Genomic DNA, 72,089 nt, shown 5'->3' with positions numbered 1-72,089 from the left:
GCGATGAAGGCCAGTACTAATTATTTTATTAAATCAGTTTTGGGGTTAATTCCAGTCAGTATATTAGAACTACAAATGTTGAGTAGAACAGCTTTGTTTGGTTCAAACTGCACGCGATTTGCAAGGTATTGATGTTGTACAGTACCCGTTCACACCGACTCGAAGGTGCATTTTCTCCGACACCACGGTGATCACATCTTCTAACAGCTCCATTTTATATGCTGGGATCTTGACGTGCACTGGAGGAACCAGGTCTTCCCCATTAGCATACACACTGCAGAATGAAGAAATAAAGAGATACATCATCGTTGACTGAAAAATCATATTCAGGACACATAATTACAAACTTGAAAGTCTGTACATACTTTATTGAGAAAAACATTTTTCTTTTCTTGGGGACAGTCATCATAAATTTGCTGAGAACAGGTTTGATCTGTAAATTAACAAATAATTCTAATCATTATGATAAATGTTCAAAAAATGTAATATCGAGTTACACTAAATCAATAATTTCACAGTGTTGTACAAAACTGAATTTGAACAAGCCCCATAGAAGAAAATGAACTCACCACTTCCTGTCTTTGAGTTGTTGTTGGAACAGCAGGTGAACTGTCTTTACTGGAGGGAGGAGAAGCAAAATCAGTTTTAAAACAAGTTTTAGCTGAGAATTGTGAGAATACAAATCAAATGTGTCTTATTTATCTCTTTTTTTCCCTCATACCGTTCTTTCTTGCTGTTCTTGCAGGGTGGTTGGTCTTTCTGGCCATATGGTGCAGGTTTAAATTTTCCCCTGCCCACAGCAACATAATGTTTTTTGCTCTTAAGTTCTTTTGGATCTTCAATGAGATGGCCATCAAGCGTGTAAAGTCTGCAAATTCAAAGAAGAGATAAGAGAAACTGAAATCCACCTTCAAGAGAAACAATCCCACCTTCAGTTCCACCCCCTATAGCATGGTCAGTTCTAATTATTACTGCAATTTGCAAGTATTTTTAAATTATTCATCCATATTCAGTTCCAGTAATGATCAATGTACTGACACATGTTTGTTTTGCCTGTGTTTACCACTGTTTGCGTAGTACCTGCTTATTCCTCCATGAAGCTGCATTGTTTTCATCACCAGGCTGATGACACTTTCCATTGACCTCAGTGCATATTTTAGGATCTTCACAGGCACTGCAGAAACCAGGGCCTTTCCATTAGCAAACACAGTAGAGAATGAAGAAACAGATATCATCATTCAGAGAATATTTATGGTCAGGATGATGATTTACCCACCTGAAAATCAACACTTACTGGATTGTGCAGAACTGAGACTTGATCTTTCTCTTCACAGCCAAAGACTGAAGAAAGAATAGAAGTAAAAATATGAATATGCAACAGTAGCAAATAAAGAACAGCGCACACAAAGTTGTGATTTCATATCATAGACTAATAAGACCAATTTTCTGCCTGCTATTGACAACATGTGTTGATATGGTCGAACATATTCAGTTTTGTTGGATTAAAAATAAAGTTTTCTCACCTTTTTCTTCTTCTGTGGTTCTTCTGTTGTCATCTTAGGGTAGCTGAGAATATTAAAAAAAGAAGCAAATCATCTGAATTAGAAAACAGGTTAAAAGTGCAAAAAAAAGAAAGAAAATAAACTTATTTTATTTAATTTGTTGTAAATCATTTGAAGTGGGCCACAGTGTAACATTTTGAATGGGGCTCCAGAAATGACAAACCTGCTGCCTGAATGTAAACATGTCTTTATTTAGCTTCAGTTCCTAATAACAAGCCAGTACTCAGCTGAGGTCCCCCGTCTATTATGCTGATACGGCCATAGTGACAAATTAAACAAATAAGCACCAATGGATGCATGGAGCCCCTTTCAATGGTCCCCCATGTCATGATGGGGGACAGTGGAGCATGACTGGAAAAAGGTTAAATAATAAAGAGTAGTTTTCCATTCATTTTCATGCACGACCTTGACCTGAAGGTCCAAGGTCAAATACAGTTGGCTCAAGGGAGCTGGGATGTATGATTTGCTATAGGTGTTCAATGCAAATTTAGGCTTTAGAAGAAAAATTTGGTGCTGTGAAGGCAAAATAAACCCGAAAACTTCTATTTTTTATGTATTAGCATGTTTCCCTTGACCCTATTTAAATAAATGAGGTATTATTGACTATTCTATTGGATTGATCTCTCTGTGCCCTACTCTCTGTTCAGAGTCCCTGTTCTTAAAGGTGCTATCAAAGCAGTATTCCAGAGATTCTCTAACAGCTGCCATTCACATTTTAACCTTCTCCAAAATGTTTATTCATACATATGTTTATTCACACATTCTAAATCACAGTGCATGAGTTAATTTTGTTGTGCACAGATTTTAGGTCCTATTTTGCATGTGTGCAACAGTTAAAATAAATGATGCCCAAAACCTGTGACCAACCACACTCCAGGTTGACCACAACATACTGGCAGTCCCGTACAATCAAAAGTGATACCGTAATTTGAAAGGGTGTAAAAATAAACTAATAATGGCCCTCATGGCGTGTTGCTTGGAGCTCGGTGCAAGATAGGGCCCACGGTATTTTGATAATTGGTTGCAATAAATTTAACTTCACAAAGTATGGGACCTCACAAAATTTCTGAACTTGTGTTTTTACACTTTTCTGGGTTTTTCTTTTTTTTTGGGGGGGGGGGGGGGGGGGGTAAATCAAAATTGCTCCATTTCTATGAAATTTAAAAGTTAGCCTTTGATTTATCTGAAAATGTGAAGAAAACTTCTTCTTCTTCTTTGTCTTTCGGCTGTTCCCATTAGGGGTCGCCACAGCAGATCAATTGTTTCTATCTCACCCTGTCCTCTGTATCTTCCTCTGTCACACCAACCACCTGCATGTCCTCTCTGCACATCCATGAACCTCCTCTTTGGTCTCCCTCTTCTCCTCCTGCCTGGTGGATCCATCCTCAGCATCCTTCTCCCTATATACCCTGGGTCCCTCCTCTGCACATGTCCAAACCATCTCAATCTCGCCTCTCTGACTTTGTCTCCAAACTGTCCCACCTGAGCTGTCCCTCTGATATGTTCATTCCTAATCTTGTCCATTCTTGTTACTCCCAAAGAGAATCTCAACATCTTCAGCTGTTTTTTGAAGAATGAATAATGGTTGCAATGTAGTTTTATAATTGTTGCCCCAAACTTCAGCACAGTAAGTCAGGTAGGGTGCAACCAATGAACAATACAGAGTATGTAGTGCTTTGCAATCAAGAACACACTTGGCCTTATTTAATACCTAATACTTTTTTATACTTTCTTTTGAATATGTTGAATATGAGCTTTCCAGTTCATTCTTTCATCAATAATGACACCTTAAAACTTATTCTCTTTGACCCGTTCTATGTTTAACCCTTGTATGTTTAACTGAATTTGTATGTCTTTTTTTTTTTATAATTTCCAAATAACATTACTTTATTTTTAGACAAACCATCTCTTCAACATTATCATTTCAATTTTTAAATCAGATAATAATTGTTGCAAATTTTCTCCTGAACAAAACAGGTTTGTATCATCTGCAAAGAGAACTGAAATAAATTTGCATAAATCATTGATGTACACAATAAATGATTTTGGTCCCAACATAGAACCCCGGGGAAGCCAACAAATGATGTCTACATATGAAGAACAGTAGTCCCTGAGTTTAACAAACTGTTTCCGGTTTTGTAAGTAACTTTTAATCCCATTTAGAGCCACCCCTCTAATCCCATACAGTTCCATCTTCTGAAATAATATGTTGTGATCTATTGTGTCAAAAGCCTTCCGTAGGTCAATAAACTACTATTTCCCTTTCATCCATATGTTTATTGATCTCTTCTACTGAATCGAGCAGTGCCAGTGCAGTGGATCTTTTCACTCTAAAACCATATTGACTTTCATCAAGCAAGTTGTGTTGTTCTATAAATTTATCCAATCTGTTATTATAAAGTTTTTCCAGTATATTTGAAAATTGTGACAATAAAGACACAGGCCTGTAATTAGTAAAAAGATGCTTGCTACCAGATATATAGCATATTTTTCTTCTTACAAGCCTTTTGAAGACCTTTTGTTGTCAATGGGTTAGCTTTATTTTTATTATTTTTGCTATACTGTATAATTGGACAGTTTTTATTGTATATATTGATAAATATGTTTACAAATTCAGAATATGATAGATTAGCATCATTCTTTTCAAATATACAATTCCAATCATGTAAAAATAAATCATTTTTAAAGGCAGTGATAGCTTCTTCTGATTGCATTCGCTTACAGTATATAATTTTCTCAGTACAGTTTTTATTTAAAATTAAGATCAGTTACTATAAAGATTTGTAAATGGTCACTAATATCATTGTTTAATAGGCCACTTAATGTTTTTGTATCAATATCATTTGTGAGAGTAGTTGAATGTGAAGTTTTTTTTGTTTGTTTGGATATAGGTTTAAGCTGTACATGGTATTACTAAAATCCTCTGTTACTTTACGTTGATACAGATTTAAAAGATCTATGTTTATATCTCCACAAACAATTACTCGTTTATTGCATTACTGAGGAAAAAAACCTCTCTATCCAATTTTGAAACTCTTCAATTTTAGAGCCAGGAGCTCTATATATGCAGCTAATAATTATATTTTTACATCTTTCCATACATACACTCAACAAAAATATAAACGCAACACTTTTGGTTTTGCTCCCATTTTGTATGAGATGAACTCAAAGATCTAAAACTTTTTCCACATACACAATATCACCATTTCCCTCAAATATTGTTCACAAACCAGTCTAAATCTGTGATAGTGAGCACTTCTCCTTTGGTGAGATAATGCATCCCACCTCACAGGTGTGCCATACCAAGATGCTGATTAGACACCATGATTAGTGCACAGGTGTGCCTTAGACTGCCCACAATAAAAGGCCACTCTGAAAGGTGCAGTTTTATCACACAGCACAATGCCACAGATGTCGCAAGATTTGAGGGAGCGTGCAATTGGCATGCTGACAGCAGGAATGTCAACCAGAGCTGTTGCTCGTGTATTGAATGTTCATTTCTCTACCATAAGCCGTCTCCAAAGGCGTTTCAGAGAATTTGGCAGTACATCCAACCAGCCTCACAACCGCAGACCACGTGTAACCACACCAGCCCAGGACCTCCATATCCAGCATGTTCACCTCCAAGATCGTCTGAGACCAGCCACTCGGACAGCTGCTGAAACAATCGGTTTGCATAACCAAAGAATTTCTGCACAAACTGTCAGAAACCGTCTCAGGGAAGCTCATCTGCATGCTCGTCGTCCTCATCGGGGTCTCGACCTGACTCCAGTTCGTCGTTGTAACCGACTTGAGTGGGCAAATGCTCACATTCGCTGGCGTTTGGCACGTTGGAGAGGTGTTCTCTTCACAGATGAAACCCGGTTCACACTGTCCAGGGCAGATGGCAGACAGCGTGTGTGGCGTCGTGTGGGTGAGCGGTTTTCTGATGTCAATGTTGTGGATCGAGTGGCCCATGGTGGCGGTGGGGTTATGGTATGGGCAGGCGTCTGTTATGGACGAAGACCACAGGTGCATTTTATTGATGGCATTTTGAATGCACAGAGATACCGTGACGAGATCCTGAAGCCCATTGTTGTGCCATCCAAGAACATCACCTCATGTTGCAGCAGGATAATGCACGGCCCTATGTTGCAAGGATCTGTACACAATTCTTGGAAGCTGAAAATGTCCCAGTTCTTGCATGGCCGGCATACTCAACGGACATGTCACCCATTAAGCATGTTTGGGATGCTCTGGACCGGCGTATACGACAGCGTGCACCAGTTCCTGCCAATATCCAGCAACTTCGCACAGCCACTGAAGAGGAGTGGACCAACATTCCACAGGCCACAATTGACAACCTGATCAACTCTATGCAAAGGAGATGTGTTGCACTGCATGAGGCAAATGGTGGTCACACCAGATACTGACTGGTATCCCCCCCAATAAAACAAAACTGCACCTTTCAGAGTGGCCTTTTACTGTGGGCAGTCTAAGGCACACCTGTGCACTAATCATGGTGTCTAATCAGCATCTTGATATGGCACACCTGTGAGGTGGGATGGATTATCTCAGCAAAGGAGAAGTGCTCACTATCACAGATTTAGACTGGTTTGTGAACAATATTTGAGGGAAATGGTGATATTGTGTATGTGGAAAAAGTTTTAGATCTTTGAGTTCATCTCATACAAAATGGGAGCAAAACCAAAAGTGTTGCGTTTATATTTTTGTTGAGTGTATTTCAGTTGTGATGTATTACAGAAGATTTTCCACAGCCATTATCATTTGCTCTTTACTTTTATAATTAAGGTTTTTGTCAACATACAGTGCCACCCCCCCCCCCCCCCCCCCCCCCCATTTTGTCTATTCAAGCAATTGAATTAAAATCCCTCCAATTCATAGTTTGGATCATCAACATCTGTAAGCCAAGTTTCAGTTATAGCAATTGCACTAAAAGGCTGACAAAATTGTTTTAAATAATCTTTAATATTCACAAAGTTTTTATATAGACCCCTACTGTTAAAAAGGATTAATGAGAGTTTCCCGTCACTTTTAATGCAGTTGTTGTATTGGTCCTCTGTGTAAAACTGACAGTTACTATTTATGGGGGAATAGAAATGATTGTCCGGATCTGTCTCATATTCCAGATCCTGCATATGATGTTTAGTATACTAAGGTTGTAATTCCAAACTCTCATAACCCTGTATCACCCCAGTTTTAAAGCTATTACTGTTCAGAAGCACTGACATTGGTCATTGTAAAAGTTTGATAAAATTTTGGACCTGCAGCCATAATATTCAACATCATTAACCATCAAGTCATGTCTCAATTTAACAGGAAAATGGTCACGTATGAGAATGGCCACATCACCTCCAAACCTATTTGGATCATTCCTATAAATTGAAAAGCCTCTTTTTATAAACCTCTGAATTGTCTATAAAACTGTCTGGATGGGTTTCAGAAATTGCAGGACTATCTATATTATTTGATTACAAAAACAGAGAGAGGTCATGAATTTTATTCCTCTGACTACATATATTGATATGTGCAAGGACTAAACCTTTAGGTGGGTTGTTTATGTCAGTCATCTTATCACATACCTCATCAAGTGTATCAGATTTATCTAGCTCTGAAAGTTCATGAATAACACTATAACAAATTTTTATTTTTGTTTTGTTCCTGTGTACACAGTGTGTTTTCCTAACCTGTTATGCCTTAAATAAATAGAAAATAGCTGTTATTCCACAGAAACTTTGCTTCTGTGATCAGGACAATGATATTTTGAAATTTGTCTGTTTTCAAGAATATTCTCGATTCGCCTTCACTACTACTAAGTAGTCTTCTAGAATATTCTTTAACTGCTAGAACTGTCCAGAAGTTTCTAGAAGTTTCCAGAATTATCTAGAAATTTCACAAAACATTTAGAACTTTCTCGAACGTTAAAAAAAATAAAATCAATGTTCAAGAATCAGTCACAAAGTTGAAGTTGCGCCAGGGTGGGATCTTTCAGCAAGACAACGACCCTAAACACTGCTCAAAATCTACTAAGGCATTCATGCAGAGGAACAAGTACAACGTTCTGGAATGGCCATCTCAGTCCCCAGACCTGAATATTATTGAAAATCTGTGGTGTGATTTTAAGCGGGCTGTCCATGCTCAGAAAACAACAAACCTGACTGAACTGGAGATGTTTTGTAAAGAGTGGTCGAAAATACCTTCATCCAGAATCCAGACTCTCATTGGAAGCTATAGGAAGCATTTAGAGGCTGTTATTTCTGCAAAAGGAGGATCTACTAAATATTGATGTATTCTTTTATGTTGGGGTGCCCAAATTTATGCACATGCCTAATTTTGTTTATTGCACACTTTCTGTAAATCCTACTAACTTCATTTCACTTCTCAAATATCACTGTTTGTTTGCTATATGATATATTTAACTGAAATTGCTCATCCAAACAACCAATGATTTACAAAAGAAAATCATGGAACTCATCAGGGGTGCCCAAACTTTTACATACCACTGTATATATAGTATGAACTGTTAGTAATCTGTTGCTTAAAATACTGCAAACTGTTACTTATTTGTTATTTATAATTCGAGGTCCTGTAATGAATATTTCTACATTGTACCTAGCATAAGTATCTACTTTCCTTAAATTGTTTGATGGTAGTCCTTAAATATTTCTCAGTATATTTATAATTGCAATTTAATACATATGAAAAACGCAGAGCGCTCACGTGCAAACTTGTCCAAAGTTTTGGTCCAGAGAATATTTGTGTCCACCATAAATGTGATATCTGGAATCATTGATGAGTTACTGCAGCAAGGAGGAGTGTGACAGACAGACACACACTACACACTGTAATGTCTGCCTTGCAACAAAAATAAGTTTTGATTTTTCAGCCATGTCCTGAGAGACATGCTGCCTCTGATGATACAACATGAGGGAGAGAGACAGAGGTGGGCAGATCGATCCTAATATCGATAATATATATACCAACGCTGGTATTGATATTGAACGATCCTCATGCAAAAAGATCGATAAACCTTTTTTTCTCTCCCGCACGCACTGACTGATTCATCAAAGTCTGCTCTCTCTGTAAGAGCAGTGCTGCACTGTTACACAACATGGAGCAGCGCACCCTCCTCCTCTGGTCTTTTGTTGTTGTGCCGTCACGTGGCTCAGCGGTGCTAGCCAATTTTGTTGTGGTGTGTTAATTTTGTTGTATTGTGGTTTGTCAGCCCTCTACCTCAGGAGATTTTAAGTTGTGTTGAGTGATTTTTTTTTTTTTTAAACAAAAATGTTGATTGTGAGAATAAAGTATTTTGTTGTCACGTACAATGTTTGGCTAAATTCTATCCTAGGTCTTTTGGATCCTTTGGATCTATGAAGCTTAAATATGAAAAAGTATCAGGATCGGTATTGATATTGGCGATACTGGGCCTGTATTTACTTGGTATCGGATCAATACCAAAATTCCCAGTATCGCCCACCTCTAGTCTGAGATGCTGCAAAACACCCTCCTGTAGGGGGCGACGGAGAGTCATATATTTTTCATAGCCCAAAACAAGATGCTTTGTAGTTCAATGATAAATGGTGTTAACATGCTGTAATGACATTCAGCCTCATTTACTGGCTCAAGATTACTGCATTCTATTAACTTAAATTCATGCGTTTTGCTATTTAAACTCTTGATATGTATTCCCTATCTTCACTGCTCCTCTTAATTCCGCACACCTTCTTGCACCATCATCACTCATCACATAACCTCAATTTGAAAGTCACCATTTTGAATAAGTGTAGCAACAGTGTCAAAAAATAAAAAAATAAATAAAAATAAAGAATTATGCTTGTTTCTGTTAATCAGAGTCATAGGCCCATTTTGTGGCCAATAGTGCATGCTTATAGTCCACAATGTCATCATACCATGCAAGGTGGAAGACTTCTAGTTTTGACCTACGCTATTTTCTCTAGACGTCTAGTATTATGCATGAGGCCACATGAATGATCACTGAACCACAGCGTGTGTGTAAATATAAAAATGCTGTTTTTGGAAACAGATAACACCTCCAAAGTAATTTACAAGACATTTTACGGTGACGTTAGTGTGCACGCCCTCTTCAAACAATAACACAAACTGCTCATCGCCATTGTTCGTAGCTAATTTGACCCGAGCATTAGCTGGTGATCTGCTCCAATTAATTCAGGGAGAAACGGAAAATGTGCAGTACTTTGGTTTCCGAGGAACAGGATTGGGAAACTAGGCCCATGGGATTAAAAGAAATATAACTGGGACATGCTAGGTAACACACATACTACACAGAATCCATAGATAAATATTTTAGTAACATATCAAACACACTAGTAATTCACACAATCACATGCAAAGAAACAGGAAATAAATTCTCACATTTGTGTTCTACAAATAGATCTTCCGTTTCTGTCCGTCAAGTTAAGTTTAATCTCAAGTCAAAGCAGGAAATATTAAATATCACGTCAAGAGGCAGCAAATTTGAAATTTGTTAAGTGCTAACATGTAAATGATGGTAAATTCTTAATTAAAAGAGTATAATTTACAACGAGAGGAGTAGAACCAGGACATGGAGAAAAGTGGTCAAAGAAAACTAAACTGCAACCGGACACAGACGTGTTTCGTAATCACCAGTCAGTGAGGACACACTGTAAAGACCCACTGGATCACATGATATGACAGCCGGGCATTAAATATGTCAATTATAACCGTTAAAAAACAAATACAGGATTCAAACAAGTAACAGTGAATACTTTGTAATGAATTGACAGGAAAAGGAAAAGCACCATTAAAATCAAATAAATAAATAGTTTCTTCAAATGCAGTAATAGTTTTTTTTTTTTCTTCAAATTCTTGATAAAATTTTCTGGACAACTTTAAATTACCAACACTGTGTTAACTTTCTCTGAAGATCTAATGTCATAGTGGAATTTATCTAATCGCATGCCAAATGAGTTATTTTAATGTCAATTATTCCCTTAAGAATATGTTAGCAAAAATAATAATGATGTGAAAATAAGTGTACAAATACATTATATTTATTAAAAGGAGAATAATTCAATTACTTTGGGCTTTTCCCTACTTATGTATTTGTGGTCCTCTGCAGAGGAATGTGCTCATTTTATGTAGAAAATGATCTTTTAAGTTATTTAACATTACATTTTAGGTGTTATGCACATAAAATAGCACAAATGTTGCCTTGAATTTCTGTAAAAATGACAAATTTAAGGCATCACAGGGTCAACGCTCTTGACACCATTTTTTTTCAATAAGGAATCAGACCTGGGGGACCCTGCATGCCCTGATGGAATCTACCCAGTGGGCTATGCTCTTAACATCTGACAGAGATGGGGTGTGACATGCTTGGCTCCACTCTCTGTGGAAGACGCTGAGGATTCATTCCTATTCGCTTTTATGGTGGGAGGTTTGATGCTGATTGGTTTGTGCGCTGCCCTGACCCACAGGAATATTAGCAAGACGGCTGCTTCCAGAATTTCGTCCCCTCATCAGTCCGTCATGATTAATGAGTTGGGCAATGCTATGTAATCTCAGACTGCGTGAACTCTTGAACTCAAATGCAAAATGGATACAATCTCGGAGCAAACTGCTGCATTGCAAAGGAATGTGTTGCTGAGGACTAGAGAATATTCTTCATAAAGTTGGACTCTAGATGGTCAGAGGTGCAGTAAATGGAATTCTGTATCTCCCTGCCTAACATCAACATGGCAGCCTTATCGGCTCCTGAAGGCCAAATTCCCTGCTCTTCCCCCAGAAGGATCTACGGCCTTGGTGAAGGAATTCGGCTCCCACTTCTCATCTAACCCCCCCCAGCCTGTTACTGAAATTGACAGAAACTCCTGTTACCTCATGCCCGTATCTATCCACTCCCCTCGCTCTTGAAGGCAGCGCAGTTTTTACTGCTGCAGCCTTCAAACCCCAAGCTGTGTGGCGTGGGACCCTCCTGCTGCAGCCTTCACCCACTTTGCCTCAATTCGGATGATGGACTGCTTCAAGTTTAGAGCACATAAACAATGTCAAATATATGTGTTGTCTTTAATTTTGATGTGTGCCATTATTACAGTAAACAAGTAATTGTGGATTAATTGCTGTATTTTGTCTGAGGTAATTGGAGTGCAAACATAATTGCCCTTTTAGGGCTCAATAAAGTTGTCTGAAAATCTCTCTAACGTGATTGGGTGCTGGGATATAGCAGAAAATTATTTGAGTTCTTTTGTTATCTACCAGAGTAATATTCCAACCATTATTGGTGAAAATCCATCCAGCTTTTTTTTTTTTTTTTTTTAATCTTGTTCAGCCAGACACACACACCGGACCGATTACAAAACCCTGCTTTGCCGGCACAGGGTAATTCCTGCAGAATTTAATGACTAAGCGTGGAGGTTGGCATCTTTCCACTCCATAGATAACAGTGTGGTGTGACTTACGTATGGAGGAAATTAAGTTCAGCCTATGTTTTTGGATGAGTGTCCCACTGAGTTACATCTTGTCCTGCACAAAATCAACGTAAACAGAACGCTCTCCTTTCATACAGTAAAGTGCATTTAAACCACCAGCATTACCTTCATTTGACAGTTTTTCACTTCGTCCAAAAATAAGGACAATTAAGAAACAAGTGAAAGTGCTGACGACAGAAAGAAGCTTCATGGCTACAAATGTCACAAGCTTCATGCTGGATCACGTCTGGGGTCAGTGATAAGATCACATATTGCTGCTGAATTCCCCTTTAAGCCAGTCTGTCATGCTTTTTTCTCCCCATGTTCCCCCATTCTTTAGATCACATTTTGCTACAAAGTACTGCATATGTCAGTGAAAATGTATAGGTTGTAAGTCTCAACAAGATTACATTATTCTGACAGTCAGTCTGACTGAGTACAGTAACACAGTCATTCACACGCACTCCCCGACTTTTTTGCTCGCCGTCACCGTCCCGTCTGGGCGTTCAGTCACTGAGCAGCTGCTTTACCAGCGACTCCACAACCGCTCTGTTCTCGTAAAGGTACATCTGGGTCTCCCACAGCATGTCCACCAAAACCGCATCACTGACTTCATCCAGCATCACCTCCTGAGACAGCTGTGGGCTCAGTCTGTACAAAAGACAATGCAAGACTTAAAACACGACATTTACTGTCATGAACAACAACAACAAAACACACATTAACACTTGTAATTAAAAATATATTTGCACACTGACAGCACAAGTGATAAAAACCAGATTCCCTTCCTTCCCTTATTATATATATTCCCTTATTATATACACTCAACAAAAATATAAATGCAACACTTTTGGTTTTGCTCCCATTTTGCATGAGATGAACTCAAAGATCTAAAATTTTTTCCACATACACAAATCACCATTTCCCTCAAATATTGTTCACAAACCAGTCTAAATCTGTGATAGTGAGCACTTATCCTTTGCTGAGATAATCCCTCCCACCTCAGGTGTGCCATATCAAGATGCTGATTAGACACCATGATTAGTGCACAGGTGTGCCTTAGACTACCCATTGAAGAGGAGTGGACCAACATTCCACAGGCCACAATTGACAACCTGATCAACTCTAGGTGAAGGAGACGTGTTGCACTGCATGAGGCAAATGGTGGTCACACCAGATACTGACTGGTATCCCCCCCCAATAAAACAAAACTGCACCTTTCAGAGTGGCCTTTTATTGTGGGCAGTCTAAGGCACACCTGTGCACTAATCATGGTGTCTAATCAGCATCTTGGTATGGCACACCTGTGAGGTGGGATGCATTATCTCACCAAAGGAGAAGTGCTCACTATCACAGATTTAGACTGGTTTGTGAACAATATTTGAGGGAAATGGTGATATTGTGTATGTGGAAAAAGTTTTAGATCTTTGAGTTCATCTCATACAAAATGGGAGCAAAACCAGAAGTGTTGCGTTTATATTTTTGTTGAGTATATATTATGATCATGATTATACTTGCTTGTGCTAAGGCTAGCGGCTTATTTTCATGATATGCTGTTTGAACAAGTTTTGTTATGTTTTTCTCATTTTTCTATGTGACCACTGTTGACGTGCGGTGACCCGATGTGACCTTTATTGCTGTTGCTATGCTGTTTTTAAGTAGATATGCTGAAAGAACAGTTCATTGTGTAAAAATATGTTTGTGTTACAGGAATGTGAAACTCAGGTGCGGGAGAGTAGATTAGAGAATTGTTGGTTTCAGTCAGCAAGGTCAGATAAAACCGCAAGTCATGTGAATATCTGTTGAGTGCACAGATAAGTTTTATCTTAGTTAATGCCGGAGAATGGTAGAAAAACAGCGCTTGTCAAGAAGGCGGCCCTGAAGACCAATCCGGCAGGACAACCATCTACGACAGTCACGCGATGTCAGTTTAGGGAGGGATCAAGAATTGTACAAAAGAAAGGTAGAAGCGACAAGCGAGGTTCTTTACTGGGCTATAGATTTACACCGGTCAGGCCTGTATTGAACCAACCAAAACTTCTGTTGTTACAAATTAGACTCAGTCTGCTAATTAAAACTGTGACAAGGTAAAGCTGAGCAATGGTCTGAGTCCTAGTCTTCTCTTCTCATTAAACAAACGCGCAGGGGCGACCGAGGTAAATTGATATTTACATGTCGATGTTTTGGGTTCACAGTTGTGTGATACTGTGGCAAAAAGGTCCACTCCAACAATTTTCAGTTTCATTTTAATCTGTGTGAACAGGAGTGTGAGCTAATGTGCGTCCCCCATGTGTACAAGCGGAGTACACCTGTGAACCCGCGTCATATAAAAACCAGAAAAACTGCACTCAACTTTAGACCAGATTTTTGGTGATTTATGTCGCAAGTGCTCATTGATGCCTCACGATGGCACCAACACTGCACCTCAATTTACAACCAATATTCCCATGGCCCCCACACACGACAGGAAGTTGGTACTTTAAAAATGAAGCGTCACAATGTGTGCGGCAAACTGTTTTAAAACATGCAAAGAGAGAGTCGGGATGAAGTGATGAGGGTTCCATGGGTCAGTCTGCTCTGATGGAACACGTAGCAGAAGCCCAGGAGGTCAGCTGACCTGTGGTAGATGGTGTCAGTCATCTCACACCAGGCGCTTGCTCTGTCCACCGCACAGCCATCAGAGTCTGTACACTGTCAGGTCAACAACACGGAAACAGAGTTACAATTAGATGGAGGGGAAGAAAAAACAAGAATTTTCTTAAATTCTATCGATAGGTTAGCATTCGCATCGGGAACATAATTTAGGGGTGTAACAGTGATTTCATCCAAAATTAGTTCTTTAATCATTCTAAATTCTCACATTTTGCTCATAAAGGTTCATGAGATTCACGCAATGAGGTCTGACCCAAAATGCCAGAAGAGAACAGGACAGGTTAAGACCATTTTTCCTGTATTCTGATAACTTTCATGCCATGCTGGCACCTTGCCACTGTGCAGCTTTAATTTCTGGGCCCAATAACTGAACAAAAACTGATTGGAATAACCAAGATTTATAAAGAGGTCAATAATTACAGCAACAATTTGAACGGGATGTATTAATACACCTTCTGATGAGTTGTTTTAATAATTCTCATCACGTCACATGTCCGCTGTCCTCAGTGCAGCGTGTCGTTCACTTTTGCCCCAAACAGCCAAATGAATCGTCTAAACAGATTTGCAAAGTCACATGACTTATTGAGAAGTTCACTGGAAAAACACAAAATCTTAAAGTACAATTTCAGTAAGATGTGAGGGTGTTTTAAGTAATCCATCTTAAAAATATTAAATGAAACAGTCTTGAAACCATCTCGTTATGAGTCCTTCCAAGAAGAAACAAGCTTTTTGCACAATTGTAAGTTGTGCTTGTCTAGAGAAATCGCTGTCCTTCCGTCTGTCCGTCATTCCATGTGGCAAATCTTTCTGTCCTAAAACTCAAGAACCATAAAACTCTCAAAATCAAACATTTTCATACTGAGATCAAACATCAGGCATTTCTGACATTTATAGATGCCTTTATTTTTGTTCTTAAACTGAATTTTGTGTTTCAAATAGGAAATGTACAGAAGTCCTGAAATGCTCACATCACCCAACAGATGGCGACAAAAGCTGCTCAAATGGGTGGCAAGATCTCAAATGATTATTCATTTTAGAATTTATCTTTTGGTGAAAATAAGATGGGCTGACAGCAAAAAAAAAAAAAAAAAAAAAAAAAAATCACTTACAGTTGTGTCTCTTGTCCTTATAGGCAATTAACTTGTTTTTTTACGCACCATCAAATTTTTTAAGCTGCTAAGTTGTTGGTAAAAGATGGAATATGAGTAAAGTAAAGCCAAAATTGAGTGTTCTCAGCTAATTTCCCTTATTTCAAGAAAACCTGGTTCATTGGTGAATCAAAATCATCTTTTTCATGTTTTTGGTGTTAGTTCAGAGTCTCCCCACTGTGGGGAATACACACGAAGTGCCAGCAAGTTTCAGAAGCTCTGTTTCAAGTATTTTTCCTTTTTTGAATTGCCCCTAGAAAACAGGCCAATCCGTTTGAGAGAAAACTTACATCACTTTTTCACCAATAACCCCCCCACACACACACCCACACCCACCCCCTTTCACACACGCCCCTTCGAAATTAATTATTCACAAGGTTGTGCCCACCCAAAGAGAAGCAATGGCGAGCTACAGGTGTGCTTTCCCAGGCTGTTTTAGCAGACTACGATCTTCCCACGGAAAGCAATGTACGCGATCACTGGCTTTTATTCATTTTTAACCGCATCCCCTGTTGTGTGGGCCGCTGAGGAGGAGGTACTGCTGGCCCACCACCACCAGATGGCGCCCTGCTTGGAGTGCGGGCTTCAAGCGCGAGAGGACGTCGGAGCCGCTGGGAGTGACAGCTGTCACTTATCAGCACCAGCTGTCACTCATCCAACTCATCACCATAAAGGCCGGACTGCAACTCCACCTCCTCGCCGAGAAATCAGCTACCACTCAAGGTAACCTTCTCTGCTGTGATTTATTGAATATTGTTCTGTGTGCAGCCATAGCCCTGTGGATACAGTCTTATACTGGATTGGCGTACAGTGTGGGTTGCGACGTCTTCGCCTCTCACTCCTTCCAGAGAAGCGACTGACAGGAGCTGCACGGGTGTTTCTGTTTTTGGAGGTGGAGGTTCTCCCTCCCAGAGGAACTGATCAAGGAAAGATTACTGGGTGTGTCTTCACAAACCCACCATTAACTGTTTCTGTTCCTGCCAGTAGTACCTGGTATGACAGCTGGAGACGGTGGCCACCTGGGACTCGGGACTTGGCGGCTCCGGTGTTCTTCAGATCCGCTGGCGGTGGAAGCCGTGTGGGATCCGGCTCTTCCTTGGACAGACGTCTTCTATCCTCGAGCCTGCCCACACGTCACCTTGTATATGATTGACTGTACTCCTCTATCGTTATTGTCTGTATTCCGTTGTGCAATTCACAACATTAAATTGTTACTTTTTGGCTTATCCACTGTCCGCTCATTAATGCCCCCTGTTGTGGGTCTGTGTCACTACACTCTCCCAACAAGATTTCTCGGCCAGTGTCATGGATCCCGAGGGGTGTCAACCATCGCTTGAACAGCCAATGGAAGAGCGAGGTGAACAGGCAGGAGGTATGTTAGGTGAGGTGCAGCAAATCCTAACCGCTTTCACTGCTCGGTTAGACTTAGTCACCGAGCAAAATGTTATTCTCAATCGGAGGATGGAGGCTCTCACCGCCCAGGTGGAAGCGCATGCTCAGGGCGCTGCTGCAGCACCTCCTCCTGCTGACCGGAGGTCTGAAACAGACATTCCGCTGGTCGTTCAACGACCCTCCCCCACCATCCCCTGAAGCTTACATAAGCCCTCCGGAGGCTGTGTCGAGACATGCGCGGACTTCTTAATGCAGTGCTCGCTCGTCTTTTCACAGCGTCCCATCATGTACAAGTCAGACGCCAGCCGGATGGCTTACGTAACAAATTTGCTTCGAGGAGAGGCACGCACCTGGGCTACGGTGCTCTGGGAGCAGAATTCACGGCTCCTAACAACGTACACTGGGTTTGTGAGGGAGTTCAAACAGGTTTTTGATCACCCCCATAGAGGCGAATCTGAATCTAACTTGCTGCTGTCAATCAGACAGGGGCGTCGGAGTGCAGCGGAGTACGCAGTCGACTTCCGCATTGCGGCAGCGAGGACAAGCTGGAACAACGTTGCGCTCCGCGCCGCCTTCGTAAATGGACTGTCTCCGGTCCTGAAGGAGCATCTACTGGCTAAGGACGAACCGTGGGATTTCGATGGGCTTGTTGATGTGGTTAGATGAATAGATAACCGATTAGAGGAACACCATCGGGACCAGGGCGGGGGGCATGGCTGGGCACGAGCCGTCCCTCTTCCTTCCGGGTCTGAAAGGGTGCCGCCTTCCCCACGCTCCACAGCCCGTGACTCCCGTGTGGCAACAGCTCCCCCTGCTGACGAAGCTATGGACACGAGCAGGGCCAAAGTTAAAGCAAATAACAGACAACGGAGGCTGGCCCGCAGGGAGTGTTTTTTCTGTGGCTCGAGTGAGCATCTACAGAGGAACTGCCCCAAGTGGTTAAACGACAACGCCCGCCCTTAAAAACTGGGCTAAGGGTGGGTCATAACACGCACGCGGGGAAACCCCGTAAATCAGCACACATCCCAGTTACGATCCTGAGTGGGGATCTGACCCTTCACGCCCCAGCACTGGTAGACACCGGGTCGGAAGGGAATCTGCTGGACAGCAGATGGGCAAGGGAGGTTGGGCTCCCTCTAGTGGCTCTACCTTCACCTTTGAAGGTATGGGCACTAGATGGCACCCTTCTTCCGCTAATCACACACTAGACACAGCCAGTGACATTGGTGGTGTCTGGTAATCACAGGGAGGAGATTGTGTTTTACATAACACCTTCTACCTCCCGTGTGATTTTGGGTTATCCTTGGATGATAACGCACAATCCCCGGATTGATTGGCCGTCTGGGGTTGTGGCTCAGTGGAGCGAAACCTGCCACCGGGAATGTCTCGGATCCTCGGTTCCGCCTGGTGTGACAGCTAGTGAGGTGGTCAAGATTCCCCCCAAGCTGACGTCTTCAGCAAAGATCTGGCACTCACCTCTTCCCCCGCACCGACCATACGATTGCGCCATTGATTTGATCCCGGGCGTTGAGTACCCGTCCAGCAGGCTGTACAACCTCTCACGTCCTGAGCGAGAATCAATGGAGACCTACATCCGGGACTCATTAGCTGCCGGGCTGATCCAGAACTCCACCTCCCCCATGGGTGCAGGTTTCTTTTTTGTGGGCAAGAAAGACGGTGGACTCCATCCATGCATTGATTACAGAGGATTGAACAAGATCACGGTTTGCTATTTACCACAACACCCTTTGCTGTTGGATTCAGCGTTCACGCCTCTGCATGGAGCCCAAATTTTCACAAAACTGGATCTTCGGAATGCGTACCACCTGGTTCGGATCTGGAAGGGAGATGAGTGGAAGACGGCATTTAACACCGTTAGGTCACTTTGAGTACCTGGTCATGACGTTCGGCCTCACCAATGCGCCCGCGACATTCCAGGCTTTGGTTAATGATGTCTTGCGGGACTTCCTGCATCGGTTTGTCTTCGTATATCTACACGATATACTCATCTTTTCCCCGGATCCTGAGACTCATGTTACGCATGTACGTCAGGTCCTGCAGCGGTTGTTGGAGAACCGGCTGTTTGTGAAGGGCGAGAAGTGCGAGTTCCACCGTACTTCTTTGTCCTTCCTGGGGTTTATTATCTCCTCCAACTCCGTCACCCCTGATCTGGACAAGGTTGTGGCGGTGACAGATTGGCCCCAACCAACAAACCGTAGGAAACTACAGCAGTTCCTCGGTTTTGCAAATTTTTACCGGAGGTTCATCAAAGGCTACAGTCAGGTGGTTAACCCCTGACAGCCCTGACCTCCACAAAAGTCCCCTTCACCTGGTCGGATCGGTGCGAAGCAGCGTTTTGGGAGTTGAAACACCGGTTTTCGACTGCGCCAGTCCTGGTGCAGTCCGATCCAAAACGCCAGTTTATAGTCGAAGTGGATGCCTCTGACTCAGGGATAGGAGCCGTGCTATCCCAGATTGGGGAGTCCGACAAGGTTCTCCACCCATGTGTCTACTTTTCCCGCAGGTTGACCCCGGCTGAAAGGAGCTATGACGTCGGCAATCGGGAACTTCTTGCGGTGAAGGAGGCTCTGGAGGAGTGGAGACACCTGTTGGAGGGAGCTTCGGTACCATTCACGGTTTTCACAGACCATCGGAACCTGGAGTACATCCGGACCGCCAAGCGTCTGAACCCCAGGCAAGCCCGCTGGTCACTGTTCTTCGGGCGTTTTGACTTTCAGATCACATATGGCCCCGGGACGAAGAACCAACGGTCTGACGCCCTGTCCCGGGTGCACGAGGAGGAAGTCAGGACCGAGCTGTCAGACCCAACAGAAACCATCATCCCCGAGTCCACTGTCATGGCCACCTTCACCTGGGACATGGAGAAGACCGTCCGGGAGGCCCTGACACAGAACCCGGACCCGGGGACTGGACCGAAGAACAAGATGTACGTCCCACCAGAGGCCAGGGCTGCAGTCCTTGACTTCTGTCACGGTTCCAAGCTCTCCTGCCACCCGGGGGTGCGAAGAACCGTGGCAGTGGTCTGGCAGCGCTTCTGGTGGGCGTCTCTGGAAGCCGACATCCGGGAGTACGTCCAGGCCTGCACCACTGCGCCAGGGGCAAAGCTGACCACCACAAAACCCAAGGCCTCCTCCAGCCTCTGTCCGTGCCTCATCGCCCCTGGTCTCACGTCGGCCTGGACTTCGTCACGGGTCTCCCGCCGTCCCAGGGCATGACTGCCATCCTCACGATAGTGGACCGGTTCTCCAAGGCGGCCCACTTCGTGGCCCTCCCGAAGCTCCCGACGACCCAGGAGACTGCAGACCTCCTGGTCCACCACATCATGCATCTGCATGGGATTCCATCGGACATTGTCTCAGATCGTGGTCCTCAGTTCTCCTCCCAGGTCTGGAGGAGTTTCTGCAGGGAACTGGGGGCCACCGTCAGTCTCTCGTCTGGGTACCACCCCCAGACGAACGGGCAGGCAGAACGGACGAACCAGGAACTGGAGCAGGCCCTCCGCTGCGTGACCTCCGCGCACCCGACAGCCTGGAGCAACCATCTGGCCTGGATCGAGTATGCTCATAATAGCCAAGTTTCATCTGCCACCAGCCTCTCCCCGTTTGAGGTATGTTTGGGGTACCAGCCCCCATTGTTTCCGCTAGTGGTGGGAGAGGTCGGGGTGCCCTTGGTCCAGGCCCATCTGAGGAAGTGCCGTTGGGTGTGGCGTACCGCCCGCTCTGCCCTGCTCAAAGCCCGGACGGGGGCTAAGGCCCATGCAGACTGCCGGCGTGCCCCGGCCCCTACATATCAGCCCGGGCAGGCGGTTTGGCTATCAATCAAGGACATCCCTCTTCCAGTGGAATCCCAAAAACTAAAAGACAGATTCATAGGACCCTTCACCATCACTAAAGTCCTCAGTCCAGCTGCAGCGAAGCTGGCAGCTGCAGCTTCACTGCGGATTCATCCGGTCTTTCATGTGTCACGCCTCAAACCCTGCCATACCTCTCCGCTCTGTACCCCTGGACCGGCGCCGCCACCTTCCCGGATCATTGATGGGGAGCCGGCTTGGACTGTGCGCCGGCTCCTGGACGTCCGTCGGAAGGGCCGGGGTTTCCAGTACTTAGTGGACTGGGAGGGATACGGACCCGAAGAACGCCGCTCCTGGGTGAAGAGGAGCTTCATCCTGGACCCGGCCCTCCTGGCTGACTTCTACACCCGGCACCCGGTCAAGCCTGGTCGGGCGCCCGGAGGTGCCCGTTGAGGGGGGGGTCCTGTTGTGTGGGCCGCTGAAGAGGAGGTACTGCTGGCCCACCACCACCACCAGATGGTGCCCTGTGGATACAGTCTTCTACTGGATTGGCGTACAGTGTGGGTTGCAACCTCTTCGCCTCTCACTCCTTCCAGACAAGCGACTGACAGGAGCTGCACAGGTGTTTCTGTTTCTGGAGGTGGAGGTTCTCCCTCCCGGAGGAACTGATCAAGGAAAGATTACTGGGTGTGTCTTCACACACCCACCATTAACTGTTTCTGTTCCTGCCAGCAGTACCTGGTCTGACAGCTGGAGACGGTGGCCACCTGGGACTCGGGACTTGGCGGCTCCGGTGTTCTTCAGATCCGCTGGGGGTGGAAACCGTGTGGGATCCGGCTCTTCTCTGGACAGACGTCTTCTATCCTTGAGCCTGCCCACGCGTCACCTTGTATATGATTGACTGTACTCCTCTATCGTTATTGTCTGTATTCCGTTGTGCAATTCACAACATTAAATTGTTACTTTTTGGCTTATCCATTGTCCGTTCATTAACGCCCCCTGTTGTGGGTCCGTGTCACTACACTCTCCCAACATCCCCAGTACATACAACCGCCGACTATTTCTTTGCTCTGCGCATTTCACGGAGGACTGTTTCACAAACCTTGCACGATTTCGAGCTGGCTTCAGTCGGCATTTAATACTCAGTAGAGGGTCAGTTCTGACTCTGCGACAAAATCAACCCCAGCAATCAGTACAGCCTGTGAGTATCACATTTTCTTTTGTTTTAAATTTGTGTTGCACCATATTCCTGTTGTAAGAATTGCACGTTAGAATGGCACATTAGCTCTGGTTTGTTCCTCTAAAGGGAATGAGCTAACCCCTTAGCAGCTAGGGATGTGTATTGAGAACCAGTTCCTTTTGGGTATCGTTAAGAAATGACTCGATCCACAGACATCAATAAGCTTTGTGCTTAACGATTGTTATCGGTCCTTCAGAGTGGCCGTTGTTTTGGGGGGTGTTTGTCAGGAAAATGATCATTTCTGTATTGTTTACAGACCCTGCAGTGGGTCCATAAACAACTTTTCTGCAGCGCGGCTTTGCTTTGAACCTTGAACCAATCGAAGCAGTGCTTCGCAGATTGATGCAATGCTTCGATTATTCTTTCTTTTGCTTAATTTTCTCCTGCTAAAACCCTAAAGAGCATACGGCTGTGAGTATTATTTACCTTTTCTATGTTAAACCGACCTGTTATGTTCTTCTGAAACAGTTGATCGATGTATTTTATAACTTAAAAACGGGAGCGATGCTAACACGTTAGCATGTCTATGGCATTTTCAATGTTAAAAGTTAGCACTGCAGCTGTCATCACGTTCGGGTGCATCCAATTGTAATATTTCTTAAATTTATTTTTGTTTATATATTAATAATCTAATGATTATTATATACTCCTGAATAGAAACAACAGAAAATACACTCAACAAAAATATAAACGCAACACTTTTGGTTTTGCTCCCATTTTGTATGAGATGAACTCAAAGATCTAATACTTTTTCCACATACACAATATCACCCTTTCCCTCAAATATTGTTCACAAACCACTCTAAATCTGTGATAGTGAGCACTTCTCCTTTGCTGAGATAATCCATCCCACCTCACAGGTGTGCCATATCAAGATGGTGATTAGACACCATGATTAGTGCACAGGTGTGCCTTAGACTGCCCACTGAAGAGGAGTGGACCAACATTCCACAGGCCACAATTGACAACCTGATCAACTCTATGCGAAGGAGATCTGTTGCACTGCATGAGGCAAACGGTGGTCACACCAGATACTGACTGGTATCTCCCCCCCCCCCCAATAAAACAAAACTGCACCTTTCAGAGTAGCCTTTTATTGTGGGCAGTCTAAGGCACACCTGTGCACTAATCATGGTGTCTAATCAGCATCTTGGTATGGCACACTTGTGAGGTGGGATGGATTATCTCAACAAAGGAGAAGTGCTCACTATCACAGATTTAGACTGGTTTGTGAACAATATTTGAGGGAAAGGGTGGTATGTGGAAAAAGTTTTAGATCTTTGAGTTCATTTCATACAAAATGGGAGCAAAACCAAAAGTGTTGCGTTTATATTTTTGTTGAGTATATAAAAGCAATGAAAATAAATAAATAATGCTTTCTTTTCAGTGAGAGTAAGGGCAGCCAATCAAACAACGGCAACCGATCAGCACCACCTACTTGCATTTCATAATGAGGTTGCCAAATAAGCTCCGAAACGACGCCATTAAAAGGCAAACGAGGCATTCTAAACCCAGCATAGTAACATAGCCTTTTAGGAAGGTTCTGAGCCATTACAGACCCAACCAATTTTTTGGGGGGCTACATATCACATCACAGAACAAGGATTAATGCCCCATTCAACCTCTCTCTATCACCTTTAAGTAATGGTGTCTTTAGGTGTCAAATAAATATGACTAGAAATTACACACACACTTGGTAAAATTCTACTTTTTTTGCAGTGTTGTTGAAACAAAGAATGATGCACAAGTCAGATTAATACAGTTTTGACCCAAAAAGGAGGATTTTTGGGAGACAACTAAATACCCCCTGTAAAAATCCATATGCAAACTTAGTTTTGATAAACAAACAAAACTGATGTGTTGTGGTAAATAGCAAAATTACATCTAACTGAAAATATAGCAGGACTGCAATTTACTGCATAAAGTGTCAACATTAATGCTGTGTTTACACATAACGACGGCAAGTCATGAATGCCACAAAGTACACATTCTTGACCGCTGAGCACAAATGTGATGATTTGAGGCAGAGGCATCAGGTGTCCTCAGGAACTGCTGCAACCTGTTACCACGCGTTATGATTAATGGCATGTGTTGCTGGAGAATTATCAGGAACCATTACGCACAGTCAAGAATAATCTTTCGCACATAACAGCGCATTGTTCCGTTCTGTCACACTGTGAATGAGGAGAATTGTCTCCACACACACACACACCCCCATATTCATCCTACCTTCAGCTGCTGAACAATTCAGATCACTCCAGTTTGTTTCTCAAAATCTAGATTAATCCACAGCAGAAGAACTTTGTGACTGCATGTTTTGTTGGGCTCTGCGCCATGGAGTGACGCAAACAGGAGGAGAAGACGGAGAGAGCCAGATGTGTGGCTCCACGTGACTCTCGTCTCGCTCGTTTTCCAAAACATCAGGCGCAGCAGCAGGTGGAACACCTGCGGGAGCGCGCTGATGAGCACTGGAATACGACTTTTAGCCGACTTGGTGTCACTGTCCTTCAGCATACTGCAGCAATGAAACTGAATGTCATGCAGCAGGGTTTAATTGTGTGCACGTCAAAGAAGAACGCTGTCACGCTTTATTAAGGATCACCACTAATCAAGACAGATCAACACACTCAGTTACTACCTCCACGACATGAGACAAAATTAGGGTGGTGCGTGAGATTCGTGGAAGATTTTTGACAGCCAAAAACATGCTCCAAGTCATGTTAAGAATGTTAGGAATGTGCCAAAAATGACACAAACATGACATTCGTAACGTGTCCAGCCTATGTGTAAATGCAGCATTAGAGGATGATTTACTGATATCAAAGACAACTGGTGACCGTTCGACGATTAAAACAATGACTGATGGATAAAACACCTAGTTCACAATTGCAGGCTGAACTAGGTGCTGTAGCTGAACTCACACAGTCCACCAGCATCTTGCCCAGTTCCTTGGCCCCTACAAATGTCTTGGCCAGTTCCAGGGGGTTCGAGGGTCGGAAAACATCCACAGAGCTCACCACCATCTGAGGAGGCTTACCTGGAGACACACGAGAACATAAATGAAGACTCCTGAGAGACCGAAATTCCAAAAATGATAAAATACACAAACTGAGTAGTAGTAGTATCTTTTTTTTTTTTTTTTTTTTTTTTTTTTTAACTACTTCAGAGTTATTATTGGTGTCTTCCCTCACTGCTCTCCTTTGGTCATGATCACTTGGACTGATTTACGTCACCGTGACATACACGGCACATTCTTTAATGATAATAGGGAACTGTAGTCTCATTTGAGGGTGAGCGCTAAAAGGGTTAAATGAAAGAGTATAATTATATTTCTGGGGACAGCCCTCATCTATCCCAACAGTCACAGGGCGTGAAACAGGATACACCCTGGAAGGAAAACCGGTCTATCGCAGGGTCTTCTATGCCTAGTTTGCTTGTTTACATTCAATAACTTTTCTGATTTTGTGTTTTTCTCCTCCTGCAACATTTTTGATTTGGACAATAAAGATATGAACAGTACTTGTAATGGCCCAGTCACACGGCACACAACGATTCCTGAACGAAGGGAAAAAGTTAAAAAAAAGTCACAATTCGTTGAGAAAAGGTGGACGAAAGAGCTTTTATCACCGAACAGCCTGCAAAGCAAGAGCGCAAAAGGGATGAAAGAGGAACTTAAGATAACCGAAGCTCACAACCTCGACGCTTTAAATGAAACGCACCTGGAGCCACAGCTGGAGCAGTGTGTGTCTGCATCTCTGAGTTCCAGGACTCGGCGCTGGGACGGAGCTCATAGCGCCTGAGTCCTGGAGAAACTGCAAACAGAAGCTGTGGAGATCTGTGTGCACGTCAGTGGACCACCTGCTCTGGTTCCTTGTCCAGAAGGAAAGAGGGATCATCTCCATCATCATCAGAATCCACACTGTGTCGACACACTGCGCGCTCCGTCTGGCTCCAATTTAAAAAAAAAAAAAGTGTGCTGTGGTCACTGCTGTATCACTGTATCACGTTACTAAGCCATATATATTGATTTATAACAGAAAACTGTCAAAAGGGAGAATAAATATATAAGTGTAAAGATGACTGAATATATCAGCAGTAAATTAATTAGTGCGTGTGAATGCGCGCATTGACTTACATGTGTGGTTATTTCCACCAGCTGATCACTGATCCACAATGTAAATTTTTCCTTCCAGAACAGCTCTTTACATAATCATTTTGATTCATCTACCTGTTGCCACATGTACAGAAGGACTGGATTGTCATTCCTACACTCATATTGTTATATTTATTACAAAATAAGCGCACGCAGCAGCTGCTCTTGCTGCATTCAAGTACCGCAAGAAATTACACAACTTTTTTGTTGTTTCGAATTCAACAGTTGCTTGTGGCAAAATAATTAATTATATCCACACAAAAGATGAATTCTGGCCTATGTAAGGTGCCTGAGCCCATTGAAGCTGCCACCCCCACACAGATAAAAAAAAATCCAAGCAAGCAGGCTGAGTTTTCTCTGTAATTTCCAACGGTACATGAAGCAGCAGCAGCAGCCGCTGCGCTCAGAAACCGGCTTCTGCATGGTGTGAAAACATTCAGCTGCTCCAACGAAGTCAAATTAAACAATAATGTTACAAAAACTAAAACGATTAAAAAAACATCAAGAACGACAGCAAAACGAAACAGACGAATTGAGGTTTTTGTTGCCCTTCGTTCAACTTTTTCAACAGTTTAAAAATGCTGACGAAGTGCCAGCTGCAGGAACAAAGCTGTGCGAAGGTTAAACAATGCCGACAAAAGTCCAGATTTCTTGCTTTGTCAGGGCTTCATTGACCTTTAAGTGCCGTGTGACTGGGCCATAACATGCAGGTGTACTAGATCTCTTATGAAATCTCTCTGGTGGGTTCATATAATCGGTGGGTCTATATCGGCCCTGTGGCTAGTGATTACTCCCGGATACCATAAAGTGATGGGCCTTTCACACTGAATCCGTCAGGCCAATCCGTCAACGCATGGGAATCCGTCGGAAAATGCATCCGACGGATTCGACGCATGACGTCAGACGCGTGGCTTTGGAAGCAGCAAAAAAAAAAAAAAAAACACAGTGGGGGGCGGAGATTGCCACGTCACACTCTGGCTGTTTCCACAATCTGAAAAAGTTCAGCGATCGCCATCTTGAATTTGCGTCGCCTGAACCACAAAAAAAGCAGCAGAACGATTCTCCCATCACCCTGCTGGGAGGAGCTTTTTTTTTTTTCACTCCCTCGGAGTGACCGCCGACCAAGGGAGGACCGACGACTTGATGGGATATCGATCGAACCACGACAGCAGGCCGACCAGCACGGAGAAGCCGGCCTTCAGGCATCATCACTGAGCAGACTGAGGCAGGCAGCCGGGGTGATGGAGCAAACCCACTCAGTCCGAAATCTCCCACTTTTTGGATATATGCGAAGTCCCAGTTTGCCCAACGGAGTTTAGTTCTGCAGCTTTATCGAGGTGAGAATAATAATAATAAAACGTGACGTTTACTGAACTGCTTTGAAGGTTTAATGATCGGCTAACGTTAGCGTAGCCTTTTAGCACAGTTGATCTGAGTGAACACTAATTTGTAAATGGTTCAGTCTTTTTATTTTTTACCAAATAAAGCTACAGCTTTTTTCAGACACCACAAATGCTCAAATTTAAATAACTTATTTTTCCGGGAGTTTTTTTTCCATCGTTTCCCCCCCCCCCTTTATATATATATATATACATACATACAAGGTCTGTGATAAAAGTAACGGACCTTATTATTTTTTTCAAAAACCATATGGATTTGAATCACGTGTGATTACATCAGACATGCTTGAACCCTCGTGGGCATGCGAGAGTTTTTTCACGCCTGTCGGTTACGTCATTCGCCTGTGGGCAGTCTGAGTGAGGAGTGGCCCACCCTCTCATCGTTTTTTCATTGTTTAGGAATGGCTCAGAGACTGCTGCTTTGTTTGATCAAAATTTTTTCAAAACTGTAAGGCACAACTGAGTGGACACCATTCGATAAATTCAGCTGGTTTTCGGTAAAAATTTTAACGGCTGATGAGAGATTTTGGTCTGGTAGTGTCGCTTTAAGGACGGCCCACGGCGCCTGACGGCGATCTGCGCTTCGAGGCGGCAGCGTCTCGCCGTTTCAAGTTGAAAACTTCCACATTTCAGGCTCTGTTGACCCAGTAAGTCATCAGAGAACAGAGAACTTTCAGAAGAAGTCGGCATGAGGAGTTTATTCGGACATTCCATTGTTAACGGACATTTTGTAATGAAAGAACGTGCGGGCAGAGTCGCATGTCGGGCCGGACCCAACCGCGGGGGGTTGCGACAGGAAAAACACCTCCGTTGGAAACCTTAACGGGCAAGTTGGAACATGCCCAAGCTGTTAAACAATTTCTCAGTTACTCACTTGTTGAAAGCCATCAAAAGCCGCCAGAATTTTACAAATGGTTTTCAACACGGAGGTTTTTCCTGTCGCGGTGCACACAGATTCGCCGAGTCGTCACAGAAACGACTCGGCGAATTTGCGCTCACGTCTTTCATTACAAAATGTCCTTAAACAGTGGAATGTCCGCATAAAGTCCTCATGCCAGCCTCTTCTGAATCTTCTCTGTTCTCTCACGACGTCCTGGGTGAATTAAGCCTTAAATTAGAATGTTTTCAGGTCGAAACAGGCCGACGACGGCGCCTGGAAACACTGCGCGATGTCCTGCTCTGTGGGAAGTCCTTACAGCGACAGAAACACCCCATAATCTCTCATCAGCCGTTAAACTTTTCACCGAAAACCAGCTTAATTTCTCCAATAGTGTCCACTCGGATATCCCTCACAGGTCCAGAAAAAATCTTGATAAAGCAACGCGCGCCGTCTGCAGCGGCTATTCAGACAAAGATTCCGATGGGCGGGGTGGAGCACTCCTCACTCAAGGCCTGCCCACAGGCGAATGACGTCACCGACGCGTGAAAAAACTCACGCATGCGCACGAGGGTTCAAGCATGTCTGACGTAAAAACATATGAATCAAATCCATGTATTTTTTTGAAAAAATAAAAAAGACCGCTTTTTTCATCACAGACCTCGTATATAAACTGTTTAGTGTTTCTTTATACACTCAACAAAAATATAAACGCAACACTTTTGGTTTTGCTCCCATTTTGTATGAGATGAACTCAAAGATCTAAAACTTTTTCCACATACACAATATCACCATTTCCCTCAAATATTGTTCACAAATCAGTCTAAATCTGTGATAGTGAGCACTTCTCCTTTGCTGAGATAATCCATCCCACCTCACAGGTGTGCCATATCAAGATGCTGATTAGACACCATGATTAGTGCACAGGTGTGCCTTAGACTGCCCACAATAAAAGGCCACTCTGAAAGGTGCAGTTTTATCACACAGCACAATGCCACAGATGTCGCAAGATTTGAGGGAGCGTGCAATTGGCATGCTGACAGCAGGAATGTCAACCAGAGCTGTTGCTCGTGTATTGAATGTTCATTTGTCTACCATAAGCCGTCTCCAAAGGCGTTTCAGAGAATTTGGCAGTACATCCAACCAGCCTCACAACCGCAGACCACGTGTAACCACACCAGCCCAGAAACTCCACATCCAGCATGTTCACCTCCAAGATCGTCTGAGACCAGCCACTCGGACAGCTGCTGAAACAATCAGTTTGCATAACCAAAGAATTTCTGCACAAACTGACAGAAACCGTCTCAGGGAAGCTCATCTGCATGCTCGTCGTCCTCATCGGGGTCTCGACCTGACTCCAGTTCGTCGTCGTAACCGACTTGAGTGGGCAAATGCTCACATTCGCTGGCGTTTGGCATGTTGGAGAGGTGTTCTCTTCACGGATGAATCCCGGTTCACACTGTCCAGGGCAGATGGCAGACAGCGTGTGTGGCGTCGTGTGGGTGAGCGGTTTTCAGATGTCAATGTTGTGGATCAAGTGGCCCATGGTGGCGGTGGGGTTATGGTATGGGCAGGCATCTGTTATGGACGAAGAACACAGGTGAATTTTATTGATGGCATTTTGAATGCACAGAGATACCGTGACGAGATCCTGAGGCCCATTGTTGTGCCATACATCCAAGAACATCACCTCATGTTGCAGCAGGATAATGCACGGCCCCATGTTGCAAGGATCTGTACACAATTCTTGGAAGCTGAAAATGTCCCAGTTCTTGCATGGCCGGCATACTCACCGGACATGTCACCCATTGAGCATGTTTGGGATGCTCTGGACCGGCGTATACGACAGCGTGTACCAGTTCCTGCCAATATCCAGCAACTTCGCACAGCCATTGAAGAGGAGTGGACCAACATTCCACAGGCCACAATTGACAACCTGATCAACTCTATGCGAAGGAGATGTGTTGCACTGCATGAGGCAAATGGTGGTCACACCAGATACTGACTGGTATCCCCCACAAATAAAACAAAACTGCACCTTTCAGAGAAGCCTTTTATTGTGGACAGTCTAAGGCACACCTGTGCACTAATCATGGTGTCTAATCAGCATCTTGATATGGCACACCTGTGAGGTGGGATGGATTATTTCAGCAAAGGAGAAGTGCTCACTATCACAGATTTAGACTGGTTTGTGAACAATATTTGAGGGAAATGGTGATATTGTGTATGTGGAAAAAGTTTTAGATCTTTGAGTTCATCTCGTACAAAATGGGAGCAAAACCAAAAGTGCTGCGTTTATATTTTTGTTGAGTGTATTTAAAGAAATATTTTTATTTGTCCCAATCAGGAGCATTTGCTGTGCAGACAACCAAACTCCCATTGATGAGCTGAACACCACGAAGTCCAGTCGAAAGAAAACATATCTGCTTTTCAGCAAAACCACCAGAGTTCAAAGCTGCAGAAGAGACCTTCATCTGGTCCCAAGAATTCAGCAGAACATCACCTGCTTTTAAATAAAAGGCTCTTTAAACAGCAACTATTTTATTGTTTTTTAAAAAGCTGTTCTATTTTATATTTTAACAATAAATGAATGGATCATTAAAAATGTCCACGAAATCAAAGTCATTCAAAGTCAATCACACTGCAGTCATTGTTAAATTATTTCCTGTTGCATTTATAATAAACATTTGTATTTATTTAGTGTCTGTTTTCTGGTTGAAATGAGATATAAATAATCTACCACACTTAAAAAAATGTACAAATTTCCATGTTATTTTGTCTAAAAATAAATGTCTGAGGTTCCTTATGTTAAACAAGAAATTAATCTGAAATAACAGGTGGTTTTAATTTACAGATGAAAGGTTTCTAAAGAACTATTTGATTTAGCTATTTTAATTACAAGTGTTCTAAACTTTTTTTTAACAGTAATCAGAAATTCTGAGGTAACAACAACAAAAAAAACATTTAGAAGGATTTTTCTTCAGAAAACTGCTCCACAAATGAGCAGTCCTGTGACACGTATGTTTTGCACAGATCAGTGGTTTCCACTGATCCATTTTGTAGAGATCAGTGGTTTCTGCCACCCATCTTCCATGTTTTGGCCCGACGCGTTGTTCCTATTGGACAACGCAAAGGTACGTCACAGCTCAGCAGGTTGGAAGTTGGATTGGATTGAACTCTAACTCCGTCAGCCTGCTGACAAGCGGCAACGCGCTCCCGTCAGATGCGTCGGTTTAGCTCGGCTTTTGACGCGACGCATCTGATGCATCTAAAACGCAACGTGTCTCATTGAAAATAATGCTTTTTAGACCGATTTTTGACGCAGTTGATGCATTCAGTGTGAAAGGCCCATAAAGCAGATGAGAGTCCACGACTTCCCCTTGATGGAATGCTAATCCATTGCAGGCTAATTCCCCAGCCAAGACCAGTACCCATTTAGCTAGATGGACTGGGACTTTCCAGATGAAGTGGCTTCAAACATCTACTGGTAGTCCAACTCCTACCCCACAAGGCCACCTGCTCCGATCCACAGGAGGTACAAACATGACTGACATTAACACGTCGTCCAGTTAAGTCATCCCATCTTCTGCATTTCTCAACACCATTGTTACAGCTTGATGAATAGTCAGGATAGCTGAGTCAAGTAGCACTAGTGGAATAGTCCCCAAAAAAAGCATTTGTGATGTGTGACAGATGGTTGTTTTCAACAAGAGATTGACAGAAACCTTCCACCATGACTGACTGTGGAAGCAGCAGCCTCACACTGATCATTATGTGCCCTTGAAATGTAAGAGTTTAAATTCTTTCTGCTTGTCACAGCAGCAAGGACAACCCAGATTTTGGACTGTTTGTATGTTACTGCTGCCTGCCAAACTCAAGAATGTCAGTTGGACAACACCCTTTCAGGTAGAGGGTTCGATTCATTCCTTTCCACATGTAAGTAGGATAAAATGTATTTTAAATAGTTACATGGTTCAATAAAGTATTCATAATGGTAAAAGAAAGTGAAGCGTACCAATACCGGTGAGTCATTGCGATTGTTTTGATATTACTGTCTCTAATTTGATAGAAATGTTTTGTTTTAATACTGACATGGTATAAGAGGGTTAGGGCATTTGAAGGCTAGACAGCTTCAGCCTCGACCTTTTTCACTCAGCTACATGTGCTTTTTCAGTATTTTATGTATTTTTTCCTTTTTGTTTATTTTTATTTGTTTTATTTTATTATTCATTTATTTTTCTGTTTTTGCATCAGCATGCTGACTGAAATAAAGGAAGAGCACATAAGTGTTTGTACAAATGTCCAGGACAAAGTCATTCATTTTCTACTTCCTTCCTTCGAGAAATGGGAATCTCAAAAAAAGGTCCATTAAAGCGACTGGTTTACCTGTACCAAGAGATACCACAATACCCAACTTCTTAACTTCTTCCTCCCGAACCTGAAACAAGACATTGGAAGAGGAACTGAAAACAGAGGAGACTGACAATATTCCAGATTGGTTATAGAATAAAATGAGGAAGAGGCTGTTAGGGTTCCTACCTCTGCTTTTAAGGCTTTGTTATACTGATGAATCTCTGTCATGGCATCTAGTGTCGGGTTATTTGCCAGCAACCCTCCATCCAGAAAGCGCCCCATTGGTCGGAAGTACGTGGGAGCTGCACCGCTGGAGCGTGCGGCTTTCCATACAAGCTGTTCTGATGTACAGACCAGAATAAACATGAACCAGGCATAAAAAGCACCAAAGATGGAAAACATTCAGTCTCTTTGCTGCTTTGATGTTAAAAGTACCAAACAGCTGGAGGCAATGCCTGACAGACTGAAATCATGAACCACTGCGAGTTTGAAATGTAGTCCCAACTAACACACGCACGCACACACACTGCCAGTGGCGGCTGGTTAAAAAAAAAAGTCTTGGTGGGGCTGGTGTGCCAATAGATTTCCCTGCCTCGTCCAGTACAGACATTCAAATGAACCGTCGGAAGATTACTACAAATCCACAATAATCATTTCATGTCCTTCTCAAAATCAGCAGTTTCACAGATAAAGTTAACCATTTACAGCTATATGAGGCCTCATTTATACTTTAGAAAGGAACAGTATCAAATACAATACAACACTCAAGTTCTTGAGCAAGAAAAATTTCACCATTTGACACCAATTAAACATACAGTACACCACTGACATTATCTTCAGACAAACAAATCCTGGGGTTCACAATGACACCCCTTTAACAGAATAGAAAATGTCACCAAATTTAGACTCTTTCAAAATATGGAAAAATTCCTCAACTGGCAAAAGAACATTATGTACATAGCACAATGTTAACACCACTTTCCAAAAAAAGAGAGGGACTGAAAGAGGTGGTGTGTGTGTGTGAGTGAGACAGGGAGAGAGAAAATTAAGGTAATAATTTGCATGAACATTACTGAGTGGAATGGAGGCAAAATAAAGAAGCTAGAATAACTTAAATAATTTGACTAACACCAAAACCTTTAAATTAAATTGGTTAAAATTAATTAACCGTGTAGAGGACAAAGCAAATTAAGTGTACAAAACCACTTAATTAAATGATTTGCTAAACTTGAGTTAGTCTGACTATGTGTCTTGTGTGAACTCAGTACTGGCTGAGCTAGAATTTCTTTAAAAAAAAAATGCATATTGCTATTTTTTTTTTTTTTTTTTTAACTGAGCAAATCATTCATTTTAGACTGTGGAATACTCCAAAGAATATTTCACTTCTGTGGGCTGATCCTCATTACATGTCATCTGAAATCAAGTTGAAACTACTCCAATATTTTTTTTACCAAAATGCCCCCATGGCTGCAGCTTTGAACACAGTTATAAACAGCCCCGCTCTCCCCTATATGTTATAACTGGTCCGCTGTACCAATAAAGAGCTCTTATATTTTCATCCTCATTTCCACACCAGGAGCAATATTCGGAAATAAATCCTAGCAGCTCGTCAGCTTACCTCGGCTGAAGTGGATCCAAAGGCAAATCCGCAGCTGAAAACCACCGAAACATAACGGCCAGGAGGAGCACGCAGCAATCGTAAAGTCCCAAAGTTCAACTTACTCCAGTAAAACACACGGAGACAAAAAATGTATATATATATATAATCCAAACGTCGGTGAGGTTTCTGTTTCCACCAAAAGAAACAGCAGCAATTTGATAAATCCACAGGCGACCCAAGCCAGTAAATTTGGCGATGCTGATTGGCCAAATATTTATTATATCTCCTTAGTAACTACACACAATTGGTTACATGGATGCCAATTGGACATTTCGCTGACGTTAAGGGGTAGATGAGTGAGCGCCCAAGACGAGAAATGACACGTTCTGTGCTTATGTCAGTGGAAATGTTGTTTTAATAATTCAGATTACATGTGGGCACATACTATGAAGTAAAACTGACATTGGTAATCTTTTTAAAAAATATATTTTATAATTTTTCCCCCTCCACATCTGGGAGGGCGCCCCCTATAGGCCAGCCGCCACTGCACACTGCCATTCTTCATGAACCTGTTAGTTTTAGAAGCTTAAAGTCTCTTGGTCACACACAAACCTTCATCTGTCACCTTCCTACGCTTTCTCGGCGGCTCCTTTGTGTAACCTACTAACAACACATCCTCGTCTTCCCAACCTGTAAACAACAACAAAACACAACCGCACTCACTCGTGCACGTGTATTTTAAGGGGATCTGCATAATAGTCAGAATCCTCAAAAGTACAGGAAATATCATGTGCAGGTTCAGAGAGCAATCTGGATCTGATGGATCAAAATAGAAATTTATGTTGGGCTGATGGTTATTCAGTCTGTGTACGGTAACAAATTAGGCCAAAAAGCGATGAGGATGCAGCCACTGGTAAACAGTTAATATTTGGATAACATGGAAGATGTGACTCTGCGGCCTGTAAGTGTCAAAGCTCACAAATTAAATATTATTTCTACTAACACTGAGACATCAGAACATTGACTTGCATTCTAACCCTCACCAAGATTAAAGTTAATACATGGCTCACGTATCATTTCTTCAGTGGGTGCTTGGACTCGCCCTTACGCCTTCTTTCCACATACTGTATCAAATTTCAATTTATTTTCATTTATGTAGCGTCAAATCACAAAGTTGCCTCAAGGCACGTCACACAAGTAAGGTTTAACATTACCAACCCCTAGATCAAGCACACAGGCGACAGTGGTAAGAAAAAAACTCCCTCTGATGATTTGAGGAAGAAACCTCAAGCAGACCAGACTCAAAGCCGTGACCCTCAAATCATGATCCACCTGGTTTATATTCCATATCCCACCAGCATCCTCCAGGGGGAGCTGGAGGACAACACAACTGTAACCTGAGTAACTGAAGTATTATTACACATTGAAACTGAGGGATCAAAGTTCAGTCAGTCCATGAATGTGTCCATAAACCATGATGATGGACTATACAAGTGACTGCTAAAAGTTCACAAAGAATACTTTAAAACAACGTGTACAGTTCTAAACCCTTTTTATTTTTCTGACAGAATGCAGCACAGAAGTCTTTCCTGCCTTTGTGTTAACTTGCTGTAGTACCTTTCGGGATGGTGAGGGGTTTGAATGTGGCTGTGGTGGCATAAGGAGGTTTTCTGTGGGCAGAGGGAAGGTCGTAGTTCCTGAAGATGTGCAGCTCTCCTGGATGTCTGTCTGCCAGGACACTGGTTACCATCACCCTGGAACAAATCAAATAAATCAATGAGAAGATCAAAATCTGGTGCAGAAACTCTGCTAGTGCAGCAGGTTGCTCAAAAACTAAACCATTGGTGGACCAAATCTGAAATATTCCTTTATGTCAAAGTGCCCTCGGACTTAATGCAGAGCCCCAGTTCGATTAAATCAAACATCATTAACATGAAGATCAAAATCTCTCAAAGTGGGAGGTTTTTTTGGCTGTATTACCTTTAATGATACACTAACTTACTGTGAAATTTTAAATATTTATTTATGGTAAGCACCTTCAACTTCTACCTTGTGTGACCATATAATATTTACATATTAAATAACGTTATAGTTCTATGGTTTTGTGTGGATTCTGGCAGTTTTTTTACGTTGCCATGTACCATGCAATACAAGTAATAAAATGTGTTAAAATGGGGACATTTGTTTTTGTTAATAGGAATGTTTGGACATTTTAAATGTGTTTTTCTGTTGACAAACAAAAAAAAAAAAAAGGGTGGGGGGGGAGTCAAGCTAGAGCCAGAATTCCTACATGCCTAAAACTTTTGCACAGCCCCGCAACCTGAGTAATTCATGTGATAATGTACATGGTTACCTGGGATATGTGACATCTGTCATCTGGGTGTTTTCTCCAAACTCCTTCTTCAGGAAGTCTTCCAGCGGTGCTGACTCATAGGGTCGTGAGCCCTTGAACACCTGCTCCTTCATCCTGAAGTACAAGCAGCGCAGGTACTCCATGGACTTACCTACACTTAAAAAAGAGAGAGGAAAAAAGTGTTTTGAAGTCATAAAACCCTGTGAGATGCAAAGGGCCACACATGCTCACTCACCGTGGATTATCGCGAGGGCCAGGATGCCCCCAGTGCTTGTGCCAGCCACCCAGTCAAACAGTTCCCTGATGGGCCGCCTGGCCTCCTTCTCCAGAGCGATCAACATCTGAATCAGCACCAAGCCCTTTATCCCGCCGCCGTCCAAACACAGCAGTCTGTCCATCCTGCCGAGCAAACCGCTTAGATCAGCTAAATATGGTCCATTTCTAAAAAGGTGAAGCACCTGACTGACTATCTCCCACATTCAACACTGACAACCAGCAACACTGGAACCCAGAACATCTGAATGGTATATTAACTTGAATGGCCCACAAGATGTTTACAGTTTTAACTTTAAAAAAAAAAAAAAAAAAAAAAAAAAATTGTGCCATATCAAACCCACCATCATTAATATTCATGATCCTTTCATTTCATGCCAAACATTATCCACATCACCTGGAGTACTTTTGTGTTTGAACAGAATAAACTCAATACAAAAATATATTAAAAGTTCAATAATCAAATATTATTAAAAACGTGTGGATATTAAGTCTACTATGAAGCTACTTCTACTGCCAAAGTAGTAGAAAATGAGTGTTATTTTGTTTGGTAACCTTTTGAAGCTTACAGCTACAGGCACTCACCAATAGGGGGTGCTGCAGCCTGCTCAGAACCTTTACCCCAGTATCCCTGCGAGTAATGCTGAAATAATGTGATATACGTACTGAAGGAGCCACATTATATCACTGTGGAATATCACCTTTATTTAGCACATTGTAGTTTGATTCCACCTGAACATGCAAAAAATAAATAAATAAATAATCCAAGTGTACTTGGTAGCACAGCGACTGTCACAGAGCACTGATTTCATTCTCAGGCAGCAGCGAGTACGACTGAGCAGCTGTAAACAGAAGCTCTGTCAAGTGGCTGGACTTCCTTAATCTGCTCAAATATAAGAGCTTTCTAAAGCGCAGACAGCGTCATCTCTTACTGTGCTTCTTTAAAAAAAAAAAAAAAAAAAAAAAAATCATGTAAGATTGGTCAAGAAGCTGTTTTGAAACACTGCATGTCTGAAGGAAAACAGCGTTTGGCAAAGCAGGAGAAATGAAAACAGATAACTGATGATGTCACCTGTTAGCTTAGATGCTAACACCCCCTGAGAGGGACAATCGCTGTGTGCGTGCGACTGGACAGCTGATGGACGAATGAAATAAATACTCACTTCTGTTTCTCCACTGCGATGCTGTCCGTTTCTGATGCACCTCTGCTCATTGCCGCGACTGCCACGCCCAAGTGCAGGAGGTCCTCAAACCCTGTCAACAAATCAGAACAGCTATTGGTATGATGGAACCATGGTGTTGGTCAAAGTTGTAAAACTAAAGGCACAAGTGATGCGGGGGGGCTGAGAGGAAAGAGGCTTTCCCTACCAGTTGCGATGCAAAAATCACCAGCAAAGTTTTAGTTTATATTTCCAAAAGATTAATAAAATTAAACAGATCTACGTTTTACAAAGATGGAATTACCATATTTTCCGGAGTATAAGTCACACCAGAGTACGCACTCACCGGCCACTTTATTCAGTGCACCTTGCTAGTCTAGTACTGGGTTGGGCCCCCTTTTGCCTTCAGAACTGCCTTAATTCTTCATGGCACAGATTCAAAAAGGTGAGTGATATGTTGGTCCATATTGACATGACAGTGTCACGCAGTCGCCCATTCGACCAGTCTGCCCATTCTCCTCTGACATCAACAAGGCATATTCATCCACACAACTGCCGCTCACTGGATATCTTCTCTTTTTTGGACCATCCTCTGTAAACTCTAGAGATGGTTGTGTGTGAAAATCCCAGTAGATCAGCAGTTTCTGAAATCCTCAGACCAGCCTGTCCGGCACCAACAACCATGCAACGTTCAAGGTCACTTAAATCTACTTTTCCCCCCATTCTGGTGCTCGGTTTGTACTTCACCACCTCTAGATGCCTAAATGCACTGAGTTCCTGCCATAGCTGATTAGCTATTTGTGTTAAACAACTGAACAGGTGTACCTAATAAAGTGGCCGATGAGTGTAAGTTGCCCCTGTTAAAAGGCCTCTTGAAGAGGAAAAACCCATATATAAGTAACACTGTTATCTCATCAATTTGGGATTTTCGTGCATGTACTTATTATTATTGGTGTATTTTTTTTAATACTGGCGTTCATATAACACCTGAAGAGATCCTTGGCATTTGATTGGTGGTTTTATATCACGCTACATGGATTATTTGTACCATTTGCCATTGTGCTCCACTGACCATGCAATTTTGGTTCTACAACCCCTGGCAAAAATTATGGAATCACCGGCCTCGGAGGATGTTCATTCAGTTGTTTAATTTTGTAGAAAAAAAGCAGATCACAGACATGACACAAAACTAAAGTCATTTCAAATGGCAACTTTCTGGCTTTAAGAAACACTATAAGAAATCAAGAAAAAAAGATTGTGGCAGTCAGTAATGGTTACTTTTTTAGACCAAGCAGAGGAAAAAAATATGGAATCACTCAATTCTGAGGAAAAAATTATAGAATCACCCTGTAAATTTTCATCCCCAAAACTAACACCTGCATCATATCAGATCTGCTCGTTAGTCTGCATCTAAAAAGCAGTGAACACACCTTGGAGAGCTGTTGCACCAAGTGGACTGACATGAATCATGGCTCCAACACGAGAGATGTCAATTGAAACAAAGGAGAGGATTATCAAACTCTTAAAAGCGAGTAAATCATCACGCAATGTTGCAAAGGATGTTGGTTGTTCACAGTCAGCTGTGTCTAAACTCTGGACCAAATACAAACAACATGGGAAGGTTGTTAAAGGCAAACATACTGGTAGACCAAGGAAGACATCAAAGCGTCAAGACAGAAAACTTAAAGCAATATGTCTCAAAAATCGAAAATGCACAACAAAACGAATGAGGAACGAATGGGAGGAAACTGGAGTCAACGTCTGTGACTGAACTGTAAGAAACCGCCTAAAGGAAATGGGATTTACATACAGAAAAGCTAAACGAAAGGCATCATTAACACCTAAACAGAAAAAAACAAGGTTACAGTGGGCTAAGGAAAAGCAATTGTGGACTGTGGATGACTGGATGAAAGTCATATTCAGTGATGAATCTCGAATCTGCATTGGGCAAGGTGATGATGCTGGAACTTTTGTTTGGTGCCTTTCCAATAAGATTTATAAAGATGACTGCCTGAAGAGAACATGTAAATTTCCACAGTCATTGATGATATGGGGCTGCATGTCAGGTAAAGGCACTGGGGAGATGGCTGTCATTACATCATCAATAAATGCACAAGTTTATGTTGATATTTTGGACAATTGAAAGGATGTTTGGGGATGATGAAATCATTTTTCAAGATGATAATGCATCTTGCCATAGAGCAAAAACTGCAAAAACATTCCTTGCAAAAAGACACATAGGGTCAATGTCATGGCATAGGGTCAATGTCAATGAGCAGATCTGATTTGATGCAGGTGTTAATTTGGGGGATGAAAATTTACAGGGTGATTCCATAATTTTTTCCTCCACACAAACGCTGCTGACCACAGAATCTAACGAACCACCAAATGCAGCACATCACCTGTTAGTGCATTGTGTAATTTCACCATGTTGCCAGTTGTGACATTTTCATTGACGTGAGGCTTAAAGACAGCTGAGTGAGGGCAGGATCAGGAGGTTACCTATGAGTGGAGGTGTGGTCTTTGTGCTGCTGGAGGAGGGAGAGAGGCACCGCTGGACCCCTACACTACAGAGCATGTCCAGCAGGATCTTTCTATTGGAACCTTTGAGTTTTAAACACACACGTGCAAGATAAAAGTGTTTAGGCATGCATACACACAACATACACAAAGCAACATGATTGAGCTGTTACAAACCAACAGTCAGTAGAAGCGCATACAAAAGCTACGGGTGATCATTTTCCCAACTCTTCATGGATTCTTGTATTATTTTATGTTGTTGGAACATTTAAAAAAAAAAAAAAAAAAAAAAAAAAAAATCAAATCTGATGCACTTGTTATGTTTCCCTCCTGTACTATACAGAGAGGCCGAAAAAAAAAAAAAAAAAGAAAAAAAAAAAGAAAAAGCATCAGCGCCTGCACATTTTATTGCACAAACTTTACTTGGCATCAACACCGTTATGCTTAAGGGGTGCTGACTGAATACTTTTACGAAATAATCACACTGCTGCAAGCTTTTGTATCTGAAATGTGGTCTACCGCCCCCTGCTGTTGAGGATGTGAATACATGAGGTGTAGAAAGGTGGATTTGTTGGAATTACCACAAAGCACATTGTAGCAAAATTTACACATCACAAAGCTTTCACAGTCGAGCAACACTGGAGCTCCGCAGACGTTTATGGTACAGTTCAGTCAAAAACTGTTTCAGGAATCTTTAGAATGACATGCTGAAAACGTTGCTGTTATAGAACAGTATGTGATTATGCTTGATATTTGTAGTTTTAATAGTACTTGTTAATTCCACATCATTTTCATGCAAGCTTGCTCCTCCACACACGCCTAATGAAGAGCAACTCAGATTTTTTTTTTTTTTTTTTTTTTTAAAGAAGTCATCCTTCTGGTCCACAACAATATTATACTTTTCTTAACTCAAAAGCAAATGTTTAGTATTTCTAATGGAAATGGTGCAATGACATGCTGTAATGGCACTCAGCCTCATTTAATGCATTCATGCATTTTGCTATTTAATCTCATGATATGCATCTCCTTCTGTAGTTTTTGTTGCTCCTCTTAACTCCGAACACCTTCTTGCACCATCATCTCTCACCACATAACCTCAGTTTGAAACGTTCACACCATTTTGTCCTTCTTCATCCTCGCGTCACTCTTACCTTTGCTGGTACGTGCGGCGATGAGTCCGGGCGTTTCCCCCAAATCGTTGTGGATCTCCACGTCCGCCCCGAACACAATCAGAGCTTTGATCAGTTCTATGTGGTCCAGCTAATGAGCAGAGTGTCACATATGTTGTGGATTAGTGAGGAAAACTGAACCTTAAAAAAAAGTATCAAAGCTGTTAAGGATTATTCAAAATATAAACCAATGCTAAAAATACCCTCAGCCACATGAGCATAAAAATGGGGGGGGGGGGGATGTGACCTTTTGACCTCCTTAAAATAGGTCAAGGTTAACCATCTTTGAACTTGTCCAAGGTCTGTGTCCCAAGAATGCTCTGTGTGAATTTGAAGACCCTGGCAGTAATAGGGCTGGAGTTATGCTGAACACAGACGGACGGACAGATGCAAGGCCTTCACAATGCATGCTATAAGAGACTGAGCATAAATGAGCATACATTCGTCATGCACAGGCCCATGTGTACCTTCATGGCTGCGTGCAGGGCTGTGTTCCCATCCTGGCCCTTCAGGTTGGCGTTTGCTCCGTGGGTGAGGAGCACCATCGCTGCCTCAAAGCGGCCCTTCTTGGTCAGAATGTGGAGGGCGCTCTCGCCTGTTTTACTGAGGTAGTTTACCGTACAATCACAATTCAGCAGCATGCGGCACATCTGCCAGACAGACAGCAGGAAGTCGTTAAATGGCGAGGAACACAAAATTTTGCAGCTTGTATGAACGGCTCCCTTCCTCTATGTGATTCACAACAAAGAACCTAACAAACTCACAACTAAAACCTAACAAACCCTGAACTTGGAAAAATCCAACTTCAGCAGGGTATAATGTTTTACATTCTTTAAACTCAGACCAACACTCCTTTGTTGGTTTCTCAGCAAGATTTCTTGGAAAAATGATTGACCTGAGTTTCAGGAGACTTACTGAACAGGTTGTTGAACCAAGCTCAGATTAAACTCAGTTCAATCCCGGGGCAAGTCTTGACTAAAATGGAGGATCCTGCTGAGCTTACGAGTGTGAACAAACAATAATATCCATCCATTTTATATACCTACTTTACTCCAATTAAGGGTCACAAAGGGGCTGGAGCCTATCCCAGCAGTCATAGGGCGTGAGGCGGGGTACACCCTGGACAGGACGCCAGTCTGTCGCAAGGCCACATACAAACACATACACACCTACGGACAATTTTTAAAGTTTCCAATCCACTTAACCTGCATGTCTTTGGATGTGGGAGGAAGCCAGAGCACCCGGAGGAAACCCACACAAATTCCACACAGAAAGGCCACAGGTGGGAATCGAGCCCATGACCTTCTTGTTGTGAGGCAACAGTGTGAACCACTAAACCACTGTGCTGCCACAAACAATAATACAATCATTATTAATCTCTTAACACACCCTTTGATTTAACTGGAGCAAAATCTACACATGTAATACAATGGAGTTCAGTGCAGATGTTGCTGCAAGGTTCCAAACCTCAGCGGTTTTTGCCCAGTGGAGAGGCGTCCCTCCATATACAGGGTCCTCAGCATGGATCTGGTCTGGGTCTGCTTTGAGGAGCTCTTCCACACAGCTGACAGAAAACACAGGAGCATTAATGGTTATGTTTGAATTACTCACATTAGCTGAAGCACAGCATCTCACCATTTAGTACTTCTAAAGCACAAAGAAACAATCTACTACCCCACTTAAAAGGATCCATTTGCTTCATTATATGACTTGAGCACAAAGCCTTAAATTTCTTAAAAGCACCATCTTTGCTTTCTGCAAATACACTCAAATGGCACAGCTTCTCTACAAAACCCAGACCCTCTGATTGTTCAGAGGCTTCATATGACTCACAATTTTACTTGATGCATTTCCCCAAGTAACAAACCCTGAAATTGCAAATATTTCACACAATCTGATCCCAAAGTCAAGAACAGGAGGTCCTATGCCTATACTGTAAAATCCCCTGATCAACAGTGAAGCCGGCTGCCACTGCCATTTTTGGTCCCACTTTGCATTGTGATAACAAAAAGGAGGAATTCTGGCCTGATTTATAACAATAGCAGGTAAAATGCTTGTTTCCTTCTATTATTGCTGACTACACCAGAGTATGAACAAGTCCCATGACATAAGTGCTTGTACCGTCTATGCACTATATCCATGCTTATTGTCACACAAAGTGTGACAATAAGCCCTACCATTATTTAATGCTACGATCTTAAATATGATCAATCTATCTTTGTTAGTTGGCTATGTACCACAGGCTTTTAAGGTGGCAGTAATTAAACCATTACTTAAAAAGCCATCACTTGACCCAGCTATCTTAGCTAATTATAGGCCAATCTCCAACCTTCCTTTTCTCTCAAAAATTCTTGAAAGGGTAGTTGTAAAACAGCTAACTGATCATCTGCAGAGGAATGGTCTATTTGAAGAGTTTCAGTCAGGTTTTAGAATTCATCATAGTACAGAAACAGCATTAGTGAAGGTTACAAATGATCTTCTTATGGCCTCGGACAGTGGACTCATCACTGTGCTTGTTCTGTTAGACCTCAGTGCTGCTTTTGATACTGTTGACCATAAAATTTTATTACAGAGATTAGAGCATGCCATACGTATTAAAGGCACTGCGCTGCGGTGGTTTGAATCATATTTGTCTAATAGATTACAATTTGTTCATGTAAATGGGGAATCTTCTTCACAGACTAAAGTTAATTATGGAGTTCCACAAGGTTCTGTGCTAGGACCAATTTTATTCACTTTATACATGCTTCCCTTAGGCAGTATTATTAGACGGTATTGCTTAAATTTTCATTGTTACGCAGATGACACCCAGCTTTATCTATCCATGAAGCCAGAGGACACACACCAATTAGCTAAACTGCAGGATTGTCTTACAGACATAAAGACATGGATGACCTCTAATTTCCTGCTTTTAAACTCAGATAAAACTGAAGTTATTGTACTTGGCCCCACAAATCTTAGAAACATGGTGTCTAACCAGATCCTTACTCTGGATGGCATTACCCTGACCTCTAGTAATACTGTGAGAAATCTTGGAGTCATTTTTGATCAGGATATGTCATTCAAAGCGCATATTAAACAAATATGTAGGACTGCTTTTTTGCATTTACGCAATATCTCTAAAATCAGAAAGGTCTTGTCTCAGAGTGATGCTGAAAAACTAATTCATGCATTTATTTTCTCTAGGCTGGACTATTGTAATTCATTATTATCAGGTTGTCCTAAAAGTTCCCTAAAAAGCCTTCAGTTAATTAAAAATGCTGCAGCTAGAGTACTGACGGGGACTAGAAGGAGAGAGCATATCTCACCCATATTGGCCTCTCTTCATTGGCTTCCTGTTAATTCTAGAATAGAATTTAAAATTCTTCTTCTTACTTATAAGGTTTTGAATAATCAGGTCCCATCTTATCTTAGGGACCTCATAGTACCATATCACCCCAATAGAGCGCTTCGCTCTCAGACTGCAGGCTTACTTGTAGTTCCTAGGGTTTGTAAGAGTAGAATGGGAGGCAGAGCCTTCAGCTTTCAGGCTCCTCTCCTGTGGAACCAGCTCCCAATTCAGATCAGGGAGACAGACACCCTCTCTACTTTTAAGATTAGGCTTAAAACTTTCCTTTTTGCTAAAGCTTATAGTTAGGGCTGGATCAGGTGACCCTGAACCATCCCTTAGTTATGCTGCTATAGATTTAGACTGCTGGGGGGTTCCCATGATGCACTGAGTGTTTCTCTTTTTGCTCTGTATGCACCACTCTGCATTTAATCATTAGTGATCGATCTCTGCTCCCCTCCACAGCATGTCTTTTTCCTGGTTCTCTCCCTCAGCCCCAACCAGTCCCAGCAGAAGACTGCCCCTTCTTGAGCCTGGTTCTGCTGGAGGTTTCTTCCTGTTAAAAGGGAGTTTTTCCTTCCCACTGTAGCCAAGTGCTTGCTCACAGGGGGTCGTTTTGACCGTTGGGGTTTTACATAATTATTGTATGGTCTTGCCTTACAATATAAAGCGCCTTGGGGCAACTGTTTGTTGTGATTTGGCGCTATATAAAAAAAACTGATTGATTGACTTTGTCACAAAGCTAAAATATACGTATTAACATCTCACACCTGAGTCCTGTTGAAGAGCGTGAAATCTGTTGCATGCTATGACTTTATACTGCAGAAGATAATGAGGAGGCTTCTACTCCCAGAACAGTAAGTTTCTACCACTGCAAGTTTTAACAACATGTCCACAGTCACCTGCCATCACACTGCTCCTCTCTTTGCTCAGGGGGCTGTACACCTCCCCCTATACTCATGATTACTCCCCACTGTGAACAAAATCCATCCTCTCAGTGCTCATTCTGCTCATATGCCCTGGCTTTTGCTAAATACAGCATTAACCCTTATCCACACAAATTACATCTGATTATTCATGTTTTGTGGATCATGATTTGTCCTCCTGACATCACAAACTTTGACAGGTTTCAAACTTTGCAGATTGCTTACAGTGTTCTAAAATGCTACTTTGCCACAGAATACACCCATTTTCTTCCCTCGATTGGGTATCCAATTTTTTTGTGCCAAACGCATATACAAATCAGGTATCATACCAGCAATGGGTGCTCTGCTTTAGAGATCTATTGATATGGCAGCAGTCTCAGGGGGAGGGATCGCCCCAGAAATTTAGAGTATGATGATGCTGTACCTCTGGGTAGTGTGCAAATCACCCGATGCACTGCATTGAAAAAAAATTATGAGCAATCTTAAAATTATAGATTTATTTTTGTCACATTACTTTTCGTCACAATGCTTTAAGCTTTATTCTGATAATAGCAGAAAGTCTTTAATTTTTGGAATCACAAATATGGGTGGCACGGTGGCTTAGTGGTTAGCACTGGGTCAGGTCAGGGGATCACTTCCCACCTTTTCTTGTTGTCAATAACATTCTCTTTGCTTATGCAAAATCTGAGACTAAATTAACACCAAGGAATCCCCTCTCTGCCAAAGGTCAGCAGAGCACTGAGCGTCTTCCTCTTCAGGCAATTACAGCGATGGGTCTATTTTTTCTGTGTTGGAGGAAAACCAACTAATGCAATGCAGGTCTTGCACTGTGAAGATAGAACAAGATGCAGGAGATTTCACAGAACAATGGTGCCAGGTAAAGCAACGCCACAAGGCTTGAAACCAGTGGAATTTTTATTAAGTTATCAAAACTCACTGGGGAAAATAAGAAACACCCTGATTCTGAAAACAAGTATGATGGCACAACACCATTGCTCCAATATTTCAGAAGAGCCATGGAAATGTACATAAAAATGTTTATAAACTTAATTCTGAAAGATGTGAAATTCATCAGTTCTTTGAGGCAAAAACGCTCAAGTTTGCTTGGTTGTTCCGACCTACAAAGATAACAGAACAAGCCAGGTGTGACTGAAAAGTTTTTGTGTCTGACCCAGAAAAATAAAAAAAAGGATTTCTTTTGCTTCAAAAATTCACACATTCTTGAGAAATGTTGGTTTCTCATAATGCAAAAGATGGAGAACCAAGCCCTCTTGTTTCTGGGTCAGGCTCAAAACTTTTCAATTGAGCCTCGTAAATGCTACATTAGACTGAAAGCAATTGGTGGCAGAAAACGGCTCCAAGAGCTAAATACTCATCCACTCACGCCTTCGCGTTGTACTTCATGGCAGTGTGAACGGGGTAGCTGAAGCCTCCAATAATGTCACACCTAGCCCCGCCCCCCAGGAGTGCTTTGACTCCCTCTACTTGGCCCAAACGACAGGCCACGTGGAGTGCCGTTTCCCCGTTGTTGTTGAGCTCATTCATCCCAGTGCACATCCGCGAGCACAGGATCTAGACGGGAGTAAAAGAGGAGATGCCACATCGATGAGAGGAGTAGAAATGATATGGGTGACACGACAGCTCAGAAACAGAGACGTCAGCCACCAGACTGAACTTTGGTGCATATAACATGACCGACTGCTGCGTCTCACCTGGATGAGGGCAGAAGACTCCTGCATGGCGGCGTAGTGCATCGGTGTGTCTCCATTGACGTCTTTGACATTGGTGTGAGCCTGGCTCTTCTCCAACAGCTCCTTCATGCATACCAGATCACCTCGATCACACGCCAGGTGCAGTGGCGTCTGACCAGACGCATCTCGATTATTGATCTGACTGGATTTACAAACATATGAGTTGTTACGTTTTGGTGAAAAGCAACATGGAAAATTCCTCCTGCACTCAGAGTCGTGCTCATCTGGATGTTTTACAGCATAAACTTTTATATAAGCAAAAGTATATCAAAGTGATGTGGGCTAATTTCTTCATTGGTAGTTATTGATCTCAAATCATAATTAAACACCAAAACCATTAATTTGGTAAAACATGAGAGATGGACAACAGAGTCCCTTTATGTTTGTAGAACAGCTCAAGTGGAAAAGTCACATTTTGTTTCTTGTTTGTGCATTCAAATACCTTAGAGATCAGAATGGACTGTCAAACTATGAGACGAGACTTCAACAATTAATTTAACAAATACGTCTACCAGTGTGTGTGTATATATATACACATATATACATACATATACACATATATACACATATATATATATATATATATATATATATATATATATATATATATATACACATACACACACACACACACACGGTCTATTAGAAAAGTATCGGACCTTTTTATTTTTTGCAAAAACCTGATGGATTTGAATCACGTGTGCTTGCATGAGCAAACCTTGAACCTTCGTGCGCATGCGTGAACTTTTTCATGCGTGTCGATTGCATCATTTCCTGGTAAGCAGCCATTGTGTGAGGACATGTGTTGTGCGTGCGGTGGATTTTCATTTCAAGAAAAAGATATAATGACTGGAGCAGCGCTACTGCATCAGATTTTACCAGAAACTGGGCGACAGGACGTCAGCGCCTGTTGCAGGCTCGCTGGTGGCTGACTAGTCCAATGCAGGACAGACAGACCCGGCCACAGCGGCTGCAAGGGAAGGTCTTATCAGGGTTGTGTGGTGTTGACCTCACGGTTCTTTCTTCTTCTTCTCTTTTCTTCGATGCCATCGCTGCGTGAACTTTCGAAGGAGGAGACTGCTTGGTTGACACGATGTCTCCAGGCGTCCCGGTCAGCAGCAATAGAGGGCCACTGGCGGTGGTTGATCCAACAGGCGGCGAGGGTCTTTTTTTTTTTAGGCAGTCTTTGTAGCGCTTCTTTGGAGCCCCTACGTTCCGGTGGCCACTGGACAGCTCTCCATACATTGCAATCTTGGGTAGGTGGGTCTTCATTGGCTTCCTGTTAATTCTAGAATAGAATTTAAAATTCTTCTTCTTACTTATGAGGTTTTGAATAATCAGGTCCCATCTTATCTTAGGGACCTCTTAGTACCATATCACCCCAACAGAGCGCTTCGCTCTCAGACTGCAGGCTTACTTGTAGTTCCTAGGGTTTTTAAGAGTAGAATGGGAGCGATTGATCTCTGCTGTCTTCCACAGCATGTCTTTTTCCTGATTCTCTCCCCTCAGCCCCAACCAGTCCCAGCAGAAGACTGCCCCTCCCTGAGCCTGGTTGAAGGGAGTGCAGTTTGCAGCAGAAACGAGGTGTTTCGGCGCTGAAATGAAACAGCACTACTGCTAGCTAAACAACGAGCGGCGCGCTGCTGCTAGCTAAACAGCAACAAACTTTTTTTCTCCCATCAAGTTCTTATTCTCTTCATCCGATTCTGTGCCATTTTACACAATCTGGATTACAATACAGGACTAGAGCACCTGGAGGATTACACTGACGAATATTTCAACAAACTCTGCATCATGGGACGTACTCAAAAGGCTAAAAAAACCACACATGGTAGAATCCGCTTCATCATTATCTGATCTTTCACCTCAGTGTTCTCCTGCTAAACCATCGGACAGCCCAGAAATGACGAACCTTTTACTATCTATAAAGGAGCGATTATCTTCTCTGGACTCAAGAGTCGCGCTGACTGAACTCCTGCATAAAGAATTCCAAGAACTTCGCCGCAGTTTAGAATACAGTCAACATCAAATCGAATCTCTCACTAAGGAAAACGCATCACTACAAAACACAGTCACCTCGCTCACAAACCAACTCTCCACTGTTTCAACCCAGCTCGCCACTCTCATGACCGAAAATAAAACTATGAATGAAACTGTCCTGGATCTACAAGCACGCAGTATGAGGGACAACTTGATTTTCACGGGCATTCAGGACCCACACATCGACGACCCCGAAAAACTGGCAAAAGACTTCTTGATTAAAGAACTCAAACTCCCACTAGATACTGTCAACAACATCATTTTCCACCGTGTGCACCGTTTAGGACGCAAGCTCCCCAACTCCACCCGACCCCGGCCCATTATCGTGAAGTTTCAACATTTCAAACAAAAAGAATTAGTCCAAAGGCAAGGCAGACAGCTGAAAGGGACCAATTACGGACTTAATGACCAATACCCGCAAGAGATCATTCGCAGACGCAAGCAGTTATTTCCCATACGCAAGGACATGATGAAGCAAGGTAAAAAAGCAGTCATCACAGTTGACAAATTGTACATTGACAGACAACTGTTTAGAGACAAAAACATTACACCCTGGCTTTACTAACATTACCACCTGTGTTTTCTTTCGTACTCTTTCTACCCAGAAGCTAAATCTATTTGCACCGCGCTTATCACACTGTATATACCATGCACCTATCTCATTCACGTTCACGTTATTGTATGTCTGTGGATGTCTCCATTTTTTTTTCTCCCTTTTCTCCCCTTCTCAACATTTATTGCGCTCCAAACCACACATGCACATACATCACAGTCTCATTCTTACACACACGCTTGCAGACCTAGTCACACACATAGCATTCCAGATTACCATAAAAATAACAAATTATGCATCTTAAATTTGTAACATGGAACATTCGGGGGGTTGGCTCTCCGGCAAAGAAAATTAAAGTTCTAAATTATTTATACAGCATTCATTCAGACATCTGTCTCTTACAAGAAACACACCTCACCCATTCAAATCAACATAGTTTAAAAAACTCACAATTTACCAATTCCTTTTCTTCTCTATATAATTCAAAACAAAGAGGAGTATGTATCCTACTAAATAAAAAAAAATTCATTAGTCTTAACACAACAATTACAGATCCAGAATGGCGTTTTATTATCATCAACATTTCCATTAACAATAACCCAATCACAATTGTCAACATTTATGGTCCGAATTCCGATGATCCTTCCTTCTTTCATAATCTATTTTTATCTATTTCTAATTATTCTCACTGCCCAGTAATTGTAGGAGGTGACTTCAATACAGTCATTAACCCATCAATAGACAGATCAAAAACCTCAAATAAACCTTGGCATTCTACTATAACCATACAGCAGTTCATGAGTGATTTTGGTCTTGGTGATGGTTGGAGGCTTCAACACCCAAATGCCTGTGAATATACATTTTTTTCATCAGTTCACCAATCTTACTCTTGTATTGATTTATTTTTAACAAGCAACTCAATCATACCCAATATTTCCGAATCTCAAATATATCCAATCACCATCAGTGACCACTCCCCTGTAATATTCACTTGGAACTTGCCTGCTTTTCAGAAATGCTCTAGCAAATGACGTTTTAACACATCTCTTTTACAGGACTCAGAGTTCGACAGTTACTTTAAGAGAGAGTGGACATCTTTCCTTGAAATAAATGACTCCCCAAAGTCTTCACCAACAATACTCTGGGAAACTTGGAAAGCCGTTCTGTGAGGTAAAATAATATCATTCTCTGCCTATAAAAAGAAAGTAGAAAAGGAAAAACAAACACAGCTAGAAATGAAAATTAAAGAATTGGAGACAATTAACGCAACAAAACCAACTGAAATTATACACCGAGAAGTCAGAAAAAAATAAACTTTTGCTAAATGAAATAATTAAAACAAAATCTATTCCTTATTCATAGACTGAGACAAGAATCATTCCACCATAGCAATAAATCCGGCAAATACCTAGCAAACCAAATAAAAAGAAATAAAGAAAAAACAACAATAAATTCCATCATGAGCTCAGCAGGGGAGCCAACCAGTGCTCCACAAGAAATAAATAAAATATTCCAAGACTATTACACAAATTTGTAAGCCTCTGATTTGAACCCAAGTCAAGAAGACATAAATCAATTTCTCAACAACATTCATTTACCAAAGCTTAACATAGAACAAACAAATGCATTAGAATTATCAATTTCATTGATAATATCTAATAATAATATGAGATATATTATATTATATATGAGATAAACTGTCCAATATGCCAAGTCAACAAAAACAGTACTGTCACCAAAAGTCCATGGCTAACAAAAGGTCTACAAAATGCTTGTAAAAAGAAGAATACATTATACAGACAATTTGTTAGACTAAAGACAAAAGAATCTGAACATAGATATAAATTATATAAAAACAAACTAACTAATATAATCAGAGCCAGCAAGAAATTATATTATACCAATCTATTAAATAATAATAAAAATGACAAAGAGAATCTGGGAAATTCTTAACACTATAATCAAAAATAAGGTAAGAGGTCATTCTTATCCAAATTATTTTATTGATAAGAACAAGGACATCTATAATATGTATAACATAGTTAATGGTTTTAATAACTTCTTTGTTAATATTGGACCTGACATGGCAGCAAAAATTCCCGATGGTTGTAACAAGGAGCAGGAATCACTCATAAAAATCAATCCAAACACAATGTTTCTCTCCAGTGTTAGTGAAGCCGAAATAATAGATATTGTTAATAAATGTAAAAATAAAAATTCAACTGACTGTTATGACATCGATATGAAGCTAGTAAAAATCAAAAGCATATCAAAACCCCTGACTCATATGTAACTTGTCATTTCAAACTGGGACATTCCCGATCAAAATGAAGATGGCAAAAGTTATTCCACTATACAAAAATGGAAATAAACATATCTTCACAAACTACAGACCGGTCTCTCTACTTCCACAATTTTCCAAAATTTTAGAAAAGCTTTTTAACAACAGGTTAGGATCCTTTATAGAAAAATATAACAATTAACGAATGTCAATATGGGTTTAGGTCTGGTAGGTCAACTTCACTTACAATAATTGAAGCAATAGAAGAGATTACAAACACCTTAGATAGTAAAAGCTATATAGTTGGAATATTCATTGATTTAAAGAAAGCGTTTGACACAATCACTCAATTCTACTCAATAAAATGGAAAGATATGGTATCAGGGGAGCGGCTTGGAACTGGATTCAAAGCTATTTAACGGAGAGACATCAGTTTGTGCAGATGGGTGCATTTAAATCTGGATGTTTGGGCATCCCTTGTGGGGTCCCACAGGGATCCATACTGGGTCCACATTTTTTTAATCTTTATATAAATGACATATTTAATGTGTCACAATTATTCAAATTATTATTATTTGCAGATGATACCAATATATTCTATTCCAGTGATAACTATAGCAAACTTATTAATGTGGTAAATAGTGAATTAATTAAGCTGAAAACTTGGTTGAATATTAATAAATTATCCCTAAATATAAAAAAAGACTAAAGTCATGTTTTTTGGAAATCATAATGTCAATTCTAATTTACCAATAAATATAGACGGTGTCGAAATAGATAAAGTGTCAGAAGTCAAATTTTTAGGGATAACCATCGATAGTAAATTAAGCTGGAAGTCTCATATCAGCCACATACATAAAAAAAGTTTCCAAGAATGTCTCTATTATGTACAAAGCAAAATATTTTCTGGATCATAATGCATTATATTTATTGTATTGTTCTTTAATCTCTCCTTACTTACTACAACATATTGTATAGAAATCTGGGGTAACAATTACAAAAGTTTGCTACATCCCCTCTGTATAATCCAAAAGCGGGCAATAAGAATCATCTATAAAGGTAGGATATCTTGATCACACAAATAGTCTATTTTTGCAATCCAAATTGCTGAAAATGCCAGATCTGGTTAATTTTCACACTGCACAATTATTATATAAAGCCAGTAAAAACTCATTACCCAGTAATATTCTGAGTCTCTTCACCCAGAGAGAACGAAGCTATAACTTGAGGGGATGTGGTAACTTTAAAGTCAAGGCAGTGAGAACTACCAGGAAAAGTTTCTGTGTGTCCGTGTGTGGCATTAAGCTGTGGAATAGTTTGGCACCTCAGCTCAAGCGATGTCCTAACATCCATCAATTCAAAAAAAAGATACAAAGAAATGGTTCTGTTGAAATACATGAATGAGGAGAGAGGTGCGTGATCGTCACGTCTTTTTAGTTTATTTCTAGTTAATTTACCTTTGCTTTTTTGCCTTGTCAGCAATAGAAGAGGTCTCGCTAGGACACACAAACTTTCATAAAATACCTGGAATTATCCTGTACATCAATTTAATTATATATATATATATATATATATATATATATATATATATATATATATATATATATATATATATATATATATATATATATATATCATAGCCATAATTGTAAACAATATTATAAAAAAAAAATGATAATAAAATCTTACTATATGTTTGTTAATATAATAGATGTTAACATATTTGCATAATACCTGTTATTACCGGTGTCGTAACCATGGTCAAAAGTATTATTTTTATACATCATGATCCTGTAGCTGAAATGCTAGAAGTATGGTGATGATGGTAATAACTTAGAGAGAGGGGGAAACATGTATATATATATATGTATGTGTGTGTGTATGTATAATATGTATGTATATGTGGGTGTGTATGTATGTATATGTATGTATAAGTCGCACCGGAGTATAAGTCGCACCAGCCATTTTATCCATTATAAAGAAAAATAAACCATAAATAAGTCGCACCGGAGTATAAGTCGCACCAGCCACTTTATCATTATAAAGAAAAATAAACCATAAATTAGTTGCACTGGACTATAAGTCCCATGGACATACAGGTATGTTAACATGAAAAGTTCAGATGATAATATTGTGACGGCTACCGTTTTCAGATGCATATTTCACCAGTCGTAACTTACAATCTGCAGAGTATGATTTTCTTTTTGGTGGCATTTTTTCGGGCCTTCTCCGTTGTCTTGTTAAGTTATCAGTAACGTTGAAATTTTTATTTTTCTATGGTAGTCAGAAGTCGCAGGAACAGTCACACAAGCCTTGAGTGCCCTCTCGTGAGCTGCATTTTACCTACAGATGTTTGTATTTTGCGGACCACATTGCGAGCCGAACCATGCAGCACCTACCTGCGCAGCTCATGACCACCCAGCGTTGTCGATCCAGCTCCTTCCAAGTGGAGACGCTAATCCTCCGCCGTCGCCCAGTGCTCCCATGCAGCTCTCAGCGTCAACTCTGCTCACACTGATATCCAAGGGTTGAAGCTGTTTTGTTAGCCGTCCCGGAATAAACACCATGTTCGTCTGCTTCAAACGCTATTCACAATCTTCGACGCCAGCTCCTTCCAAGTGCACACACTAATCCTCCGCCGTCGCTCACCCGGTGCTCCCACGCAGCTCTCAGCGTCAACTTAAACACTCTGCTCACACTGATATCCAAGGGTTGAAGCTGTTTTGTTAGCCGTCCCGGAATAAACACCATGTTCGTCTGCTTCACACGCTGTGGGTGAGGTGAGGAATACGCGTCCAACGTTCTGTTCTCTGATTGGTTATCGCGACCAGCGTGACTTATAGGACGGCCGCCATACTACAGTGTCCATGATGCATTGCATTTCCTTTTCTGGTGGCCATTTTAAAACATAGATCGACTCTGTCACGTAAAATTGTTTTGTTACAGTAAATTAATTGAGATCCTACCGGTATATTTTTCATTTATAAGTCGCACCGGAGTATAGGTCGCACCCCCGGCCAAAACATGTAAAAAAGTGCGACTTATAGTCCGGAAAATACGGTATGTATATTTATGTTTACATTTATATAAATATGTACATATGCAAGTTTATTGATACATAAAAAGACTTCCTTTTCTTTCCTCCTTGTTTCCCCCTCTTACATCATTTACATCATTATCACCAGATCAGGGTCGGCAAGTGGGGGTCTGTTGCTCAAAGGTCTCCCCCTTCTGCCAGCAGACTCCAAAACCTTGTCTTTTAATGCAGAGCCTAGGACATTCAGCAAAGGGTGGACCTGTGTCAGGGGGCGACCCCTCTCTGGCAGCAGGTTTACAAAATACTTTGCATCTTTTAATGCACCACACACATGACAAATGGGGAAGGAGGGGAAGGGGGAAAAAAAAGAAAAAGAAAATAATAATAATAAATTAATAAAAAAAAAGTTAAGGTAATTAAATTAATAAAATAAAACGAATATAGCATAATTGTGTGTGTGTGTATATATATATATATATAGATATATATATAGAGAGAGAGAGAGAGAGAGAGAGAGAGAGAGAGAGAGAGAGAGAGAGAGAGAGAGAGAGAGAATTACCATCGACACACACAAGAATAGTCCTTTTAAATAGTCATTTTCTGAGTAAATGTGGGGAATTTATTGACATATGAAAATGGCTTAAGGACTGACACCAGCAATATCAATAGCAATTTAAAAAAAAAAATGGTAGTAATAATAATAATAATAATAATAGAAAAAAAATAATTTTTTTGATTGACAATAATTATTGTCATTATTACTGTGTATTATGGTGGGAATTGTTTTTATCATCATTATTATTATAGATACTCATCACTAATATATGATATCAGTTACATAGTAATAAAAAAAGGAATATTGGTCACACTCAGTCGTAATAACGTATGGGTATTTGGGGGTGGGATTAAATAAGTTCGTCTTCATCCCACCCCTTTTCGGGTTAAGTGCACGGGTATGTATGCGTGTATGTTTGTATCTCCTGTTCTTTTCAACCCAATGTGGGTAAATGTAGATGTCAAAGAAATGCTTATTTTTTAAAACTCAAAATAAATGATCAATCAGTCAATATGTATGTATACATGTGTGCGTGTATATATATATGTAGTGTATATGTATATAGGTATATATGTGAGTGTGTATATATGTATATGTGTGTGTATGTATGTACGTATACAGGTATATATGCATGGCCCAAGCAGAGGGTCACCCCCTAGAGCCTGGTCTGCTTGAGGTTTCTTCCTAAGAGGGAGTTTTTCCTCACCACAGTTGCCTAGTGCTTGCTCTGGGGGTCGGCAGGGTTAATATGGAGTGACTTGGGCCAAGTTTGCTGTGATTTGGCGCTTTATACATAACATACTTATACATGAATTGAAATGTAATTGAATATTGAAGTGTATGTCTGTGTTGATATGTAGTGTGTTGTGAATTTGTGTATATGTTGTTATGACTGTTATAATTGTTGGACTCATTCTAGCAGGGGTGGGCGTTGATAAGCTTTGCTTCTGCCCACACCCTTTCGGACTCACAGGCTTGTTTATATAACATTCATATTATTGGTATGTTTCTGTTCTTTCGGATTTGTGTGTGTGCCGAATAAATCCATTCATTCATTCATTTCAGAAAAAGAACTTTACTCCGCTCTTAACTTAATGCCCAGCAATAAAGTACCAGGACCTGATGGCTTCCCTGCTGAGTTCTACAAACACTTTTGGTCAATCTTATCTCCATTATTTATGAGAACAATAGACGAAATAAAACAAAATCTCAAATTCCCAACACACATGAACACAGCTCTCATATCACTTCTCCCCAAACCCAATAAAGACCCCACCCTGGCATCAAATTATCGCCCAATTTCACTCATCAATGTAGATCTCAAAATCATCAGTAAAGCTCTAGCCCTCAGAATTGAAAAAGTCCTACCATATATTATTCACCCTGACCAAACAGGCTTTATCAAAGGAAGACAATCATCCAGCAATACCCGCAGATTATACAACCTAATGCATTACTCATTAGTACAACAAAAAGACACACTCATAGTTAGCCTGGATGCTGAAAAGGCATTTGACAGGGTTAACTGGAATTTTTTACTCACTACGCTGCAAAGGTTTGGCTTTGGGGACTCATTTATGAATTGGATCAAGATTTTCTACACATCACCATCAGCCACAGTCACTACTAATGGACTAACATCACAACGTTTCACATTGCACAGGGGGACTAGGCAGGGATGTCCACTCTCTCCATCATTATTTAACATCTTTATTGAGCCCCTGGCAGCAGCAATCCGTCAGAACCCACTCATCAAAGGTATTGAAACAACCCAAAGTCATAAAATATCATTATATGCAGATTATATTTTACTTTTAATTCAAAATCCACAAATCTCTCCACAAGAAGTAATTACAACAATTCAGTCATTTTCCCAAATCTCTGATTATGCAATAAATCATCCATTCTCCCACTTAACAGTTATCGGGATGTGGTAATCCAGCAGTCACCCATTCCCTTATGCACAGATCACATCACTTATCTAGGAGTGAAGATATCCTCCAGGCTGTCAGAGCTGAGCGCTCTCAACTTTACACCATTACTGACAACAATAGAAGATGACTTACTCTGCTGGCATAACTTACCACTTACCATAATTGGCAGAATAGCAGTCGGAAAAATGAATATATTACCTAAATTAAACTATTTATTTCCAATGATTCCAATCAATCCCAAACCCACCTGGTTCAAAAAATTAGATTCAATCATTTCCCATTTCTATTGGAAAAACAAACCACCAAGAATAAAACTAACTACTCTGCAAAAAAATAAATTTCAAGGAGGTCTAGAAGCACCAAACTTTCAATTATACTCCCTGGCAAACCAGCTACAATACATATATAAATGGACACACCCTACCCAATCTGATATCATCTGGCTAGACTTGGAACAAACTCTGTGCAAAGACAAACATATCAGACATTCCTTTTATTACAAAGTCCATTAAACACCATACATGTTTCAGCGCAGTCATAATAGCCTCCACCGTGACAGCCTGGTGGAAATTCCACCAAATCACTAATTCCACTCTTGCCCCATCTAACTTCACTCCGCTGTGGAATAACCCGGACTTTGTAAATAATAAAAAATCACTTAACTTTAACATGTGGGCTGAAAAGGGTATCACTCACATTAACCATATCTTCAATTCCAATGAACTTTTACAATTTCCACTCCTGATCCATAGGTTTGGCATCGGGATCAATCAGTTCCTGAAATACCTGCAATTAAAATCAATTCTACAAACAAAAATACATTTCAGATCATCAAATCTACAACTATCACCTGTAATATCACAATTAATTTATCTTCATCCAAAAAATTACTCTCCAAAATATACAAAATTATTTTAAAACCTCTTCGAGAAATATCTCTGCCGACATCCAAATGGGAAAATGACTTGTCAATTTCTCCCGATGCCAACTTTTGGAATCACATCTGTAAAAATATTTATTTTATGACTAATAATGCAAATTTACAATTGATACAATACAAAACACTGCATAGAACACATTACATGGGGGAAAGGTTATCAAAAATGGGACTCACATCAGAAATTTGCATGCACTGCACAGAGAACTGCACAGACACATACATTCATGCGACATGGCACTGCACCCCCATCAGACACTTCTGGGAACAGGTTACACAGACACTTTCATCCTTGCTAGACTGCCACATCCCATTATCTCCTGCACTCTGCTTGCTAGGGGACACTTCAGTAATTACCAAAAAAACTATAGATTTCAAACTGGTTCTCATAGCTCTAACCATCGCCAAGAAAACTAACCTCATGAACTGGAAGACACGAAACCGTATAAACATCAATTATTGGAGAAATCTTCTCACAGATTTCATCACAATGCAATATTCTTCACCTCCCTACAATGACTCAGCAGAATCCCAACCCTCCCACTCAACATTAACTGACCTGGTATTGTTTTAGTTTCCTTTTGGAGAGGAGGGAAGAAGAAAGAAAAGGAAGGAGGGAAGGAAGGAGAAAGGAAAGGGAAGGAAATGAGAGGGGAAGGGAAAGGAAAAGAAAAAGGAAAAAAAGGGAGGGGAAGGAAGAGAGAGAGAGGAAAAAAAAAAATCAAAACCACGTCACTCTTGACAGCACACTCGCCTCTACCCCCCTCACAGAGCCCACTGGCATCTGGTCAATATTAATAACTTTTCTCTCATAACCTCACACCAGTTGTATGTGTGTGTATATGTATATACATATGTATACAATTTTTTTTTTATTTTAGGCTATTTATATATTAATTATTGACAATAATATAATTATTGATATTATTATAATTATTTTTATATGATATGTGTGTATGTGTATATGTATATATGTTTGGGTATATAATTAAAAAAATTTAGGCTATTTATGTATTCATTATTGATGGTAATATAATAATTATTGATATTATTAGAATTGTTTTCATATGATATATGACATGATATGTGTGTGTATATGTATGCATGCGATTTTATGATTTCTTATATGATTAACGGCTGCATGAAATACTAATAGTGACAACAACACAAGGACAGGTTGAATTAATATATATATTTAATATATATACATTAAAGATAATTAAAAATAAAACACTGCACATTCAAGGATCCTGTCCATTCTAACCCTACATTTATGTCTGTGTTTTTAATGCACTACATTCCACAATGTTTTTAATGCACCATACAAGATGAGACCCACACACAGACAAAAAAAAAAAAAGAATGGGTCAGATACAACGCAATAATCAATGTCACACTATTTTGAAAGGTTGTTTAATCATTGTTGTTGTTGCTGTGGTATGGATTGATGTTGTTATGATTATTGCTATTAATATACACAGATGTGTTTTGTAGACGTGTGTGCATGTGGGTATGTATGTATGTGTATATATGTATGCATATGTATATATACCTCCTTGTGTATCATGTCTGTATTGTTTTATGTTATATGGTTATTATCCCCATGCATTTATTTCTTTATATTACCGTTGTTGCCAGTGCTCGTTAATGCCTGTCTTGTTTTATGTTGTCATGTTGTCTTTGTCTTCTAATAAAGAAGAAAAAAAAAAAAAAAAAGACTGCCCCTCCCTGAGCCTGGTTCTGCTGTAGGTTTCTTCCTGTTAAAAGGGAGTTTTTCCTTCCCACTGTCGCCAAGTGCTTGTTCACAGGGGGTTGTTTTGACCGTTGGGGTTTTTCTGTAATTACTGTATGGCTTTTGCCTTGCAATGTAAAGCGCCTTGGGGCAACTGTTGTTGTGATTTGGCGCTATATAAATAAAATTGATTTTGATGGTCTTCCATTCTGGTGTCCAGCCCAGCGTAACTGTATTCTCAAGAGCATTGCCTCAATGCTGATGATCCCAGTCTGCTCCAAAACTTCGTTGTTTGTAACGAAGTCGCTCCAATGGATGTTGAGGATGGAGTGGAGACAGCGCTGATGAAAGCGTTCCAGGAGTTGTATGTGGCGGCGGTAGGTAACCCACGACTCAGCGCCGTACAAGAGTGTTGTAAGTACGACTGCCCTGTACACAGCAATCTTGGTGCCTTTCTTCAGGTGTTTGTTGTTCCACACCCACTTGTGGAGCCTGCCGAATGCGCAGTTTGCTTTAGCCAGCCTACTGTCGATGTCCTTATCGATCTTGGCGTCAGATGTGATGGTGCATCCCAGGTAGCTGAACTGGTGGACATTTTTCAGCCGTGTCTCGGCAATGGTGATGTGAGGTGGGTGGTAATCCTCCTTGGGGGGAGGCTGATACATCACTTCAGTCTTCTTCAGGTTGATTTCAAGTCCAAAGAGCTGTGTGGCTTCTGCAAAGCAGGAAGTAAGGCGCTGTAACGCTGGTTCAGTATGTGCAACAAGTGCTGCATCATCAACAAACATCAGCTCTCGGACTAGTTGCTCCTGTGTCTTTGTGTAGGCCTGCAGGCGCCTCAGATTGTACAGGTTGCCATCCATGCGGAATTGTATGTAGACGCCGTCGACATCGTCAAGGTCTTCAAAGGCCTGCTGGAGCATCATGCTGAAGAAAATACTGAAGAGAGTCGGTGCAAGCACGCAACCCTGTTTCACCCCACTGGTGATGGGGAAAGGCTGAGAGAGGTCGTTTCTGTATCGAACCTGGCCATTCTGGTCTTCATGGAGCTGGATGACCATGCTGAGAAACTTAGGTGGACAGCCGAGGCGTTTCATTATCTGCCATAGGCCCTTTCTGTTCACACTGTCGAAAGCTTTCGTCAAGTCAACGAACGTCATGTACAACCCTCTGTTCTGCTCCCGGCATTTCTCCTGGAGTTGCCGAAGGACGAACACCATGTCGGTAGTGCCTCTGTTGGCTCTGTAACAGCACTGACTCTCTGGGAGGTGGTCCTCTGCTATGGAGGGAACAGGTCTGTTTAGAAGCACTCTAGCCAGGATCTTGCCTAGGATGGCCAGCAGAGTAATTCCTCTGTAGTTAGAGCAGTCAGACTTTCCCCCTTTGTTCGTGTACAAGGTGATAATGACTGCATCGCGAAGATCCTGTGGTAGCTTGCTTTGCTCCCAGCAACAGATGAGGAGTTCATGGAGTTTGGCGAGTAGCGCGGGGCCCCCATGCTTCCAAATCTCTGGTGATATACCATCAACTCCTGCAGTCTTGCCACTCTTCAACTGCTCTGTGGCCTTCGTAATCTCTGCGAGGGATGGAGAGTCATCTAGTTCTGGTTTAATGGGTTGTTGGGGGATGCGAAGGATTGCAGAATCTTGTACTATGCGGTCGGCGCTGAAGAGAGTCTGAAAGTGTTCCGACCAGCGGCTCAGAATAGACGCTTTGTCTGTGAGAAGCACCTGGCCATTGGTGCTGCGCAGGGGACTCTGGACCTGGTAGGAGGGGCCATACACTGTCTTTGGGGCTTCGTAGAACCCTCTGTAGTCACCTATCAGCATAAAGCTGAGTCTTTTCTGCGAGGGCAATCCACCACTCAGACCTTGTGTGTGTGTGTGTGTGTATATATATATATATATATATATATATATATATATATATATATATATATATATATATACACATACACACACACACACGAGGTCTGTGAGAAAAGTAACGTACCTTTTTATTTTTTTCAAAAACTATATGGATTTGAATCACGTGCGACTACATCAGCCAACCTTGAACCCTCGTGCGCATGCGCGAGTTTTTTCATGCCTGTCCGTTACAGCATTCACCTGTGGGCAGGCTTTGAGTGAGGAGTGGTCCACCCCTCCCGTCGGAATTCCTTTGTCTGACTTCTTCCTGAGAGACTGGCGCTTTGCTTGATCAAAATTTTTTCAGAACCTGTGAAGCACATCGAAGTAGACACCATTCGAGAAATTCAGCTGGTTTTCGGTGAAAATTTTAATGGCTGATGAGAGATTGTGGAGTGTTACTGTCGCTTTAAGGACTTCCCACGGAGCGGGACATCGCGCAGCGCTCAGAGGCACCGTCGCCAGCCTGTTTCGAGCTGAAAACATCCAAATTTAAGCCTCTGTTGACCCAAGACGTCGTGAAAGAACAGAACTTTCAAAAGAGGTCGGGATCAGCAGTTTATCCGGACATTCCACTGTTAAAGGAGATTTTGTAATGAAAGACGTGTGGACGGATTCGCACGTCGGCAGGCAGCCGGCGCGGCGTGCCGCCACACGAAAAAACACCTCCGTGTTGATAACCATTTGTAAAAACCAGGCGGCTTTTGATGGCTTTCAGTTGAGTATCTGAGAAACTGTTTAACAGCTGGACATGTTCCAACTTGTCCTTAAGGCTTCCAACGGAGGCGTTTTTCCTGTGGCGGCGCGCCGCGCCGGCTGCCTGCCAACACGCCAATCCGTCAATCCGTCCGCACGTCTTTCATTACAAAATCTCCTTTAACAGTGGAATGTCCGGATAAACTGCTGATCCCGACCTCTTTTGAAAGTTCTGTTCTCTCACAACGTCCTGGGTCAACAGAGGCTTAAATTTGGAGGTTTTCAGCTTGAAACAGGCTGACGACGGTGCCTCCGAGTGCGGCGCGACGTCCCGCTCCGTGGGAAGTCCTTAAAGCGACAGTAACACTCCATAATCTCTCATCAGCCGTTAAAATTTTCACCAAAAACCAGCTGAATTTCTCGAATGGTGTCCATTTCGATGTGCCTCACAGGTTCTGAAAAAATTTTGATAAAGCAAAGCGCCAGTCTCTCAGCAAGTTGTCAGACAAAGGGATTCCGACGGGAGGGGTGGACCACTCCTCACTCAAAGTCTGCCCACAGGTGAATGACGTAACCGACAGGCGTGAAAAAACTCTCGCATGCCCACGAGGGTTCAAGCTTGTCTGATGCAATCACACGTGATCCAAATCCATATGGTTTTTGAAATCCTACCATCACAAATTCCTGGGAGTCTGATAATGTTTCAGTGCATTAGAGTAACAAATCCAAGAGATGACAGCAGTGATTTAACTGTTTCAATGGTTGGGCATATTGTTTAATGCATCAGCTACTGTAATCTGTAAACGTTTGTGTTCCTACGCCGCACACCAACTTTACAGCTGACTGCATACGTCACACAATAAACCATTCAAATTATAGAAAATACTGAAGACTTCATTCTGACAAGCAAAAGGCAGAAAACTGACAATTTGATGTGGCAATCATGTGAATAGATTAGATTAGCCAGACACGCAGTGGCATCACAAAGCTAGATAGCATTAATTCAAAATATTTTTTCCCACTAATGCACAAGAAGAAGCAACAATAAAAACTCTTCACACAGTCAAAGTGTGTCAAACTTGTCATAATTGTGTACCTCTGGACATAGTTATGTTTCAGGCATTCCCTCAAGCCCCTATCGACTGCGATATGGGCGGAGCTCCAGTCCGGGTGGTTACGGAGACAGTCCACGATCGGTTGGGTGGTCTCAGGCTTCAGAGGAAGTGTCTCATAGAAGGGCCGAAGCTTGAGAGCATACTGTGGGAACCAGTTCATGGCATCCTCCTGTGACCCCACCTGAAACAACCTGGTATATACAGAGGACAGATTAAAGCCAAATCTGACTAAAGATCTCTAAGGAAGCACGCTGCATCGCATAAGATTCATATCATATACTCGTATGCCAACGAGCACCTCAAGCACCCAGTAACGGGTGATAAATATAGTGATTTCCAAGCAACCAGTAGGGGGGGCACTACATGTCAACATTAACATTTACAATGTGAAACTGGAACCATTTATGGCCACAAATTAGCAGCGGCACACTTTTTAAATGATTATATTTTCATTGTGCGCATCATATTACGGATATATACTGACAGAATGCGAAACAGAGAAGAGAAGAAGAAGAACTGGATCAAGAGTAGGGCTTGAAGGGACTGTTACACTCACCGCCAAAAGAATTTCATTCAGCCACCACCACCACAGCCCAACCAAGATAGTTGACATTTGCTGTTCAGAAATCAAAGTTTTTATCCTCAGTCTCCAAAGCACTGCTTACATCCACAGCGCCCATGTGAAATAGTTTACAGACCACACAGGGACCAAAGGAGCAAATTCACACCACTGACATAATTGTTATTCACATTATTCTCTTTATTATATTTAATTTTGTTATGTTTAAAAAAAAGTCAAATATTTCTCCAGCTAAGGCCAGTACCCATTTACAGTTGGCTTTACAAGGACAATGCAGATTAAATATCTTGTCCTAAGACAAAAACATACTCTGAAGCACACACCTGGAGTCAAACCTGCACCTTTATCTTTGTACTTGTGCTTCAATCCCAAAGAGCTACCTGCTCTACTAGCAATATGGCAAGTCAAATTTGAGGGCAAACATTGGTGGCACACCCACCACACCATAGAACCACCACAGGTCCTGGATGGCAACCAACCGGACAGACAACTGATCCATACCCACCTCTCAAAAATAAACATCTAGTTGCAGCAGGCACATCAAATTTGTGTATTCCCTTGACCTTCTCCAACCACTGTGGTCCTCAACACTGAGGCAATGCTGTGCTGGAATCGTGAAAAGAGAAATGCACCAAATATCTAAAATGTCATAGCTGATGTTCCTTCAGAATGCAAAGGATACTCCTCATCTGAGCTGTAACTGCTCAATTGACACAAAGTCACTTCAGCAGTAACTAAAGAGACCTAGTCCCCAAGACACCCAGTAGTCGCCTAAGGTCACTGTTTATCATTCAAGTCTTTCAACAGTACAATAAGATAAGAAGCACCTGGACCCTAAAGACTTGGACCTTCATTATCCTACAAAGACATCATCATCACCAAACAATTCTGTCCAGCAACCTCTTGATTCTCTAATATTGATTCTCTCTATAATTTTCTGTATCAATGAATTTTTTTGATTCGGGACAGTATGATGATGGAGCAGCAAATGCAAAGGAAGTTTTCATGGAGCCACCATGAGACATTTACTGGTTGCAATTTGATGGTAAAAGAAGATAGATGAGAAAGTCATGACGGAGTCAACATTTGAGTTCTGGTAATCAGGTAAATGTGACACCTTCCTGCTTTAATTTGACTTAAATGTGTCAATGCTGACTCATTCATGTGAATGCTGTATTGGCTTAAGTTGTATTCTATATCAATGAAGTCAACGTTTGTGACCAAGGGTTTTTTTTGTTGTTGTTGTTCATTTTTATTTATTTATTTTAAGTGTCTGTCTAAATTTACACAATCTGAAACAATGCTCACCTCAGAGCAACGGTAGAAGTTTCAGGGAACATAAGCACACAATCCCATGACTGGCAGGAGGCATTTTTGTACAGAACCATACGTCCATCAAGCTTCAGCTTAATTTTGCCTTCTCCACTGTAGTCAATCAGGGGCACTTCACGGACGCGGTAAGGGTTGGAGAACACGGTTGAGATTGAAGAGACTGTGTCAAGCAGCCGTCCGAGAAACTGCATTGTTACCTGGGACAGAAATCACAGACTTATGTGATGTTCAGCACAGTCTCTGAATAAGTTAGTCTACCACATCCTGTTCTATAGCAATTACTGATTTATCTTATCACAAACACATGACAGAGTAGAATCATGATTGTTAAAGAGAGCAGTTGTTAATCTTGAGTTTAGTTTCAAAAATGCAATATTTAAAACTAAAAACAGGGAGAGGATGGAAACACTGAAAGAATGAACTCTTTTTTTTAAACAAAATATAATATAAAAACAGAAAAAAATGTTAAAAATGTTAAGGAAGTGAAAATTGTAGATTCTAGAGCCATATTATGTGTACAACTTGGGGATGCATAAACAGGCTGATTCATCAAATAATTTTGAAAGAAATTAACAATGTGAAATAGTGGCACTTTCTTTGGGCATTTGGCTATAATGAGTTTGCTTCTCAATTTTCTTTTGATAAGTTAAAGTTGAAAAACATCCAAAACACCACCACATCTTTGCTGAGGTGAAGGCAGAAGCTTTGAAACAGTTAATTTTGTCTTACCAATGGTTCAAAACATGCACAGTGTCTTACAGAGAATTTGAGAAGTTACAATAAGAGACTGTTTGCTTATCTTCTTAACTTGATAACTGACGTAATTATGGTCAACATGGTGGTTTGATGGTTAGTTCTGCTACCTCCCAGTGAGAAGGTCCTAGATTTGCTTCCGATTTAGTCCTTCTGTGTGGAGTTTGCATGTTCTCTCCGTGTTAGTGTGGACTGCCTCCAGTGCTCCACCTTCCTCCCACTTCCAAAGACATAAACCGAACACAGGTGTGAGTGAGTTTGTCGAACACGTCAGCCCGACGATAGGCTAGCGGCTTGTCCATGGTGGACCAAATTCTGATCTAAAATAATAAACCCAAAATAGGGGAAATAGGGGGTTGCCATGGCAATGGACGTGGTTGACAGCAGTGGTATAGGATGTAAAATACTAGCACACAGACAGACTCATATCTGTCTACTTTGACTTTTCTATCCCTGTTCACAGTCAGACTCAGTTCCACTTACCATGGTAACTAAACCATTAGTTCCATTTTGGTCAAATTTATGCTTAAAGAAGTGTTTCATTTCCTTTGTTAGTCCAACAATCTGAAACCTGAGCATAGTTTAACCTATTAAAAATACAGAAAAAGGAAATGATAATTGGAAAGCTGCAGCAGTCAAACGCTTATCTTTTGTTTTTCTTCATGAATTAATTGAAGCAATTAATTAATCCTCTCCCTCCCAACTCTTCTGTACTTTGCTGCATGGTGAAACCGTCTGATGAGACCGATGATTAAGTTGTGCACATATCATTCATCACAGAAACTACTGTGGACAAACTGTATCTGCATGAATTACCGACCAATTCCCATTTAAGTCAAAATGGGAGCCTTGCTACTGTCAAGACATGAAGTTTGTAAAATGTGTAAAAAAAAACATTAGAATTTTGCCCAGGCTGAAGAGGATTAAGAATATAGTGGACAACCATGTTTCTGACAATCAACAAACTGATCATTTTAGCTGTATTTGGAGGTACAAAATGTAATCACATCCAATTGTGAGCAAGGTCTGACTTTTTTGTGTGTGATGGACTGAATCATGACATAAAAATCAATAAATGAATCTTTAACACATGAACAAACTCTAAGAGGAATTAATCATGCGTTGGAACTGATACTAATCCCATGATTTAAAAAAAAGACATATTATTCACCTTTTAACCAAGCTACAAAACACAGAGATGATTCTATATGAATAAATCATTCTCAGGTCTCCAAGAAACAACATGTTTCTAATTGTTGTTTTAAATGGAAAGGAGCTGCACCTCACCAAGGAACAGGAGCCAAAAAACAAAAACATTAAAAAAAAGAAAGAAAGAAAGAAAGAAAGAAAGAAAGAAAGAAAGAAAGAAAGCAAGGAAAAAGGATCACATGACCAGTGAAGGCAGGCAAAGTATGTGTCATATAAAAAAAGTCCCACAGGACCTTAGCCCTGTTGTTCTCAACCACCTCAATCAACACAAGTTGAAAATGAAACTTAAATTTTCAAAGGCGTTTTTACACGTACACACATAGAACAGCAGCACTTTGAGGATACTTACAAAACTCCAACCACATTTAACTGGAAATACAAAGACAAAATCTGATTGTGGACAAAAATGGTAACTAAAATTACTATGATGTCTAAATAAGGCTGTAACTATAATCACCACTACTGCAATTACTGAATACTCTAAGAGAAAGTGCATATGCAAATTTTCAAGGTCATGCCTTCAAATGTGTTTAACGACCATCATAAAGCAAACAGTTATTTGATGAACAGTGCTATAAAACAGCTGATTTTTCATTTACCGCTGATGCTAACTCATGCAACTTTCGCATCTCCACGAAATAACTAAGTAACCACGGCTGGAGGTGTTCCAGTCATCTTTTGACTTATTTCTCTGTGAGATTTGTTTCTGTTCCTTGACTCCGACGAGGAGTACGTGATTCATGCTTGTGGCTAACCCAGTTTTCGTTATCAGAAACGACAAGAAAAACCTACTAATGAACCCCCTCCAACTCATTTAAAAACACAAAAGGTAACAAACGTTGGCAGAATCCATACTTTCGCTACCAGTGCGTCTATGGTGGCATAAAATATTTGTAAAACGGGCTTTTTGTGAGTTCTCACCTCTTAGCCTTCGTCCTCCAGCTGCCGACTTCTGACGGAGACATCAACAACCAACGCCGCAACCAACCCTGCTACCCATCATCGTGACTGACGTGAGCCAGTCCAATCAGAGCGCGAGAAGAGGAAAGCTCGGTTTAAATGGGCGGGCATTTCGACTGTTTTAAAGGAGACACTTATTGATATTATTTATTTTTTTTATTTGTTATTTATGGGTGATTCTTAGACTACGGGGAATTATTATGTCCTTTGATCATATTGTATGAAAAACAGAAAAAAGGGAAAATTTCACACTTTTATAGTTATCTTTACAATGAAAGTGTGTTAAGAAATTTGTTCTAGTAGTCTATGATGACTTTTTCACCCTTTTTCATCATCATTATATGCAAATATTGCCGTTTTGTGCTTGTCCCACACCCAGACTTTTGATCTTCAATGATAAAAATGAATGGTAAAGAAACGTTTTTTCTAATGTTTTAAAATATCTCAATAAAATATCAGTAAAATAATCAAAACATAATTGTGGTATTCAATGTCATACAACTGTTGTGATTTCTTTTAAACAAAATGTAGTTGTCCCACACTATTGCCGTAATTTCCACCACAACACTGTAATGTCCCTTTAAACAGTTTGTGTGAAAGATTGTTTGGGTAGTTTCTATGGAGATAAACAGTGACATCAGAGCACATGTATGTAGCGCCAAATCACAACAAACAGTTGCCCCAAGGAGCTTTATATTGTAAGGCAATGGTGTGGTGGAAATTACATTTACAAGGCCAATAGTGCCCGTAGTTAAAGAATCACCCTTATACCGGGGAGAGGGGTAATAAAAATGTAGATTTTTTTTATCGTAGTGAAAACAGCCACATGCAAAGACAAATGTTACTTTAAGTCAAGAAATGTATATATAACTGTATCTTTTTTCAATGATTTCCTTCCGATCTTTATCTGAAATTATTTATGTTTTTAAAATGTACGAGGGTAGGCTGAAAAGTTCTAAGGCTGACTATGATGCAGTTGTTGAATTGAACAAATTCAGGGTTATTTTTCTACATAGTCTCCCTGTAACTCCACACACTTCTTCCAACAGTGCTTGAGTGCTTCGATTCCCTTGGCATAGAAGCTTTCATCTTGAGAGTCAAAATAGTCCTCAACGGCAGCCATCACCTCATCGTTGCTCCGATAGTCCTTCCCAGCCAAGTTTTTTTTTCAAGTTTGGGAACAGATGAAAGTCCAAGGGTGCCAAGTCAGGGGAGTATGGTGGGTGATCTACCAGTTCGAATCCACACTCGTGGATAGTGGCCAAATTGCGCCAAGTTTACCTTCGACATGACTAGCCTGGTGTGTTTCTGATCAGGCGTCAGAAGACGTGGCACCCACCGAGCTGACACTTTTGACATTCCAAGTTCTTCATGCAGAATGTGTTCAATTCTCTCACGGGATATTCCCACAGCATCTGCTAGCTGATTAATCGTCGATCATCTGTTGTCCATTACCATTTCATGAACAAGGTCAATGTTTTCTGGGTTGTGGCTGTTGCAGGCCGCCCGGACCTTGGGTCATCTTCAAGGCTCTCTCTGCCCCTCTTAAATTCAGCTGCCCACTTCTGCACTGTAGATATGGAGGGAGCTTCATCCCCTTATGTAGCAACCATATCCGCATGAATGTCCTTGGGCTTTAACCCCTTCTTATGCAGGTACTTAATCACACTACGATGCCAGATTTTGTCCATTTTTGCCGTTTCCCTCTACCACGAACTTTCAAACTTGGCTATGAACCACAAACTACCTCACAACCTGGAAGAAAATAACACATTTAGTCATCAGAAGAGTTTAACTTAATGCATGCCAAGTTTTATTGAAATGGCATTTCTCCTTCTTAGTGAGCCTTAGAACTTTTCAGCCTACCCTCGTAATTTGTATAATTTTTTTCTCATGTTGTACCCCTCATTATTTAACCTTTTTATACTTTTTAATCCTTGATAACCACAATGGAAATAAGCCTCCTTCATTTTTAGAGGCTTTATTTTGTTTATCCTTACTCATAGATTTTCTGTATATTTTCTAAGTAATTTTATTGCCAAAATAAAAGTTACAGTCATTGCTAAAATAAAAGTTACAGTCATGTACATCTTTCGGTGCTGGAATGGAGAACAAAGTAATCAAAACTGTCTCTTCTTTTTTTCAGTCTGCGGACAATATGCTGTTGACCTTACCTTCAAAAATGCAATACACTAAATATCTAATTCAATAACTCGTATGTGGACTGCGTTTGTAACAAACTATGGAACAGCAGTGGATTAGGCGCCACTTTATGTTGTCAATTTTGTTTTTAGTCACTAATTTTGCACAATTTTGTAATGTATTGGTCT

The 72,089-nt window shown here is 41.3% G+C and overlaps 2 protein-coding genes across 10 annotated transcripts in view; both read right to left on the bottom strand.

Moving 5' to 3' along the window:
• Positions 1-1,572, bottom strand: part of LOC117525982 (doublecortin domain-containing protein 2C-like) — a 12,779-nt gene extending 11,207 nt beyond the window's left edge. For 2 of the 8 annotated variants that reach the window (XM_034187961.1, XM_034187962.1), the window contains exons 1-7: positions 1,524-1,569; positions 1,295-1,341; positions 1,081-1,174; positions 722-868; positions 570-618; positions 366-433; positions 146-274 (exon numbers count right to left, since the gene is read on the bottom strand). In XM_034187961.1, coding sequence (XP_034043852.1) covers positions 146-274; positions 366-433; positions 570-618; positions 722-868; positions 1,081-1,174; position 1,295 — 488 coding nt within the window. In that variant the 5' untranslated portion in view covers positions 1,296-1,341; positions 1,524-1,569. Of the gene's footprint in view, positions 1-145; positions 275-365; positions 434-569; positions 619-721; positions 869-1,080; positions 1,191-1,276; positions 1,433-1,523 lie in introns of those variants that run through there. The other 6 variants (XM_034187963.1, XM_034187964.1, XM_034187966.1 and 3 more) reach the window with 6 other exon arrangements.
• Positions 1,573-11,861: 10,289 nt separating this feature from the next.
• On the bottom strand, positions 11,862-69,814 carry pla2g6 (phospholipase A2, group VI (cytosolic, calcium-independent)). 2 transcript variants are annotated; one of them, XM_034187959.1, is made up of 19 exons: positions 69,721-69,814; positions 66,814-67,034; positions 64,907-65,116; positions 48,099-48,279; positions 47,771-47,958; positions 43,600-43,696; positions 42,600-42,782; positions 42,115-42,223; positions 40,946-41,047; positions 38,447-38,537; positions 37,246-37,409; positions 37,011-37,161; positions 36,275-36,411; positions 35,270-35,347; positions 33,244-33,398; positions 33,091-33,142; positions 25,196-25,311; positions 14,649-14,722; positions 11,862-12,682 (listed from the first exon to the last, which is right to left on the bottom strand). In XM_034187959.1, exons 2-19 carry the CDS (start codon positions 67,026-67,028, stop codon positions 12,538-12,540), a joined length of 2,448 nt encoding a protein of 815 aa, XP_034043850.1. In that variant the 5' UTR covers positions 67,029-67,034; positions 69,721-69,814; the 3' UTR covers positions 11,862-12,537. The 2 variants fall into 2 exon arrangements, with proteins under 2 accessions (XP_034043850.1, XP_034043851.1); XM_034187960.1 differs by lacking the exon at positions 35,270-35,347.
• Positions 69,815-72,089: the final 2,275 nt, after the last annotated feature.

The sequence above is a fragment of the Thalassophryne amazonica genome, chromosome 15 (assembly GCF_902500255.1).
Source record: "Thalassophryne amazonica chromosome 15, fThaAma1.1, whole genome shotgun sequence".
Taxonomy (NCBI): Eukaryota; Metazoa; Chordata; class Actinopteri; order Batrachoidiformes; family Batrachoididae; genus Thalassophryne; species Thalassophryne amazonica.
This window is presented reverse-complemented; position numbering and strand designations above follow the sequence as displayed.

Excerpts from the sequence above, each read along its gene's own strand:
- pla2g6 (XM_034187959.1), bottom strand. The coding sequence starts at position 67,028 with ATGCAGTTTCTCGGACGGCTGCTTGACACAGTCTCTTCAATCTCAACC. Across the intron at positions 65,117-66,813 it reads ACTTCTACCGTTGCTCTGAG|GTTGTTTCAGGTGGGGTCAC; the intron begins GTGAGCATTGTT and ends TGTATATACCAG. Across the intron at positions 37,410-38,446 it reads ATCGCAGTGGAGAAACAGAA|GATGGACAGACTGCTGTGTT; the intron begins GTGAGTATTTAT and ends TTTGCTCGGCAG.